Source organism: Papaver somniferum, chromosome 4 (assembly GCF_003573695.1).
Source record: "Papaver somniferum cultivar HN1 chromosome 4, ASM357369v1, whole genome shotgun sequence".
Taxonomy (NCBI): domain Eukaryota; kingdom Viridiplantae; phylum Streptophyta; class Magnoliopsida; order Ranunculales; family Papaveraceae; genus Papaver; species Papaver somniferum.
The window spans coordinates 21,990,098-22,062,186 of NC_039361.1; the positions used below are offsets into that span (position 1 = coordinate 21,990,098).

The 72,089-nt window shown below is 35.5% G+C and overlaps 3 protein-coding genes and 2 long non-coding RNA genes across 5 annotated transcripts; 4 read left to right on the plus strand and 1 right to left on the minus strand.

Annotated features, from left to right (window-relative positions):
• Positions 1-5,939: 5,939 nt before the first annotated feature.
• LOC113274919 lies at positions 5,940-8,477 on the minus strand. Its single transcript, XR_003323318.1, has 4 exons — positions 8,110-8,477; positions 7,991-8,014; positions 6,452-6,534; positions 5,940-6,196 (listed from the first exon to the last, which is right to left on the minus strand). It is a non-coding gene; the product is annotated as an uncharacterized LOC113274919 (long non-coding RNA).
• A 1,861-nt stretch (positions 8,478-10,338) lies between these two features.
• LOC113273606 lies at positions 10,339-11,984 on the plus strand. Its single transcript, XR_003322509.1, has 2 exons — positions 10,339-10,749; positions 11,695-11,984. It is a non-coding gene; the product is annotated as an uncharacterized LOC113273606 (long non-coding RNA).
• Positions 11,985-14,110: 2,126 nt separating this feature from the next.
• On the plus strand, positions 14,111-14,878 carry LOC113272159 (F-box/kelch-repeat protein At3g06240-like). The gene has a single exon (XM_026522050.1). The coding sequence runs from the start codon at positions 14,111-14,113 to the stop codon at positions 14,876-14,878; it is 768 nt and encodes a 255-aa protein (XP_026377835.1).
• An 8,227-nt stretch (positions 14,879-23,105) lies between these two features.
• Positions 23,106-24,041, plus strand: LOC113272160 (F-box/kelch-repeat protein At3g06240-like). The gene has a single exon (XM_026522051.1). It carries the CDS (start codon positions 23,106-23,108, stop codon positions 24,039-24,041), a length of 936 nt encoding a protein of 311 aa, XP_026377836.1.
• A 2,318-nt stretch (positions 24,042-26,359) lies between these two features.
• On the plus strand, positions 26,360-30,206 carry LOC113274920 (acetyl-coenzyme A carboxylase carboxyl transferase subunit alpha, chloroplastic-like). The gene is made up of 10 exons (XM_026524337.1): positions 26,360-26,810; positions 27,242-27,316; positions 27,403-27,510; positions 27,614-27,774; positions 27,887-28,001; positions 28,110-28,264; positions 28,353-28,404; positions 28,484-28,552; positions 28,661-28,738; positions 28,901-30,206. Exons 1-10 carry the CDS (start codon positions 26,451-26,453, stop codon positions 29,897-29,899), a joined length of 2,172 nt encoding a protein of 723 aa, XP_026380122.1. The 5' UTR covers positions 26,360-26,450; the 3' UTR covers positions 29,900-30,206.
• Positions 30,207-72,089: the final 41,883 nt, after the last annotated feature.

The window sequence follows — 72,089 nt, forward strand, 5'->3', positions numbered from 1 at the left end:
TTTTCTATCCTTAAGACGTTTGTAGCATAACTAATTAGACTAGCCTTCATAGACAAGAATTTCGAGTTGAGAACTAATTATTTAGTTTACGAATTTCTCGAAATATAATGACTAAGTTTAATGAACATTTGTTCATACTTGATCAATTTCGGTGGAGACAATTTATTGTTCGGAACCAAATCATGATTCAAGTTTATCATTCGAAAATAACCTGGAACAGTGATATGTGTCATTGATGTTATTCGGGAATGTTTCAAATTGATTTAAAGAAATATAGAACTACTATATTCAGAATACAAGACAGTGCTATCAGTATTACAAACTGAGAAACGGTTATATGTCAGAAGCCGTATTACATGTAGTCGTACACGTAGCGGAGTAGTTATATATAGACTTACAAATTTGTTTCGTTATTCGTATAGGTATGTATATTCGTATACAAACCATTTTGGAACTGTGGCAAGGGAATCGGGTTTAAGTATCCAAACCGGTATGCTAACCAATACAGTTATATGGTATAGAACCATTTTAGTACCCAAACCAGTACGCAAACTAAAAAAGTTTTGTGAACTCTGGAATCGGTAAAGTCTTAAAGTTTCCAAATCGGTTCGCAAACTAAAAAAGTTTTGTCAACTCCGGAACTCAGTTTTGCACCTAAGTATGTAAACCGGTACGTGAGCTAAAAAAGTTCTGTCAACTCTGGAACTCGGTTTTGCTTATAAGTTTACAAACCGATCTGCATACCATGACTCAGCTGACTCACGAATGACTCATGTATTTGTACTTTGTGCATTTACCAACTAATGTCGATTATAATTAGGGCTGCACATACTCCGGTACGGTCCGGTTCTCTTATGGAACCGGTCCCTGTACTTGGTGTTGACCGGTACCTCATTTTGAGGACCGGTCCCTGTACTTGTACCTGGAGTTGTACCGGTCCTCCGGTACCGGGTTTTTTACCAGACCGGTACCGGGTTTTTTACCTGAAAAATATTACAAAATATAATACAACATTTCCATAAGTTCAATGTTCAGCAATCCAAAATAAGTTCAGGTTGCATACATATTTAAGTTGAACATTTTGCATAACTTCAAAACAACAATCCAAAATAAGTTCATAAGTTCAGTTTGCTAAAAACTAAAAACAACATTTCCACTACCATATAAGTCTGTCTACGACAAGTCGACAAGAAATGAAATGCGATCATTGCAAACGAAAATGGATGGCTGCACAGCCTGCACTTGCATGTTGCAATCCTAGGCCACAAATCTGCACTTTCCCCTCCAATAAGGCCATTGATTGGATAGGACAACCTCAACCTGTGTGTATTACAAGTTTACAACCAGTTCAAAACAAATAGAGCAAATACATAAGAAGTTCATAACTACAGTTGAATTTGTGCAGATTGAATATTTTCAGTCCATTCATTTCCATACATTACATATTCTCATACACACCCCAATACTTATTGTACTTGGCAAACATACAGTATACAGACATACTGACATACAAACTCAATATTATCAACAAATCCAAGTTAGGAAATACCTCCAGTGAGACATACACATAGTGATACTGTCATACATACTCATACAAGAAAGATACAACTAATTGCAAAACCATTCATAGAATCACAGTTAATCAGTTATCACTTATCACACAGTAGTACAGAGTACAATCAATCTATGTATTCATTATAACATATTAACATGTATTGCTCAATCAATATGAATTCTCAAACCCTAAATTGATCTCAAACTCTCAATCAATGTCAAACCCTAAATCATTTACATCAACAAGGTTAATCTCATAAGATAGATTGCTCAATCAGAAGAACAAGAATAAGTAAAGACTGTAAAGTACCTTGGAAACAAAAAGGTTTAGATTGAATCTGATAGACGAAGAAAAAATTGGTATCCTTGGCAGTCACCACTTAACCTGCGTGAGTATAAACACTAGGGTTAGTTGATTAGTCAAGCGATAGCTACTTAAAATGGTTTACAATTCCTAGGGTTTCCTTTTGTTGAAACAGAAAGGAAATCGAAAAGATTACCTGATTGATTGATATCTACTAACTAGTAAGACTTGAATCACTTGATGATGATCGTGAATTGGTGATTTCCTGATTGATTGGTGAGGGTAGCCGTAGTTACTCAGAGATGAAGAGGCTGCTCTTCATAGCTTCACTGCTTCAGAGAGAAAAAAAAAAACGAAGAAGAAAGAAAACTGAGAGTGAGAGAGTTACCAGAGTTAGCGATTAGTATTAGGGTTATCTATATTGGACGGATAGGATTAAAACTAGTTAGGATCTTAACGGCTGAAATTAAACGGTACATATGGGCCGGTTCCTACCGGTACTCCCCCTAGAACCGGTGTATGTACCGGTCTAGACCGGTTCTCAACTTCCAGTACCGGTGTCTGTACCGGCTAGACCGGTTCCGGTCCGGTACCGGTTCGGTATTTCCGGTTCCACTCCGGTCCAGGTCCTCCCAACCGGTTCTTGTGCAGCCCTAATTATAATTCAATTGAGATTAAATTATTTCCATGAGATGATTTTTATTTGATCAATTCTCTATAAACAGTAGACTCATTTGATCACACGATTGTGACTCAATATCAATATCTTTGTAGTATCCTGATCTTATTCGATTGTTGATATATCACTTGAACAAGATAGATATAAATCACAAAGTTCTCTTCGTCTCAACTTTGTTATTCCGCAACTTGTTAGGTGAATGATAATCTAGATTCTCTTCGGGTTGCATAAGTACGGATTTTGAGGATAGCCAGACTTTTTCAAGTTGCTATCAATTTCCATCACCTTGATCTTACAGTTTATTTGATCATTCGTTTTCGACCGTAATCAGGAAATCAATTATAGACTTAATTTGTGGGAAGCATATTTGGTTCAATGTCTTCAATTGAGTTGAAACAACTCTTAGATGGTGTGACGTCATCTAAGGGAATCAACTGCGCAGAGTCCTGCTGGGATTCAAGAGGCGTAAGAAGCGCGACTGTACCTTAATCGGTGGATTTCCTTTTAGGGCACAGCTACATTCCTTACTGAAGTTAATTGGTAGTAGGCTAGTGTCTGTAGCGGCTTAATACAGTTTGGTGTTCAATCTGGACTAGGCCCTGAGGTTTTTCTTCATATGTGGTTTCCTCGTTAACAAATTTTTTGGTGTTTGTGTTATTTCTTTTTCCGCATTATATTGTTTATCTTTATAATTGAAATATCGCAGGTTGTGCGTTGATCAATCACAGTAGATAAGTCCGACTTAGTTTATTTGATAAGACTTGATTGATCCTTGGACATTGGTCTTTGGTACCGTCCAAGAACTCTCTTTGTAATTAGGTTCACGGATTCAATTATGTAAATTTTCTAATCACAATAGTGAGAGAGATATAACTCTAGACACTTTCCTTGATTGAGTTTTAACTCTCGGAGTTGTGTTGAGGTTGTCCATACAGATTTCCTACGAAAAAGTTGGTGGTGTATTTTGGTACCCCAAGTGTTTTCATTCTGTGTTATCTCATTGTTCAGATCAAACTTTTGAGAGTTAAATATCTATACTGCAACAAGATAGAGAATTATCTATGCTTTTCAAGTATAAGTTACAACAAGAGTTTCAGTTCAGGTACATTAAGTACTGTGTCAATGCACTTATTTTCTTATGATAATAAGATAGTGAGTTAAGATACATAAGTGTAAGATATTGATTTAAGCAAATTCAAAAATAGTTTATGCCTTTGAGAAGCAGGTCTACAGTTAGACACATATTTTATCATGCAGAAAATATTCTTATCAAGATCGGCAGGTATGCCTCTAAGAGTTACTATGGACTCGAATTTGTGAGGATTGTTTATTGAGTGACATGAACCTGCAAGTTCAGAGATCGAGATCGAGATCAATATATATATATATATATATATTTTAACTACACTCATAATTGTATATTAGATAATCATTACAAGATAAATGTAGGTAGAGATATGGAGATACTTAGCTTTGTGTCTTAACTGTGGGAAAGAAACTACTTACAACACTTAGATTTTCAGCAGCTCGTGGCCTTGATTATATGGGTTATTCATAGCAACATATTCTTAGATATAAACTTAAGCTTTAAATTACAGATAAACAGTTTTGGAAACAGTCATCTCATAGGTGACGTAGAGATAAGATAGAAGCCGCCTCATAAGTAAATCATTTAAGATTCATATCAGCTCATAGATGACTGGCAAATATTATATATAATTCAGCTTAGCCATATCAGCTCATTGATCATAACAACCAAGACCAACCCAACATTAAATGGGAGAGCAGAGAAGTCAGAACGGTCAATTTGTCATCTTGTAAAGTCTGACGAGACAGATGGCGAGAAGGTATTCGACGAAGGTCAGAGCGAAAGCGACTGTACAATAAAAGACCAGCTCAGCGAGATGGATAAACGAAAATCATAACAACGAAGACCAACCCCTCAGCAAATGAACACAACGAAGACTCTCATCAAATGAAGCGAGTAAATGTTATGAGCTGTCATCCACCATTATAATCTGTCTATATAAAGGAGTGAGAACAGTGTAAAGAGAGAGAGATCTGAGAGTCGAGTATAGACATAGAGAGAGATTTCTTCACTATAAGAAAATTTGTGTAACACTGTGATCTTGTACTCAACACCATACATAGTGAAATCACCCCCGTGGATGTAGGTTCTAACACTGAACCACGTAAATCTCTTGTGTCCTGCAATCTTTACTTATTCGCCTTATAGTTTTGATATCTCACTTATACACTTAAATGATGCCTTTGACTTAGCTCTATGATTGATCTTTGGATGTATTGTAGGTTTTTCTGCAGTTACAAGTTTAAACATGAAATACAAAAATTTAACTAAATTTAAGACGGGATGAAACCAGTTTCATACTAGTTTAACAAATTCAACAATTAATCCATTTGAATCTAACATACCATGAAATCAGTTTCAACTAGTTTTAAAATCTAACAAACGATGAGATCAGAATCATAGTAGTTTTAAAATCTAACAAACGATGAAATCGGGATCATACTAGTTTTAAGCATGGATGAAAATAAATTTCACCAAATCTAAATCAAAATGAAACCAGTTTCATACTAGTTAAACATCGGTGGAAACACATTTAACCGGCTAAAACAGGATGATACTAATCTCATATTAGTTTAAACATGAACGAAAACAAATTCAGGTCAAATGCATCCTAGCAATTTATTGAAGATTTTTTTTCTTTTCGTAGTTTAAGTTAGGATGCATCCAGTTTCATCCTAGCTATTTTTCGAATAATTTTTATCTCAGTTTGAGCCATGATGCTTCCAGTTTCATCCTAGTTATATTTTTTGAAGAACAAAAACGTTACCATATATCAAGGAAGGATCTTATTTTGTAGATCATCTAAAACCCTTTTCGAAAATATAAATTTTATTAAAATCGGATATATGTTTTGGAAGTTGTGGATTTTTTTGTGATTTGTTTTTAAATTGGAGAGAGAGAAAAAATAAATAAAGGTAAGGGACATAATTATCTTGGATTTTTTGGTATCAGTTTCACCCATAACTAATATTTCACTAGTGGAAAATGGAAGTTAAACCACTGTCAGGACAAGAAGTAACATTGATAAAAACGACTGTGTTCATCAGCTCTAATATATGAGTGGTTTTTCTCGAAACAACTGTGTCTGAGATTCGTTGAACCCTTTAGAAAAACTACTTTCTTTAACAGTCCATCGGTACTACTGACACACACAGCAGTATATATTGGTCATACTTTATAAAAAAAATTATATTGATTCAGCTGACCCAAAGCTGATTCAGCTGAATTTAAACTAAAAGCTGAATCATAATTAATGATTCAACTGAACCTAAAACAAAAAGCTGAATCCCAATTAAATTATAACAACTTCAAACTGATAATGACTTTAAAACTCAAGTTGTATTGAAAAGTGTATTCAATTTACAATATCAACTATCTAAATTACTGCAAGTTCCAAGTCTGAAAAACTTCAACACTAAGTTGGAAAAGCTTAACCTATATTCGGATATTTCTATTACAAGCATAAGAACCAGATCAAAGATTCAACACTAAGTTGAAGGTAAGACTTCACCATCTATGCCTTCATTTTCTGAAAACTATCTCCAACCAGGTCCATTACTCCAGCCCTAAGCTGCAAACAAAACCAAGACTATAGCAATTAACAACAGAAAAAAAGAGGAAACGAGACAAGGAACAGCACGGCCTACAACTGCACATACAAGTACTCAAATTGAAATTGAAAGACATGAACTGCAACTACTTTTCATATGCAAAATATCTCATCCATAACTCAGGAAGAAATTAAGATGTTGAACCAAAACATACAAAGTGAATTGATAGAGTTCTTAAGAGAAAGTCCACAAACTTCATCAATTGAGATCCTTACCCAGCAGACTGGCCAGTTCACACTCTGTATGGAGGTCCATAGCTGCATCCATTACCTTTTCTATGATCAAACTTTCACTCCACCTGCAAAAAATTCAAACAAAATGAATTGAAACATAGTACTTATACATAAAAGATTCAACCATGCGAAGAAAATATGAGAACTTGTTGGATAATTGACAACCGTGTCTTGTTCTGGTCTAATTTAAAGGCGTGCTGTGAAAATTCTTTGAATTTTAAAAATTGAAGAAGGTTGTGAACCATGCAATCAACGATCAAGCTAGAAACCAACAAAAATATGGACTTAGCTGCCCAACTGGTCAATAACAAAGTTCTAACAGCAGAGTCCTTAAAAATTCTTGAAGTTCAATATCAGTACCATTGTATCTGTGTTGCCAGCAGACACAAGCACTAAACCGATTCTGATTGGTCCACAAGAGCTCAAGACTTGTTGAAAATTGAAGGAACCGGAAATGTACAAGTGTTGAAGGAAGCAAAAATTCTCAACACGACCACCAATTCACAACCAACGGATTACGTAAAAAGCAACAAGTCATTTACTTAAAGCAAGGCAGATAAATGCAAAGTGAATATCCTATCCGTTGAGATTAAACAATTTCTTCTCGGTATCATAATATAAAACCTACATATAAGAGATCTCTATAGCACGAACAATATAGATTTAAACAATGCAGCAACGGTTCTAAGCAGCTTACACAAGCCATATTAAGTACAAAACTACACTTTAAACCTTCAACTCACATACATTTGCATATAGTCTTTTAACATATGCAACCTAATCATTATAAATCATGCTGGAATGAAGAGGAAAAGCAATATAAATCAGGTTTCTTCTTGCTGGGATCAAGAAGAATTTCAAACGCAACAGCTAGAATCTCTTGTGATATTCATATTAAGCTATCACAGATTCACTATCATTCATAAAAACCAAACAAAATACAAATTCATATGCCATACCAGAATCATATGAAAAAATCAGATAGCTACATCACAGTGTTTATCAAAAAGTCCCCAATTGCAGTTTATTCAGCAAAAAATTTAATTTAAAACTAAATACATGCCCAAACACAAACATCAAAGACTTGGTCCGAAATAACATTTAGACATTATTAACCTTTTAGATTCATCTTAAACCTGAATACAAACATCAATTACTGATAATACAAACATAATTCCTTAACTTGAACACAAGTACCTCAAAGTAGAACATGAAGTTGCATAAAAATATCAAAACCCAAATTCAACAAAAGGAACATAGAAAAGAAAATAATTCAAATGTAAAAGCATCACGATTACACACCAAACGAAAATCAAAGAAAAGAATAAAAAAATAGATCTCAAAATTGAAATCCCTAAAAAAAAATAATCAAGCAAATACAATTTTGTTTAACAATTAGCATCTTAAGAGAAACTCTTTCACATAATAAAAATAAAATTTGAGAACTTCAGCAACACCAACAGATCCATAATTGCGAAGTAACACCAATAAAATCGAATCTAAGTGATGGAGATGTTATACCTGAAAATAAATCCACCTGAAGGTCTTCTACGTACAAAAACGAAACAAAAATTAAATTAAAAACCCAACATTCAAAAAATTAGAGAAAAATAACTGATATTGTGAACCCACGGGGTTACCTGAAGAAGATTGAAAACGGAAAAAAAAAAGAGGTTCCGAAGAAATGGGTTTTGAAAAAAAACGGTTGATTGATATGGAGAGAAATAATGGTTTTGAATCATTTGCTAGTTAGGATTTGCTTCTATCGGATCATGGCGATTTATGTCTTGATTTCTTTTTTCTTCTAAACTGGATCTCTGAATTGAACTGGAGAAAGGAATTGTGATGATACAAAGGAAACAAATATAAAAGAGAAGATGGTAATATCTCGATAGAAACGAGGTTTCATCAACACCGTCAAAATATTTCCTAATTTACATCTAACCCTTGGTTCTAAATCTGGGGCTATAGAAACTAGTTTCGCTCACATTTGTTTTTGTTTTTTTGGTATTTGTGCCACAGTAGTTGATATGCTCTATTAAATATGCTAATATTTATAAAGATACCACTAAAGTTACGACTGTGAGTGCAACAAGTTTAACTTTTTATTAACAAAACCACTCTTTCTCACAGCACACACAATTATACTGGCCCAGGGAAGTCATATCTTCAAAGCCCAGGAAGTGGTTAAAAACCCATTTTCCACTAGTGTTTACTTGTCCACTACAACCATATTTTAAAGATTCTTGGGCAATATACCCAATTTCTCTTTGTTTAGGGCTGTGAATCAACGAGATATCAAACTGTTCAAGTACAAAGCGCGTGCTTAAGTTATTGAAAGTAAACTAATGCAGAATTAGCAAATTGGAACACGACGATCAATATATAAGCACTCGATAAATTGGGAAAATAGTTAGAGTTATTCAAATTTGAACCTGGAAAAATAATAATAGCCAGCCGGTTTTTTGTTCTTTCGACTTAACTGACTCGTCTGGATCGTATTTTTTGAATCTGACTTAGTACGTCTAAATCTGACTCTTTTTGCATTTGAATAAAACTATAAAAAAAAAATTTTATTATTCCAATGGATACGTGTCCAATAAATCAAATACAAAATGATACCTGATTCAAATAGTTCCAAGCCAAACGAGCCGAATCAGATATCATTAAACAAAAAAGAAAATGTTCTGACATCCAACACGTCCCGAGTTAGCTGTAAAAATTGGAAGGCACTTTTTCGTTTATTATGCCGACTCAGGAGGAAGGCACCCTTTGTGATGTCCATATGGACCATATCAATATGTGACGAATGGTGCGACAAAAGGCCCATTCTCCTTATTTATTACTTACACCGCATCACACCAGCGGAATTAACAAGAAAGCTTCATCTCTCTTTTCAAATTTCATTTTCGATCTTTTTACTCTTTCCGCTTCCGCATACCAAATAAACCCCATTTTCCCTGATTTCTTCTCAAACCCTAACAACAGTTCCTGTCACTCTCTCTACAGATTCAAAGGGTGTGATGGATTTTTCCAAGTTTCTTCCTGAGGAAATGAAATTAGAGATATTAACTAGTCTGCCAACCGAAACAGTGCTCGACTGTACGCTAGTATCAAAAAAATGGAGAAGTCTTGTTGGTAATCCATCGTTTACCAAGATGCATGTTAATCAAGTTAATCATCCTGATAATGATTCTGGTGAGTTGAGTTTCTTTGTTTTAACTTGTGATCTCGAGGAGAATACGCCTGGTGAGTTCACAGTTAGTATTCCAAAATATCATTTCTTAGAATATAATGAGAAACATGAATCAACACTACCTATCGAGAGAATCAGAAGGATTCATTCCACCTTTCCGTTTATTTGTTTTGTTGGTTCGTTGAATGGTCTGATCTGTGTTACTGGAGAACAATATCATGAACCTGCTATTTGTATCTTTAACCCTGTCATTAAAGAATATGTCATGCTTCCAGAAATCAAACCAGACTATTCTGATATTAAGACTATTTGGTGGACAACCGGATTTGGTTATGTTTCTGAAACCAATGAGTACAAAGTGGTAAGAATATATAGGACGATGACCAAGGTTGTTCAAGTCTGCATATACACGCTTGGCCGTGGTAATGGATGGAGATACATTGGAGATTTCGATCCTTCTTTCCGCCCATATCATTCAAGACCAGGTATTTTTGCCAATGTAGCTCTACATTGGATGGACGCTCATTTAGCAGTTATTGTGACTTTCGATTTGGCTGAGGAAAAGTTTTGCCAACATCTTTCACCACCTCCTTTGCCGCCAAATGTTAGTTGGTCTTTGAATAGAATAGGAGTATGTGGTGAGTTTTTGTTTTATGCTATTTATCTTGTTGTCGAAGGGAACAGTTATTATGAGATATGGCAACAAAAAAAGAAGAAAGATAATCATGGCATTAAAGAGGGTGAGGAACATTTGTCTTTGGGTTGGAGTAAAGTGTCTAGGGTTGACTATAACGAATTATTCACCGTTACGAAGAATGGCGGCGTTTTGACGTACATTGATAACCATCTCGACATTTATGACGCAAAAGCTTTAACCTCGAAAAGGCTTGTGGAATTTAAGGAACAGATTTTGAAAGTATTCCTTCACAAGAACACCTTAGTTTCGCTAAAAGTATTAGGGGAAGATGATACGAAGATAATGGACTCGATTGAAACTGAGGAGACAGAAAGCCATGATCAGCCTTTGGAGCAGCTGTAGGAGGATGGCATACCTGATTCTGTACTTATAAACTAAACTGGCCAGGTAATTTTCTTTAAGTGTCACTTTGAAATTAGATAGAGTAACATTTGTGTGAACCTAAATGATGCTGGCATTCTCTATAATGCTCTGTTAACTCTGCTTGTTGTTAATGACTTGACCTCATTCCAATGGGAGAATGAGATGTTACCTTTTTAGTGATTATTGTGTTGGTGCATGGGAGTCGAATAAGTAAATGCAGGCACAGTTGCGGAAAGTGAGAGCTAACCGAATAGTACGAGGGAATAAATTTACGTCTTAATTATCTCTTAATAAGATTATTTGATAAATGATCTTAGGAATCCAAATTTTTGTAAGTTTATTTACAAAAAAAAATTCTACTGGTCCAAATTCATTAGACATCACTAGCTCAGTTGCATAATTAGCCACCCACCACTAACCCAGTTACATTTGCTATTTCTTCCTAAAATACTAGCTTACAGTAATTTAAAATTATGTATCGTCAAACATGACTCACTTGGTCCTCATTTTCCTTCTTCGCATGACACCCTTTGTGTATATTCCTAAGCTAAAAGTCTGATAATTTGATGGGAATGCATTCCTCAAGGAACCCCTAGTAGGTATGAAGAGATTTGAAATGGTGATGTGGAGAATCAACATTTCTTGTTAGAAATTGCCTCATGTAAATCTATCTTATACGCTATACCAAGATTCTGATTCATGATTTGGTCATTTAAAGAAACATAGACCAGATGTAGTGGGTAATGTGCTGATTGGTAAAATGTAGTCATTACATGGTGTAGCTATTGGACTATCTACTGCATTGATGTATAATACCCTGCTCTTTGTAGTTCCGTTCTGGGAAATAATTGTGAAAAAGAGGCACTATTTACTCCTCACTTCTATTAAACTTACTGCTAGGAACACAAGTTTTAAAGTGTGCATGCAGTACCTTTCCCCATGGTTTACCAGCATCCTTCCTGATTGCAGATCCACTGTCTCCAATGTGTCAAGGGGAAGAAGATTTGAAGATAATGGAGTTGATTGAACCTGAGGTGACAGAAGCCATGATCAGCCTTTTCAACCAGTTGGCGGAGAATGAATGAGACCCTGTATACACTTATAAACTGGTCAGGTTATCTTCATTGATGTTGACATTTTCTTAGTGAGTTGCGTCGAGATTACTGTTTTTCTGTCTTTATATCATTTGTCCAACTTCATGGGAGTATTTTTCATAGTTTCGTACTTTAAACTATAGTAGTATTATATTGCTTCCCTAACTCTGCATCTTGGTAGTGCGTAGTTATTTATTGGTATGGTAGTTGCTTTCGTTGCTTATTTTTTTCACTTTGGTACTTATGGGAGTTATTTCGCTTATGCATGGGAGTCGAAATAAGTAAATGCAGGAACCAATGAGGAAAGTGAGGGCTTTCTAAGTAGTATGAGGGAATATATTTCATTCTTGCTACCTATCAGATAGATAATTGTGTGGAACCAAATGTAGTTTTTCATATTATTGTCTGTTGTTTTGGTATTGCATAGTAGTTTGGCTTAGGTAACTGCACTGAAGTTTGTCTTCTATCATCAATAAATTTCACAAGAAGGATAGAGTCTACTAGGCAGAGTTTTGTGTGATCACTAGCACAAAGTAGCACCTTGCATACTACCTTCAGGATTCAGAATACGAACAATTATTTGATTTGCAGACTATTTATAAAGTTACTAGCACACTTCGTTCCTACGTACGCAGTTGTATCAAGTTTTCAATTGTTAAACTTATATTCAGTTAGATTCCAAGTCGTGTCATTAATTAGCTACCACTAGCTCAGTTGCATTTGCTACCTCTTGGTGATCAGCCTTTACATATTTGCATCTACTGCTATGTCATATAATACCCTGCTCTTTGTAGTTTGCTTTCGAGACATATTTTGAACACGATGTGCTATTTAGTTCTCACCTCTTTTAAACTCACTACTAGGAACACAACTTGTCTAGGGTGTCTTTCATAATCACTTCAAGTGAGGTCTCCACAAGTTGCATGGCTTTTCCTCCAGTTTCAGCTTTTAACCCTTGCCCGGTGCCTAAATGACCTCAGAGCCATGTTGTCGCAATCGAACTTCCTTTCAAAGAAGTATCTGTGGATATCGTCATATACTGACACAAGTAACAGAATATTTTTCTGAACCATTATTGATGTCACGGTCCTTGTCTTGTAAAACTATTTGGAATGAACCCAACACCTTCTGCTTTCAACTCTTTAAACACTTTCCACTCTCGGGCATGTAGTGACTTTAAGCAAACCATGCTTGCGGGATTAGTATTAAATAAGGAAATAGTGTGGGGGATGAGATGCCTGGACATTGCTTTATACATTAACTGTTAATGCACGATTGTACTTTGGGACTACTTACTAATTAGCAAGTAGTCCCAAAGGTTGTAACCTTTGCAGATCAAGACCAGATTGAATCGTGATTCTAAAATAATTTAGCTGCTTTAAATTTCCTAGTTCGACAAGACTTTGGTCCATTCCGTACAAACAAACAATTCTCTCAGTGTTGGGTCCATTCCCACCACTTCCAAGGGCATCATCTTGTTGACGACAACTTGGAATCCACCGTCCATCCACAATTTCTCTACATCACGCAGCTCTCTAGACACTACCTTGCCAAGCTTGTACTCTCTAGACCATGCTTTATCGTTCTATTCATAGGCCATGTATGGAAAATCTTGCGCGCTCACTTGGGGCGCCAATTATGCGGCAACAAAACTTATCCGCGTGGAACTGTTATACCAAATAAATACCAATTCCTCCGGTTCTCATCACTAAATTCTCAAACCCTATCTAACAAGTGTTTCCGTCCCTCTCTCTAAATATCAAAAGGGTTCGATGAAGTATTTCAAGTTTCTTCCAGAGGAGATGAAATTAGAGATATTAAGTCGAGTACCGGGTCTTCATTGCAAATCAGTATGCAAAACTTGGAGAAATCTTCTTGGTCATCCATTATTCTCCAAGAGAAATCTTCTTGGTCATCCATTATTCTCCAAGAGAAATCCAAGATGCACTTCCCAAAACTTGGAGAAATCTTCTTGGTCATCCATTGTTCTCCAAGATGCACTTCCATCATCATAATCAAGGTGATAACGATTTGGTGAGTTGAGTTTTTTGGCTTTAACTTATGAGCTTGAGTATATATCTGGTGAATTTGCACCTGGTATTCCAAAATATCACTATTTTGAGTATAATGAGAAACATGAATCATCACCTATTGGGAGAATCAGAAGGGTTCACTCCACCCTTCCGTTTAATTGTTTTGTTGGTTCATGTAACGGTCTGATCTGTCTTGCTGGAGAACAACCTCATCATGGAACTTTTTGTATCTTTAACCCTGTCATTAAAGAATATGTCATGCTTCCAGAAATCAACACAGATTATTCTTATGTTGATGATGTTTTGTGGACGAGTGGATTTGGCTATGTTTCTGCAACCGCCGAGTACAAAGTGGTAAGAATATATAAGTTGAAGAACAAGTTTGTAGAAGTCTGCATATACACTTTGGGCGGTGGCAATGGATGGAGAAACCTTGGAAAGTTCGATCCTTCTTTCAGCCCGTCTGATTGGGAACAAGATGTTTTTGCCAATGGAGCTCTACATTGGATGGGCGACGAACTAGAAATAATTGTGACTTTCAATTTGGCTGAGGAAAAGTTTTGCCAACATCTTTCACCACCTCCTTTGCCACCAAACGGTTGTTGGTCTCTGAATAGAATAGGGGTTTTCGATGGGATTTTGTTTTTTGCTTCTTATGGCCGAGGAAACAAGTCTGATGACTTGTGGCTATTAAAAAAGAAGAATGGTAATGATGGCATCAAAGAGGGAGAGGAACATCTGTCTTTGGGTTGGAGTAAAGAGTTTAGGGTTGTTCACAGTACCAAATTGTTAGCTGTTACGAAGAGCGGCGGTATTTTAACATACATTGATTTGTTTCTCTACATTTGCAACCCAAAAACTTTAAAGTTGAAAAGGCTTTTTGATTTTAAGGAACGGATTTTGGTAGTATTCCCTCACAAGAACACCTTAGTTTCACTGAAAGAAATAGGGGAAGAAGATACAAAGATAATGGAGTCGATTATTGAGGAGACGGAAAGCCATGATCAGCCTTTGTTGCAGCTGTAGGAGGATGAGGTCCCTGATTACATACTTTAAACTAAACTGGCCAGGTAATCTCTGTTTGAGTTTCACTTTGAAATTGGATAGAGTGACGTTGATATCGTCTTGGTGAGCAATATATGCATGGAGACTACTTTTATACCATCTTTATGTCACCTACCAATTTTAAGGGAGAGTTGTTTTTTACTTTCTTATTCTAGGCTATAATGCTCTGTCTCTACTAAAACTCACGATTAGGAACTCAAAATTTCTAGGGTGCCTTACATAATCACTTCAAGTGAGATTTATACAAGTTGCATGGCTTTTTATATATACACTTTCAGCTTTTAATTCTTGCCTACGCCTAAATGACAACAGAGCCATGTTGCTGCTGCGATTGAGCTGCTTTTTTTAGCGTAATATCTGTGAATATCATCATATACTGCTTTCTATGACACTAGTAACAGAACATTTTTGTGTAACCATTATTGATGTCTCATTCCTTGTCTTTTAAAACCTTTTTATTTTCTCCATCTTCAACGAAAATAGAGATTTAGGTGAAAATCTGGAGCTCACACTGTTGTCCACTAGCAATGATTAATTCGGATGTTATAATCATCCATATATAAGCTCTCGAACCTGTTGTGACTTTATGCTAAGTTGCTAACAATGCAAATCCGTACAAACAAACAATTCAAGGTTTGAGTCCATGAAGGCCATCTCTTGGACAGGATCTGGTTGACGTCTATGCTCTATTGACAACAACTTGGAGTCCACAGTCCATCCACAACTTCTCTGCATCTGTATCACTCGGCTCTCCAAACACTGCCTTGTGAAGCTTGTACTTACTGTACCAGTTTTTTCGACCCCAACAACGAGAATGGCTTGTCCCTTACTCGTACCTGTTTTTTCTGGTGAAATCTTTCCGACTTCGTTTTCGTACTTGCAGTTTCAATTATATTGACATTGTGGTGAAAAGGTCAATATCTGAAGTCAAATTTTGTACAAATTCCTTAGAAAGTTCTTTACGAGACATCCAGTCTCTTGTTTGATTATTTTATTTTTTATACTGTATGTAATTAGGGATGAGTTTTTAGCATGCTAATGAGATTAGTTGATAAATATTTAATTAATCAAACGAGAGTGCCAAATTAATACTCTTAGAAGAACAAAAAAAATCAAACAAGAGTGTTAAATCAATTAAAATAACTTGAACAGAATGGCAGAACAGTGAAGAGTCTGAAGACCATCTGGATTAAAAGGTAAATGAAGAGGCCCAGGTCCTTAAAGTTGACGAGTCCTGTTATTAGGGGGAAAAAATGGATTTGAGGAGGGAAAAAATTATCCAAATTATGATCAATGTTTGGTCAAAGTAATATTCCAGGAAAATCCATAAATATTTAGAAAACACCAGCTTTGCCCTCATTAACTTAGCCTTTTATCTTCTTCGTCCAAAAATTCGTGAAAATAAGCGATTGATTAATGATTATCTCCGTTGTCGAATACTTATAAGTTATAAGTGTGTATGTTCACCATTTTGGAGAATTGAATTAGGATTAATCATGGGTGGAGGAGTAGCGATACGGAGAAGTACATCAAAAGCAATTGGTAATTTACAAAGATGTACCATCTTCACCTTACTGAGCGTGTTGTTTATGCTCCTTGTTCAGCCGCCATCCCATCAAATCCTAAACCTAAACTTACTGATTCAATAACAACTCTTTTATCAGTTCATAATAACCATCTTCTTCGTATTCTTGCATGAACTGAACGATTGGGAACCAAATTTAATGACCACCATTGAAATGCAAAAAGTAGTATGTGGTGACTGTAATGGTTACTTGTTTTTTCTTTCATGGAAGGGATTGCAGAGAAAAAAATGTTAAAAGAGCGTTAAGATCTGTGTTCTCACTTGATTGCTTGATTAGGAATCTTAACCCTAGTTAAGTTCAAGGGCACAACAAATATTTTTACATTTTCTGAAACGATCAATCCCTCCCTCAAATTTTGATTCCCTCCTCATAATCTTTCCAAATCCATTTTCTCCCTCCTAATAACAGGACTCAAGTTGACGGGTAACGCTACCATGGCATGAGCTTTAATGCTTGTCGGAATACCGTTTTTATTTGGATTCTTTTTTGATAAATCAGTAATTTTTTTATTGATGAAATTTCGATATTATAATGAGTTTAAGATCGAAAATACGAGAATACAAGATAACAAGAACATACGGTTTTTATTTGGATTCCGCCAGAAAATGTGAAATAACCTAACTTAAAAGCCATTAGATTTTCTTAGAAGTGTGTATGGAATTCAAAATAACTCAAAAGGTAATTTTCTTTGTTTGAACTCTTTGTTATAATGCTGCACCAACAATGAATAGTCTGAGGAACTCTTTTAATGTGAATGGCTGCTTACTTTGCAAGAAGAGTGCAGAAACAAATCAACATTTGTTTCTGTATTGTGAAATAACAAGAGAAATATGGAGCCACTTTTTTGAAGGGTTACAATCTGCGATGGGTGTTTCAGGACAGTGTCAGAAACACTATCTCGGAATGGAGGAGGAAAAAAGGTAGAAATCTAAATTTGAGAAGCAAAATATGGGACATAATACCTTTTGCAATTTGGTGGGATGTTTGGTTAGAGAGAAATGTTAGGGTGTTCAACGGCAAATACAGCTCAGTAGAGAATTTGAAGGATAGTGTGAAGTCTTTCATTTACAACTGGTGTGTGGGTGCAAACATTTAGAATCACTTTGGACATGGTTTCATTTTTACTGTTTTCTGTTTTTTCTTTTTTGGGTGCGGCAGCTGTTTTAAGCTGACTTTGTATTCTCTTTTACCATCTTCATTATTTTCTTAGTGATGGAGTGGTAGTTTTAATCTATCTTGCCCTTTTTGAGTCAAAAAAAAAAGTCATAGATTTGCCAATTCACATTTTTTTTTCTGCAGTTAGAATATCTTGAATTCACCGTAAGACTTGCTCTTATACCGCTAATCGTAATCCATCCCGTATAAATCCAAAGGAAAATCTTGCCCATTTGGGATGCTAATTATACTGTAAGCTAGGCTTTTTTTTTATACTCCCTCTGTCCTAGTTTAGGTGCCATAATAAGATTTTGCACAAAGATTAAGAAATGCAGAGAGAGTCAATTACCCTAGGCTTGTATTTAAGGTTCCTAGTTTTTAGATGTCTAATTTTTTGTTCTTTATTTGATTTTAGTCAAAGAAGTAATGGAATTCTTTTTGTTATTTACTTGATTTTAATCAAAGAATTGCAATGGAATCTCAATGGTTGTAACAGAATAACTTTCTGGGTTTTTATTTCTCTTCAAGAGAAGGAAACCAAATGGTTGAAAAACTAGTTAAAGAAGCTAAAGCATCTCTCTTGTATCAAACCTGGAAGTTCGAGATGCCAATTTTTTTGTCTCCTTTTTTAGAGTTAGTTTGTATGACTGTCAAGCATATATAAAAATAAAATGACAGCATCTAATGTAATTTCCCTTCCTGTTAATCTAGCTAATTCTTCTTTGTTTGTTTTTTTGGCAAAGAAAAGAACTTAATTTTCATTAAAAACAGAGTTTGACAACATAGTTACATGCCCAAATTGGCTATAATCTTGAGGATTATACCTAGTGTTAACATTGTTGGTGTACATAGAATTCTTGTTTCCCACTTTAGTGCTCGAGTTCCCTTTTTCATAAATAGAATTCTTGAAACATCCCCTTTTCGCGCCATCCTTTGCAGCACTTCTGGCCACGCAAACCTTCATTCCACCATCAGTTAGATTATGTATTTCTCTCCCTCCTCTACTGAAAGTGTTAGTAGTATCGAAAACTCCATAATCAGGCCCTTCCAAACTCCCTCTGCTGAAACCATTATCGCTATTTGTGTCTCCTCTATTGTTGTTATTTAGACAACCTTCATCTTCTTGTGAGAAACCTAATGTAGAACTTGTTTTATCTCTAGATAGATCCATTCTATCTATTGCTTCAAGCCAGTTCTTCATGTTTCTCTCCTCTTTATCCGACCACGACCAATCCTTCTCAAAAAGTACCCTAAGTCTAAACATTTCCATCAGTACTACATTTACTTCTAGGGTATTACTTATGTTTACTTCAAAAGATCTAAACTTGTTAAAACACCTACTGAAATTCTTATCTAGCATATACATATTCATATATTTACTTTTGTGTAGAGTCACCAGAGGAATCTTTCATCTGCCAGGACACTGCGACACTTTTGCTTTTTATATCAGCTAACCATTGCATCACAAAAATCATGGTCTTCTCCGTGTCTTTGATGTCTACACCTTGTGGTGCACTGATGCACCTTGCGCTCCTGAACTTGCCCGTATGATCTGTGGCAAACATAATTATATAATCATTAATATAATTTTTGTTGTGAAACACAATAAGCCTGCCATTGTTTTCCTTCTTCAAAATCAGTTTTCTTAGTAACCTCCTTCTTAGCTTCCATTATATGTGTCATAATCTGAAATAATGTGTACTTGTAATTTGGTTTACTTCCATTAAACATAGATTCACACCTAGTTTTCCAAACAAACCACATAGTGATAGCACAAATATTTTCCCATCTAACATCATCATGATAACCTTTTTTACGTTTTTGTTTAAACCATGTTCTGATCCAGTTATGAATGGTGTTACTTTTCATTTTCATACCATTAGTTTTATAAGGTAAGTGTTTCCAAACATTTTTGACAAAATCACAGTTCATGAATATATGATTTACACTTTCAACAAACCCATTACAAAGACAACATGTAGTATTTATATCAGTCAAAATTTTACTGATTGTTTCCTCACAGGGCGAATATCATGTAAACGCTTCGACAAGAAAACTTTAATTGTCGGCATCACTACCATTTTCCACATTCTCTTCCAAGTGCTAAACATCAGAGGTGCTTGGCCTCTAATCAGTGTCCACGCTAAGTTGTTTGTATAAGGACTTAACAGAAAATTCCCCATCATTAGTCAGACTCCACCTGAGTCTATCCTTTTTGTTAGCATTAATCTTTATTTTAAATATTTTTTTGTACCGTTTCATCATCAAAGCACAATTTAAGCTTATTAACATCCCAGTCAGTGGCTTCTTCATTATAGAGATCACAGATTTTAACTAAACCTTGATCCCCGAAATAATCTAGAGTTTGGAAAGTATTGTCTTCATCTGGTATCCACTTATGAATTAGGATATCAATATCCTTTCCATTATTAACTTACCCATAACTATATTTTCTAAGATTCTGAAAACTTTTTGCTATTCCTTTCCACAACCAAGAATCAGTTACTTTGGTTTTAAAATTTTCATCAAGAATGTCATCATTTGGAAGATATTTTAGTTTAAATATAATTGCCCACATAGACTCAGGGTAAGACACCAGTCTCCACCCTATCCTAGTTATCATAGCCTCATTCATTATTTCAATATTTCTCAAACCTAGACCCCCCTTCTAACTTGGTTTTACAAATCAAACGCCAACCTTTCAGGTATAACCCTTTAGATTTGCCATCCTTTTTACCCCAGAAAAAATCCCTCTGGAAAGCAGAATTTTTTGTTTAACGTGTATTTTGGAATTCGAAAACAATTCATTTAGTAATTTGGAATCATTTCAATCACAGTTTTGGCTAAGACACCTCTACCAGCAACAGATAAATTTATGCATTTCCATCCTTTTAACATACTAGCTATTTTTTCAACAATTGGTTCAAAACAAACAATTTTCGAAGTATTGGTAAACAACAAAGACCCCGTGTATTTATCATTCGAAGTATTGGTAAACAATTTTCTAGTTAATTCTGCAATCGATGGTAATTCGACTTCTTGGCAGGTTTGTAACAAAAGTTCTATCTCTTGGTTAGTCTAGCCTCCTTGTATTTGTGTTTTTGTCATCATTAGACCCATTCCTATGCATATGCCAAACACTGATTTTTGGCATATATGCACCCACTATGAGTATGCCAAACTGCCAAACTCATATGTCTATATGCCAGGAATAACATATGGGCATACACGATAGAGTTTCCAGCGAACGATAGAGTGTCCATCGCTCGATGGTCAAGCCAGCGCTCGATGTTCTTTAGGGCGCCAGCGCTAGTCAAGCAATCGCTCGTGTCTCTGATCATCGCTTATCAGATCTTCATCCAACGGGTACTATTTTTCACCTCTATAAATACCAAATTTCAATCTCATTTCAACTCACACCAGAATTTCTAAACCTCTATAGAATTTTTCAATCTCCAATTATTTTCATCACTCTTCCAATTCCTCAGAGAGTGTGGCTGATAATATGAGCGTTGCTGAGTTTGTTGAGTTCGTAGCAAACCAACGTACTGACTCAAATCGAAGAGTTGTTGATCGTGTCAATGTGGATAATGAAATTAGGAGAAGTCAAATTAGATTGAGAAATCAAAATAGGAGAAGTCAAAATAGGAGAAGTCGAATAAGGCGGAAAACAAAATTCACTGTTGCGGAAGATGAATGTATTTGCAGGAATTATATTTCTTCTATTGAGGATGCTATATTCTGAAATGCATTACATCTCGAAACATTATGGCAAATGATTTTTGAGAAATTTCAAGAACAAACAGTGAATCTCAACAATCGTGATGTTTCAAAGTTGATTCAACGCTTCAGTACAATCAATAAGGAAGTTACTAGGTTTGTTGCTTTACTTCATCAAGAAGGTCCAAATTTCAACAAAGGTGTCGTGCGGATGGTGCAACTGTGATGGAACTTCGACGTAGGTGTCGTGCAGAATATCGTCGCAGCTACGAAAAAGACTTCCAATTTGAAAATTGTTTCGACATTTTAAAATATTTGCCTAAATATTGTCCAATATTTATGTTTTAATTTCTCGATTGTCCACTTAAGTATTTAAATTGTCTAAGTATTAGTTTAAGTTCTTATGTTTTAATTTGAAACTTGTCTAAGTATTAGGTTTTAATATTTGTTTAAATGTATCTCTAATTAAAATGTAAGATTGGATTAAGAACAAAATTAAGCTTAATTTTCAACATTACTCGTCAAATTTTCAAATTCATTAAACTTCGATATAATCATTAAATAGCATTTTTTACAAGACATAAAACTAGACAATAATATTTTGAAATATAGACGTTGAAAATAAAAATTTGGGACAATGTTCTTCATCTTGTTAATCTTCTTCGTTTCACCAAATTTCCTCACTGCGCTCATGAACGGATTCTCCTTTGTTTATCTTCTTCTCTGGCTTCAAATTTGTTTTCCCTTGATTTTCCTTGCCTCGAACTTTTCTTTGCCTTTTCTTAGTTGCGGTTTTGACTTGGTTGATATCCAAAACTTGGAGACTTCTTTGCTTCTTACTTATTTCTTTATAACTATCACATATCTTCTTAACGGCACCTTCAAGCACTACTCCCGAAAAATCAAGTTGTGTTGCCGGATCAAGTTGTATTTGAAATTGTGACATTTGAGAAATTTCAAAAATAAGTAAATTAGATTTAGAAATAGAGAAATTTAGATTAAGAAAAAGAAAATTAGAAAAAAAATTGTGTAAAAAATTTTTTGGGTAAACTTCTGAGTTTGAAAATTACCTATTTATAGCGATAAAGAGCTAGTCGTTGGCGCTAGAGATAAAATAGAGTGATATTAAGAATAACGTCAGTGATAAAGACTTTATCGCTGGCGTTATAAAGAATATCGATCGCTAGAAACTCTGTCGCTCAGTGATTTTCCCATACTGGCACAACTCGTTTGCGATGCCACCTGATATGCCAAACAACATTTTTTTGCCATACCCATAGAAATAGGCCTTACGAGTTTATTCTCAATGCATGTCAAAAGAAAAAAGAATCTTTTCATTTCCAGCTTTACACTTTCTGCGTACACGGTATACCACAATTTCCTCCGGTTTCCATCACTAAATTCTCAAACCCTAACAAGTTTTTCTGTCCCTCTCTCTAAAGATCAAAAGGGTTTGATGGACTATTTCAAGTTTCTCCCCGTGGAGATTACGTTACACATATTAACTCGAGTCCCAACGGAATCGGCTCTTCAATGCAAATCAGTAAGCAAAACTTGGAGAAATGTTATTGGCCATCCATCATTCTCCAAAATGGACTTCAATCATCATAATCAAGCTGATAACGATTCCGGTGAGTTGAGTTTCTTTGCTTTAACTTATAAGATTGAGCTTGTATCTGGAAAGTATGAACTTGGTATTCCTAGATATCACTATTTTGTTGAATATAATGAGAAGCATGAATCAACACCTATTGAGAGAATTAGAAGTTCATTCCACCGTTCCGTTTAATTGTTTTGTTGGTTCACTGAATGGTTTGATCTGTCTTGTCGGAAACCCAACTGAAGAACAACCTCATGAACCTATTTATATCTTTAACCCTGTCATTAAAGAATATGTCATGCTTCCAGAAATCAACACAAATTATTCTTATGATGTTTTCTGGACAAGTGGATTTGGTTATGTTTCTGCAACCAATGAGTACAAAGTGGTAAAAATATATATATCGAAGACCAAGGTTGTTAAAGTCTGCATATACACTCTTGGTAGTGGTAATGGATGGAGAAACCTAGGAGATTTCAATCCGTCTTTCGCCCCGTCTCCTTGGGCACAAGGTGTTTTTGCCAATGGAGCTCTACATTGGATGGGCGTTGAATTAGATATGATTGTGACTTTCAATTTGGCCGAGGAAAAGTTTTGCCAACATCTTTCACCACCTCCTTCGTCACCGGACGATTGGCCTTTTAATAGAATAGGGGTTCTGGATGGATTTTGGTTTTTTGATAATTTTCTAACAATCGAAGAAGACCCTTATTATGACATATGGCTTTCAAAAAGGAAGAATGATGATCATGATATGAAAGTGGGAGAGAAACATCTGTCTCCGGGTTGGAGTAAAGAGTTTCGGGTTGATGATAATGAATTACTAGCCGTTACGAAGAGTGGAGTTGTTTTAACATACACTGATAACTCTCTCAACATTTACAACACAAAAGCTTCAACCTCGAAAAGGCTTGTGGAATTTAAGGAACGGATTCGGACAGTATTCCCTCACAAGAACACCTTAGTGTCACTGAAAGAATTAGGGGAAGAAGGTACGAAGATAATGGAGTTCATTGAAATTGAGGAGACCGAAAGCCTTGATCAGCCTTTGAAGCAGCAATAGGAGGATGAGATCCCTGATTACATACTTATAATCTGGCCAGGTAATCTTCGCTTGAGTTTCACTTTGAAGTTGGATAGGGTAACATTTGTGTGAACTTAAATGATGCTGGCATTGTCTTAGTGAGCAATGTATTCGAGACTACTTTTATCAATTTTATGGGAGTGTTTTTTACTTTCTTATTCGAGGCTATCATGCTTTGTTAACTCTGCTTGGTTTTCATGACTTGACCTTATTTCAATGGGAGAATGAGATGCTACCTTTTTGATAACTTATTTTGTTGATGCATGGGAGTCGAATAAGTAAAATGCAGGCACAATTGCGGAAAGTGAGAGCTGACTCAATAGTACGAGGGAATGTATTTACATCTTATCTCTTAATACTATTCGGGAAATTATAAATAGTTTTAGTCCAAATTTATAGTTTTCAGAAAAAAAATTTGTCTACTGTTCCAAATTCAATTAGCCACCACTAGCTCAGTTGCATTTACTATTTCTTCCAAAAATACTAGCGTACAGTAATTTATTAGTTCCTCCTCCATAAATTCGTTGAATTATGTTGCGTCAAACATGACTCACTTGGACCTTATTTCCTTTTTCCGGATGACACCCTTTGTGCATATACGACTGTCTGACAATCTGATAGGAATGCAAGGCCCTCAGTAGTTATGAAGAGAGTTGAAATGGTGATATGGAGAATCGACATTTCTTATGAGCATTTGCCTCATGTAAAATTATCTTATATGCTTTACCAAGATTCAGATTCATGATTTGCTCATTTAATGAAACACATGACCAGATGTAGCAGGTAATGTGTTGACTGATAAAATGTAGTCATTGCATGGCGTAACCCTTGGACTACTTGCTGCACTGGTGGTATATAATACCCTGCACTTTGTAGTTGCGTTTCGGGAAACAATTGTGAACAAGAGGCACTATTTACTTCTCACTTCTATTAAACTCACTGCAAGGAACACAGCTTTTTTAGTATGACCATTAGGGATATGCACCGTTTCCTCCATGGTTTAACAGCATCCTTCCTGATTGCAGAACGACTATCTCCAATGTGTCAAGCGGAAGAAGATTTGAAGATAATGGGGTTGATTGAACCCGAGGTGACAGAAAGCCATGATCAGCCTTTCAACCAGTTGTAGGAGGATGAGGCCCTGGATACCTAGTTATAAACTGGTCAGGTTATCTTCGTTGTTGTTGACATTGTCTTAGTGAGTAATATGTCGAGACTACTAAGACAATGAGATATTCCGGTTAAAAATGTTGAACGTGTTGGACAGATGACTCATAGTGTTGAACGTGTCTCATTTCGTGTCTTTTAAAACCATTTAATTTTCTCCATCTGCAACGGCGTAAGATATTCCGGTTTAAAATGCCGACTCATAGTGTTGTCAGCTAGCCATGATTAGAACGTTTTAACCATCTTGAGCTCTCAGGTGAGTTTTTATTTTTGAAGCTCTCTGAGGAGAGTGAAAGTCACCTGACTTCATGATTCTCAACTCTTCTAATACTTTACACCATCAGACATGTAGTGATTTTAAGCCAACTATGTTTGCAAGATTAACCAGTATCAATTATGATGATGGTAAAAAAGGAGACAGTATGAAGGATAGGGGCCCTGGATATTGCTTATTGCACAACCGTTTTGTACTTTGGGACTACTCCCTAACTTTTGTAGAGCAAGGCCAGTCTGTATTCTGGTCCGAAATAATTCAGCAGCTTTAAATTTCCATTTCACAATGACATGGTCCATCTTCAGTCTCCCAATTACAGATGCAAACCCACATTAGTCGGAACTTCTCCGGTGTTAAGACAATGCAAATCCCGCCGAACTTTTCAAGGAATTCTCCGACCATGCCCATTTTCCACAACTTCGATGGGAATCCCTTGGAGGGTTCTGGTTGACGTCTAATGACAACAACTTGGAATCCAACATCCAACCACAACTTCTCTGCATCAGTCAGCTCTCCCAGGACAACCATTGCCAAGCCTGTACCCGCTACACCATTTTTAGGGCCGGGTCAGGCCCAACTCGTCACTTTAATCTTTAATCTTTTGGGCGTGCTTGCTTCTATGACATCACCTAATATTGAAAGATTAAAAGTTGGAGTCAAATTTTGTACATGACACCTCAATCCATGGTCAGATAATTTTGTACATATAGTCCATCCCCTCTAAATCCAAGGAAAATCTTGCCCACTTGGGTTGCCAATTATGCTGCGACATCTAAATCCAAAATTTATTTCCCTTTTGACAAAGTTCCCAGAAAATTTTTTTTTTTTTTTTTTCTTTCTTTTCTCTTCTCTTATCCAATCAAAGAAACTGGTAAGATAGAGAGAGTTCTGTCATTCTGTGACACTTATGTGATTCTGAACTTAAAACCCAAAACCCACCATTCATAATGAGTTCATTGTCCGTTCAAGGTGGAATTTCAGTAAAAGAAGTTCAGAATTTCAGTTTATTGAGACAAGATTTTTTTGTTTCTGAATTACTTAATATTTCATTCAACAGAATCATAACAACAAGAAGAAGAAGTAATGGGGTGCTATTGATTAATAGAGCTTCAAAGGCTAGACAATTGAGTGTGTTAGCTAAAGCAGGGAAGACAAAACATGAATATCCATGGCCAGATAATTTTGACCCAGATATCAAGAACACTTTACCTTATCTTTCTCATTTCAAAAAACTTTCTGAAAAACCTAAACAAGTTACACTTGGTTTTGAGAAACCTCTTGTTGATCTTGACCAACAGATAAATGAGGTAACAAAATTTTCTTTGAATTGCTTTAGATTTTTGGTATTACTTGTTATTTGATTTCACTTGGTTGTGTAATTGTCATGTTCACTTGAACTGGGTTCATGTGCAATTCCAATGTTTCATCCCACAAGCCAGGCTAGTAATCCCTAAATGTCATCTTGGGCTGTATTGTTTGAAATTTTGATTACCATTAGAATGCTGCAATCCCTAAATGTCATCGTGGGTTTTCAAGAATTGGCAAAGTTGAATTCTTATATGTTATCTTGTACTGGTTGATAATGTAAAGAAGGCGTGCAATGGTTCGAAAAATGTAGTCTTCTGTATAATTTATAGTCAATGTTTATGCACCACGCCACCGCTTCAATTTCATTGTTATTTGACATGCAATTTACCAAGATTATTTGGTGTCGTAATCAATTTACTTATTTTTATAGGTTCGCAAGATGGCTGATGAAACTGGTTTAGATTTCAGTGACCAAATTAGTTTGTTGGAGAAAAAGTATCAGCAGGTGAATTCGTCATCCTTTCCTAGTAAATGTTAGTATTTCCATTATGTCGTGGTAGTGTTTCAATTTTTGATCACTTGGGTTTGCAGGCTCTGAAAGAACTATACAAACATCTTACTCCTATTCAACGGCTTAGTATAGCTCGGCATCCTAACAGACCAACAGTTCTTGACCACGTACTTAACATCACAGACAAGGTAAATTCCGGTTTCCCGTGTTTCACATGAGTATAATTTCATCCAATTAATGAAGACTGTGTGAAGTAAAATCTTGTTAGTCTTTGTTTCTCTTTTTTATAAGTGGGTGGAGCTCCATGGAGATCGTGCAGGCTATGATGACCCAGCCATTGTTACTGGGATTGGAAGCATGGATGGTAAAAGCTACATGTTCATAGGACATCAGAAAGGTCGAAACACGAAGGAGAACATATCCCGAAACTTTGGAATGCCAACCCCACATGGGTATGTTCTCTATTGTTCTCAATTAGACGCATTCTAGACTTGCTTTGATATTTTGAAGGCCAACACTAATTGAGCTAAACTAAGCTAATTGGAAACTTTGCCTATGGAGCAGCTATCGAAAGGCTCTTCGCATGATGAAATATGCTGATCACCATGGGCTTCCCATCATTACGTTCATTGACACACCAGGGGCATTCGCTGACCTCAAATCTGAAGAACTTGGTCAGGTGGGTATCGAACTATACTTCTTATGTTACAGATATTACTGAGATCCTTGATATAGTGTACTGCTGATGTGGTCTAATTCATAAATTAGATGTTTACTTTATATGCAGGGAGAAGCAATAGCTTATAATCTAAGGGCTATGTTTGGATTTAAAGTTCCAATAATTGCAGTTGTAACGGGTGAAGGTGGTTCTGGTGGTGCACTTGCCATTGGCTGTGCCAATAAGCTGTTCATGCTTGAAAATTCTGCTTTTTACTGTGCTAGGTGATTTTCAAACTTATCCATATGAGAAGTATAAATATGTAAGAGTGTGAACCATCTTTTAGTAAAACATGATATCTCTTGTTGTCAGTCCTGAAGCATGTGCTGCAATTTTGTGGAAATCTTCCCAAGCAGCTCCAAAGGTAGTGCTAACCTTCCTTGATAACTTGTGATTTTGATTGGTCGCTGTCTCTCTTCGATTATCTGAGAAAACATGTTTAGGCAGCAGAGAAACTAAGAATAACGGCTGAAGAACATGTCAGGCTCGGGATTGCTGATGGTATCATTCCTGTAAGCTCATTTATCTTCTCTATTTGCTTTCCATTATATATTAGTATGTTTTCAACCATGAAAGTATCTTTTGATCTAGAGAGCTTTTGAAAATGGAATATCTCACAGGAACCTCTCGGTGGTGCTCACACGGATCCTGAATGGACTTCTCAGCAGATTAAGCTTACTATTAAGCAAACTATGGAGGTAATAAGCTTTCTTCAGTTGGGCAACAAGAAATTCATTCCTATTTATTCTAGTTACATTACATCTGACTTTCTAATGGGAGCTTTGGTGCACACTTAAAATTGTTTGACGAAAGCTATGTCATTTCTGTACTTGTAACTAAAACTATCCTTTAAAAGCCAGGAATTAGGAAGGATGGACACAGAAGAGTTGCTCCACCACAGGATGATGAAATTTCGAAAAATCGGAGGAATCCAGGAAGGTGGCATAGTAGAGCCAGAGAGGAAGCGCAACATGAAACCATCTGACAGGGACAATTCATCAATGTATTCTGGTATCGAATCTGAGATAGAGAATCTCAAGAAGAAGATCCTGGAAACAAAAGGATCGTCAGATGCAATGACAATCGAGGCAATTGAGAAACTCAAGAAAGATGTAGACCAGGAAATGACCAATGCTTTTATCTCCATGGGTTTGCAAGAGAAGCTCCTGAATCTTAAGATGGAGTTGTCGAAAGAATCAGATAATGCAACTAACCAGCCACTAAACAGTGCGTTAAAGGAGAAGGTGGAGAAGCTAATGCGAGAATTTAACCATAATTTGGCACAGCCTGGAGCTTATCCTGAATTGAAACAGAAGCTCAAAAAGCTAAACACGGTTAATAATCTTGTTAAGAAAAAGGAAAAGGGTGAACAATTGAAGAAAGATATCAACCAAAAAGCTGAAGTGAATGCAATAATGGAGACATTGAAAAATGCAAAGCAAAGAATAGAAAAAGGAGAAGCTGTAGACAAGAATCTGTCAGATGAAGTTGAGAGAGCAAAGGAAGAACTGAAGAATGTACTGAAGTCAGCTAATTTGGAAATTATCGGTATGGGTATGAGAAAGAGACCGAGTATGGATCCAAATTCAGAAGAGAAAGTACTAATGGAAGTTAACAAAGGGATTGGGGAAGCGATTGTGAAGGCAGCTAATGTTGCAGGCTTGCGGGACAAAATAGAGGAGCTCAAGAAAGAGATTGCAAAGAACCCGAGTTCAGCAAGAGTAAAAGAGTTAGAAACAGAAATCAAAGAAGGAATTGCTTCTTCTATGGATGTAAGTACATTGAAGGAGAAAGTCGAGAATCTTAGAGTTGAAGCAATAAAAAAGATGGAGAAAGGAGCAGAAAATGGTAGAAGCTGAGAAGAAAACCGGGGTAAAAACTGCGATTCCTTCATCAACTTATTCTCAGAGCCGTCTTATGGGCTAGGCCAGCTGGGCTGTTGTTTAGAGCCTCAAATTGTTAGGGCCCCAAAATAATGTTTCTTACAGTTTTGTTTTTGTCTGTTTTTTTTTTTTTTTTTTTACCATATATTTTAGTGCTCCGACATAGTGTGGACGATTGTTCTTGTTGATAAGTCATGATGTTATTGAAAGCGGTTTGTTTTGTCACCACTCCATACAACTTCCCAATTCCGTTTAGCCAGTATTTTATCTTCTATAAACTTTTATGTAACATCCTATTCATTACGTTAAATGATTCTCTTCAAACTAATTTAAATATCCTCATTTCATGTAAAGTCATTCAAAATATGACGAATACCACGAGGGTATGATCAAAATTTAACAAAGAAATTATGCATGGGTGTATTATCCTTATCTCAATGGAGTTTCCAGTTACATATTATCTTAGAAAGCACGTATTATACTCATGGAGTCTCCAATTACATATTGTCTTAGAAAGCACGTATTTTATGTTCTCAAAACATAGTTTCAAAAAATCTTTGTTAACTTCTGTCTACTGCCTGATTTGCTAGTGGATCCGCCGCCTAGTTGGCCTCCCTATAGATGTAGTGGATTTTATGATGCGGAATGGATTGCAGTAGGTCTGTCATATGTCGCAAATACCATGGTGTCTCGATTTGTCTGGTGATGAAATTGACTAGGTTTTGTGATTCAGACTTTTGCCTATTTTATATATGTTGTTGTTTTGACCCTATAAGAATGACACATGTCTCACCACTAAAGTCGTGGTTATTTCCAGAAATTGTGTCATTGCTATGATCATGGCAATAACTGGACAAAGATTACTGAACCTTGTCATCCATTTAGATCAAAAGTACTTTATAATGGATATTAACGAGAAGCAATCGAGAGGAAATAGGAAAATGTATTTTTCTGTATATTGACTCGATTTTCATGGTTAGAGATAAACTAAATGCTATTACAGAGTTTTTAGTAAATAAGAGATCAATTCATCGATATGTGAATGAATTAATTATTTTAATTGATATTTAGGGCTTGTTTTTGATGAGGAAGACAACCATATGGAGAACTCGCGGATCTTCGTAAAGGACAAGAAACAGAGAAACTGTATATTTGTAAAAAAGAATATAAACTGTGTATTTGTCAAAGAATTAGTAAGACTTTTTATACGAGATATTAGTAGTATCAAGTAGAAAGCGGGAAGGAAGTGCTATTTGATTTTCAGTACCGGAATAGTGATTTTACCCCTCTATTAAATAGAAGAAGCGCTTAACACAAACATCTTCTATTGTGGATCCCACTAGATACTGAATATCTACTATGTAGTGGAGAAAACATGTTGTTACATATCTATATATGTACCGATGTTTATAGTTTTAGGCTTGGGACACTTTTCATGTCATAACTTGTATGACTGAAAACTAAATTCGGTCTTGGTTTAGATTTCAGCTTTCTTTTATGGGCTTTTATTTCTCATTTTTCTTGCACGAACAAATATGAGTATCGACACCATTTATTCTCATTTTCGAATCCAAATTTGAAATTGTAAATGATTTTTTATTTTATTTTTAGTTTGGTGTCTAGATTTTTTTTTCAAGACCTTAAGCTTGGTACCAATATTGTTCCATGTAGGAGTTTGGTGCCTGGATCGTACATTGACATTGACTAATTGAATTTTCAAAAAGTAAAATAACATAAATATATAAACAATAAGAACATTAACTTACTAATAACACGTTTTTCATCGTCACCCGAACCTTGAGGCAATCTTTAACGAGCAATGAAAAATTGAAAAGGCGAGAATACCAAGTATACCTACAAATTTTTCGTTTCAAAACCTAAAATATAATTCTTGCAATATCATTAAAAAACAGACAACCAATATCATTAGATAATCTCTAATTGAGATTCTTGAATCACAAGGATGATTAACCTACATATTGCTTGTACTTAAACTATAAAGAATAAATCGATATAATGCAGAAAAATAAATAAAGGAAAGACAATAAAATTTTCGTGAACGAGGAAAACTGCAATGGTAGAAAAACCCCTGGACATTGGCAGTGTAAACAAACATTGCATTAAGCCGCTACAAACATTATCCTATTATAATGACTCGGTATGGAATATAGTTGATGTTAGAGCACTGCTCGGTCGAACTTGCATGTGTTGCTATCTCAAGCATGTTTGTCAATGTTAGTGATCAAAAATATAAGTCTTGATTTCTAGCCTATTTATAGATGTCTCGGACTAGGACATAGATTGTGTAGTTGAGCTTAGACTTCACGACGTTCATCATTTGAAGACGAAGAACTACTAAGGGGAGCTTGTGGATTTTCATCGACAAAAAGTATGTGGAGACTGAAACTCATATATCACTTGGAAAGTCTATTTCTACTCTATCTCCTATATTGAGACATAAGTCGTATTACGATATAGTTTTCTATATACACATTTGAGATTTCGAGCTTAGTTTATATCGCTTATATATTTCTCAAAATATGTGTTGGCAAGCTTTCGCTTCGACCAAGTTCATCTTATATCATGAGAAAATTGCCGAGTAACATCTTACATGGTTTGTGAGATACAATCATTTGTTGTTGTCTTGGAACGTTTCGTTATGATTATTTCAATAACTTGAAAATTGCTTTGACGCTAATAGTATGTGAAAACGACTATTGTCATCCTCTAAGAAAGTTTCAATGATTGAAATAAGAGTTTAGAACACTTAACCATTATTGGATATGTCAAGTTGTGCACTTTTGCACATATGTAATCCATGTCCGGGAACCATAGTATGCGCACCTGTTTGCATATCTGTTGGTTTGAGAAATCCGGAAACCTTAGTATGTGTACCCGTTTGCGTACTGGCGTACAGGTTCATATCCGAGAATTTCTGCTAGGATTGAAAGTTTGCGTACCCGTTTGTGTACTGGCGAAACCCAATCTTAGTCCGAATATTTCAAGTATGCGTACCCGTTTGCATACTTGAAGGTTAAAGTTCTAAAATCGGTTATGAACATGAACATGAACATAAACATTTATATGATAAGGAATGCAATCTTTGCAAACCGTGGCAATAATGTTCATGATTGATTCGAGTGAATCAAACCGATTTTTCTTCAATTTCGTTCTCGTATAATTCTATGAGAATATATCAATTAAACAACTCTTTAACTAGTTTCATTTGAGTCATTTGTACTAGTTATGGTTAAGATGAATAAGGTTGATATGAGAGTAATCATATGGCTAACCTCGGTTAACTATGTGTGAACCAACATGGTGTACATGTTTGGGAACGGTTACATAAACCTAAATAAGGGTACATTTCATTTATGTGTAACAAGCTAAGTTCGATCTGACGGTTGACAGATATTATCTTGGTTGAATCAGGTTTTTCATCTAACGGTGAATATTGAATGCTTTATTACCAAGGTAACTTGAATTGCAAACCCTGATTTCAAAACTATATAAAGGAGAACTCTAACAATTGGGAAACCTAATCCCCACACCTCTTGTGTGTTACTAGTTACATAAACTAGAGTCGATTCTCCTTTAACATTAGTATTCTATCGAGACCCTGTAGGTTAACGACTTGAAAGACTTCATTGGGATTGTGAAGCCAGACCCAACTATTTTCTTTGTAGTTGTGCGTTCTTATCTTGCCCGATTCTATCGTATTGAGTACAATTGAAATAATTGACTCGAGATTAATTTCTCCGATAGGCAAGATAAAAGTAATCACAAACATCTTCGTCTCATCGTTTGTGATTCCACAATATCTTGTTTCGCTAGTCGATTAAGATTACTGTGAGGTGATTGATAATACTAGGTTGTTCTTCGGGAATATAGACCGGTTTATAAATTGGTTCCTGTTCACCTTGATTTATCAAAAGACGGAACAAAACTCGTAGGTATTTCTGTGGGTGACAGATTTATTCAATCTATAGACTTTTATGTGTAAGACGTATTTGTTTATCAAGTCTTCGACTTTGGGTCGTAGCACCTCTTGGTTGTGGGTGAGATCAACTAAGGGAATCAAGTGCATAGTATCCTGCTAGGATCAGAGACGTAAGGAACGCAATTGTACCTTGAATCAGTGTGATATTGATTAGGGTTCAACTACAGTCCAGTCCGAAGTTAATTGTTAGTAGGCTACATCTTTAGCGGTATAATAACAGTGTGGTGTTCAAACTGGACTAGGTCCCGGGGTTTTTCTGCATTTGCGGTTTTCCTCGTTAACAAAATTCTGGTGTCTGTGTTATTTATTTTCCGCATTATATTTTGTATATAATTGAAATATCACAGCTTGTGAGTTAAGATCAATCAATTAGGATATCCAACCTTTGGTTGTTGATTTACATTGATTGATACTTGAACATTGGTTTTTGGTACCGTTCAAGTTACTCCTCTTATATTCAATTGGGCTCGCAGATTTCTATTTGCTGATTGCGGATTTAATTGAGAGTTTGAGATATTAAACTCTTTGATATCCTTTTCTCTATATTGAGTCTGACTGTCTAGTTGATTCTATAGAAAGTATATTTGAGTAAGTCCTCTCAGATTGCCAAACGAATTGTTGGGTGTTGTTGTTAGACCCCCGTATTTTCAATTGGTATCAGAGCAGGCAAGGACATTAAAGACCTTATAAGTATGTGTTTGTAGCGATCTTATATGGACAAAAGTGTTATCTCTATAAACGTACCACCAGTCTTCGATGACTCAAATTACTTGTGGTGGAAAATTGTTATGCGTGCCTTTCTTCAAGCGCGTGATTTTTGATCATGGGTTTATGTAGTTAATGGATATGATGCTCCCGTTGTGGCCATAGGAAATGCGACCGTTCCAAAGGATATTGGTGCATATGACGCTGCTGAGATACTTGTTGCAAATCAAAAATCCTACGGTTTGAATGCCATCATACATGCCATTACCCCAGATCTTCAGCACCATGTGACTACGTGCACTTGGTCTAAAGATGCTTGGGATATCTTAGAAACCGTATTTGAAGGGAATACCAGTGAAAAGGAAGTTAGGCTTGTCTGAAATTTTTAATGCATCATTTGCATTGGGTAAGACTATTCCTAAAAAGGACATTGTGATGAAAATTCTTAGATCGCTGCCATCTATATACGATTCTAAGAAGCATTCCATCTTTGAAGGAAATAACCTTGATGCTCTCTCCAGAAATACGCTGGTTGGAAAGCTAAAAATCTTTGATCATGAGCATACATCCAAAATCGGAAAGGATGTTGCCTTCAAAGCACAAAAGAACACTAAATTACTTGAAAAAAGTAAAAGCATTTATGTCTCTGAGGATGATCTTTCTGAGGCTGATTCATCATATGAAGATCTTGACAAGTCAGTCTCTTTGATCACAAGACAGTTTAGAGATCTCTTATTGAAGAGAAGTAAACGGTTTTCCAGAGACAAACCTAGGTCATCAGTTAAACCTCACAATTGCATTCCTTCTAAAAACAGGGACGCTGATGAGGCTGATGACGAGGATATTCCACAGTGCTTTAAGTGTAAAGGTTTTAGTCATTTTGAAAATGAGTGTTCGAATCGTAGAAAATACACTGGGAACAAAGGTCTTGTTGCAACTCTTGATGAAATGTTTGATCACTTTGATTCCAATGAAGACGAAAAATCAAGTGTTGCGCTTCTTTGTGAATATATTGATTTTGATAATTGTAGCAATACATACATCAATCTTGATATTCTATCAGAAGGAGACACAAGCAATCTGGAAGACAAAATTGACCTTTCTTTTGGAAACTCTATGTCTGATTTTTCAGGTTCCACTCTGTGTCTAGAAGCTTGCACATCTCGGGCGTCTGAATTATCTTATCCATTGACATGCTCTTATTATTCACTCAAAAGTCATGAACTCTCAAAGTGTTTCAAGTACAAACACAAGATGAGATATGTCAATAAACTTCAACGAAGAGCAAATCGACCAGCAAACAACACTACACCAAACTCTGGGATTAGAAACTCATATTAGCAACAGCTGAAAAGTTGTTGTGAATTTTCAGTTGCTAATTTCAGTTGCAAAATATTCGCAACAGTTTCACACAGTTACGAAACTCGCAACCGTTTCACTCTATTGCGATTCGCAACTAAATTCACTTGTACGCATGCGAAAAACTAATGTGGCTGCCTCCACTTTAAAACTGACTCACTATTTAGCTCATTCAGACACTCGGGATTCTGACTCGCTTCTCTTACTTCTATTATTATCTATCATTTATTCATTATCTACCTCATTCTCACTTTCTGGTTTCCTCTGTGAAACTCGTTCGTGTTCTCCCAGTGAAACCCTAATGAAACCGTACCATTGAAGTTCATTCATCCTCTTTCTTCTACCACCACAATCATTGTCATCAACATCATAACCCCACAAATCCTTTTCTTCTTTTCTTTCGAAGCCCTAGAAATATTTTATGTCCGCAGATTCTCAAAACCGAAAACCTAATGGCCATTGTCTGGAATATTGGGTTCAATTCGAGTTTGAAATCGGCAGCAAGGTGGATGAATCAGATGAGGTTTTGGATATAAAATGAAATCCAAGAACTAGGGTTCTGTTCTGGTTCGATTTTAAAGAAGAGAGAGATGATAAAGAGATGTTGTGATGGAATCGTAGATGGGTTTGTTGTGATGCCATCGATGATGGAGGAGAAGACATCGATGATGGAGGAGAAGAAATTGAAGATGGGGTTTGAGTTAAATCAAAAGGTAATTGAGGAATTGTGTTTATGATTATGAATTTGGTAACAAACAGAGAAGATTACAAACTTGCTAGTGTTGAATTTGTAGATCACTGGAGGTGATTGAAGCATGAATTGTAGTTTTAATGGGTTTAGGAGATTGGGTTTACCCAATTTTGAGTCCACAGTTAGGGTTACAGGTTGTGAAAATGATGGAGTTTATCTGGAGTTAATAGGGGTGGGAAAATTGGTGGTGTGTGATGATGATGGTGATGTATGAAGCTGTTTATGGTGATGCTTGATGCTGATGGAGAAAGGGCATAGAAGATCGCCAGTTTTCTGTGAGCAACCTACAACATAATTGGACTTATTTTGGTAATCCCTCCAACCTTTGTAGTGTTCTCTCGCAACTTTATCAGCATGTATTACATTTTAATTGAGTCTTTTGATTCTTTTCATCTTCTTTGTATTTAGCCATGAAAATTAGCTAGCTTTATTTGGATTTATGGGTATTTGAAGTTACTTTATTTATAATGATGGTGGTAGTTGAAGTTACTTTATTTATAATGAGAATTATCTAGCTTTATTCGGATTTACGTACATGTAGTACTTTGAAGATTATGCTAGGTCCCCTTGTGCACGAAGTTCATCAACAATTCAGCATCTGGGTATATCAGGTCTGTCGCGATATCATATAGTTACGGTTTTACTATCTTAAAGTTGGCAGAATTATCTGATGGTTTCACTACATTGCTCAGGTTACAAGACTTTACAAAGATAAGGATCACGTAGAAGTTGAGTTCACTGCGAGTTTCTTTGTACCTCTTATTTTTGGTTTCCATTACTGATGGCTTTGTTTATGGTTGTTATCTAAAGCTCTCTGAGTTGCTGCTAATGACCTGCATCCAACAGAATGGTTTTAAGAAAAAATATCAAAAGGGAAAGGGCTCTCTTGCAGGAGGCGTCTAGGATCTACGGGTAAAGCTGTCAGGTATTGCGCATGAACAGCAGGATAATAATGATCTACGAAAGTCAAAGCCTAAAGAGCTTGCTAAACCTACTCGAAAAAGTGTTGTAGTTGATGTCCCCATGGCAGAGGCTGCATGCTTGATGTACTTCATTTTTTTGACATACAGACCTTGTGTTGCTGAGATACTTATTTCAGTTTCTTGAAGATTTTAATATCTGAACTTCTTTTACCACTCTGTGAAATGACCTCCTTCATTTATTGCTTCCACTAGAATTCTAAAACCTAATATGCGTGCTTTCTGGAAGATGCCTTAATATGTGAAACAAATATATACCTGAGTTTTATTAACTCACAAAGCTATTGTTATTTTTCTTCCTGCAATAGGTTCGTGATGCGAGCTTTTTGGGAAGCATAAAACATGGAACTGGAGAATAATGATGCCAATGGAGCGAGTTAACTGCAAGTCTCAAGGTAAACTTATCGCATTTGTTCTTTAGGACCAATTCAGCTGGATGTATATTGCGTGTTGGAACCTTCCAACAATATAAAGCTCTATCGAACATTACTCTATTGAAGTAATTCAGTTGGTGGGCATTGGTACGACATATTAATTTTTATTAGATCAGTGATTGAGAGTGAAATTAGCAAGCCTCAAGTCCTCAATGACAACTACGTTAAAAAAATTGAATCTGTTTACTTGTATTGCCAGTAGTTTCAAAGGGGTCTCTAGCTTTTATTTTTAGTTTTGCAGTCGGATTATCCAAATTACACTCCACTCCTTTCTAAAATCATGGAGTGTTTTCTTTTTGGAAGTGTCAAGGAAGACAAGATCATATACAACGAAGAGGTAACTTTTTGTTTAAAGAAGACTTGGAGTTTTTGTAAAATAGCATACTTGCCTCTAGAGCTGAATTTAGCCGACTGGGATTTCTCTCAAACACAATACTTATGTGTCCACGCTACCATTACTACTTAACATAATTAATTTGGATACTCTATAAAAGTTTCTGCTAAACACAAGTTTTCAATGTTTCAGCTAATAGACGCAGCAAATGAGGTTGCTGATAGTGTCGACAAAGATGAATTTTATTGAAGTTATTTTCGGTGGATTATGATCCTGAAGATAACAATGCTGAGGTTCACATCCTGGACTTCCTTTACATATTTTTTTGGGGTTTACTTCTTTAGGTTTTACTACTACTTAAGGAGAGTAACATCGTCTAAAATGACTGCAGGCAATGAAAAAGAAAATGGACGCAATACGAGACCGGTTGGTAGAAGCATTATACCGAAAAGTATTATCACTTTACAAGATCGAATCTCTCAAGGTGGAAATATATTTCTTTTCTTAATGTCTTTTTCACCTCCTTAAATTCACATAATTTTATTCATAAACTGATTTTTTTTATCCATAAACTGTTCAAAATGGTTTAAACTGCGAATGATATGCTAATATTATCATTTGTTGCATGTGTTAGAGATTTATGGCTCCTTTCTTTGTGTCTTGAATTCTTATTTTTGAAACTGTTATAATGTGTCTTGAATAGTAAAGTTCATAGTCCTAACTTAGTCTCAAGGGTGTAATTGTAATTTATGTGGGTATATAAAAGCATTATACTTGAGTGTCTCAATAAGGTCAGTTGTTATTGACAGATTGAGGCGGGAAAGGGGTCAGGCTGTTATAGAATCGAGAGAGGTCCAGTGAAGAGTTTTTGTAATCTTATTCATACATAGTGAATCAATATCATTGTCACTGCCGTGGATGTAGGTCACATGACTCATATTGACAAGCCATTGGCGTGCTTCTTATGATGTTCTGGATTATCAGTTCACTCATGAAGCAATGTGTCGAGGTTGAAGAGATAGAAAAAGTGACTAGGTAAGAGACGTTGTTTCATCCTTGAATTCACTTATCAATATGATTTTCATTTTTTACTCTTATATGCATCTGATTTAGAATTATGCTTGTAAGTATATGAAAAATGAATAGGATCCTCAATTGTGTGCTACCCATCTTTCTGGATCTTTGTTTTATCATGTTTTTAAGAGATTCAGGGTGTGATTCGATGTTTTGGTCTCTGAAAGTATGCATATTCGAGTTATAAGTATGAAGTGGATTGGTGTGGGTTTTTATGTCTGTATGCTTATGCTAACTTAGTATCAAGGGTATAATTGTTATTTATGTGGGTATACTCCCTGAAATGATCAGCACGTATTTCTTGTTCTTCGTGCATCCATAAATTGTAGGTACACAAATTCTTAAGTCGCGCCTTTACCATTTGACAAAATTCATGAATTGAAATACCTTGTTTTTGTTATCTGCTATACTATTTAGATTGACTTGCTATTTACATGCCATGGATTTTTACAGGTTCACTAGAAAGCTGTGTAATCTTTAGCTGACCTTGAAGAGTACCCTACCTTGTTCGAGAAACATGAAGAGCAGGGAACCCAGGAAGAAGAGGTTGTTGAGGTCGAAGTTGATCCTACATATATGATCAATAAGTACCACTTCTTACAAGGATGGTTATGAAGCAAAAAGAAACTATGCTTGTTTGAGCATGTAGGTAATGAATGATTTGGAGCTTGTCTCCAGGTCTTGCGCCTTTAAGATTGTATCTACTACTGCTATTACACTTGATATTACAACTGCAGAATTTGTATGTTCTGAAAACTTAGAAAATGTTTATATACTAGTCATCCTTTTAATACTAGGCACAGAATGTATAGAACTTGATTTTGATTTCCAAATGAATTAGAGAAACTTGATATTTGTTACAGGGGAACTGGTGGTTTTGATCATGTCAAAACCTGGTTTTTGACTGGTCAAAACCACTATTTTCTATGATGTTGCGAATATTTCGCAACTGTTAAGAACTGTTGCGACCATCTAATTTCGCAACTGTTTAAACAGTTGCGACTTATTGACGTTGCAACAGTTCGAAGCTGTTGCGGACGAAAATTTGCAACGGCAATGTATCCGTTGCGAAAAATTGCAACATCGGCTTTCATAACAGAGTTGAACTGTTGCGACCCCACTTTGCAACTGCCATCTACCGTTTTTAATCACTAAATTTGGTGTAGTGCAAGCTGAGGTATGTAAGATTTTATCCTCTTCAAAGAAGTTAGTTTCCAAAGAAAAGACAAGACCACTAGAAACGAGAGTATGGTCTAAACATTTTGATAGAAAGGTTTCTATGAATTCCTTTCAAAAAGGTTATTGTGGACAAATTGTTGTTCACCGCAGCACAACTTAATTGTGTTGTTTTGGTGCATCTTGTCTAATGTGCCTGATTAAAAGAGACAAGAATGTGCACACCTAAGGCTTTAAGAAAAAAATGTTTTTATTTTCTTAGATTTGTCGTGTGTTTTGTGAAATTGGAATTCTTTCATATTGGATGGGACTTCCCTGTTTAATCAATAAAAGAGGGTTATTCTTGACAATTCTACTCTCTTTAGGGTTGTGATTGTGCATGCGTGAACCTGTGTGGTTAAAGGTTCCGTAACCCTACATTCCTTTTCCTTCTCTGAAACTCTTTTCATCATAAGACTACCTGTTGAGTTTAAATTGTGATTTCCTCTCACAAATCCATACACGTATGGATACTTCAAGCATCATGTGTTCTGATGGAAAAGATGTTAATATGATTGTTAAGCCTGTTAGAGAACTGCTCGGTCGAACTCGCATGCGTTGCTATCTCAAGTGTGTTTTTCAATGTTAGTGATCAAAACTATAAGTCTTGATTTCTAGCTTATTTATAGATGTCTCGGACTAGGACATAGTTTGTGTAGTTGAGCTTAGACTTCACGGCGTTTATCACTTGAAGAAGAATAACTAATAAGGAGAGCTTGTGGAACTTCTTCGACAAAAGGTATGTGGAGACTTAAACTCATCTATCACTTGGAAAATCTATTTCTACTCTATCTCCTATATTGAGACATAAGTCGTATTACGATATAGTTTTTTATATACACATTTGAGATTTCGAGCTGAGTATATCTCGCTTACATATTTATCGAAATATGTGTTGGTAAGCTTTCGATTTGACCAAGTTCATCTTATATCATGAGAAAATTGCCGAGTAACATCTTACATGGTTTGTGTGATACAATCATTTGGTGTAAGACTTGGAATGTTTCGATAATGATTATTTCAATATATTGAAAATTGCTTTGATGCTAATAGTGTGTGAAAACGACTATTGTCCTTATAGAAGAATGTTTCAATGATTGAAATAAAGAGTTTAGAATCTTGTAACCATCTTTGGATATAAGCATAGTGTGTTCGCACATTAGTGTATAAGTCAAAAACTGGGAACCTAAAGTATACATACTTGTATGTATACAAAAATATTGTAGGAGACTGGGTAAGTATGTGTACCCGTACGCATACTGGCGGAAGTTCACGTCCGTGAATTTCTGCTGAGTTTGAAAACCAAAAACCAAACTGATCCGGTTACCTAAAGTACGCGTACCCGTACGCATACTGGCGGAGGGTTCACGTCCGTGAATTTCTGCTGAGTTTGAAAACTAAAATAAACCCAAATTCGGTTACTTAAGTACGCATACCCGTACGCATACTTAAGTAGGTTATTTTCTAAAATCGGTTGTACATGAACCTAATCATTTATTAATAAGGAATGCAATCTTTGCAAACCGTGGCTATAATGTCCATGTATTAATTCGAGTGAATCAAACAGATTTTGCTTCAATTGTGTTCTTGTATAATTCTATGATAATATAACAATTGAACAACTCTTTAACTAGTTTTATTTGAGTCATTTGAACTAATTATGGTTAAGATGAATAAGGTTGATATGAGAGTAATCATATGGCTAACCTCGATTAACTATTTGTGAGCCAACATGGTGTACACGTTTGGGTAAAGTTACATAAACCAAAATGAGGTTACATTTCATTTGTCTGTAACAAGCTAAGTTCGATCTAACGGTTGAAAGATATTAGCTTGGTTGAGTCGGTTTTTTCATCTAACGGTGAATACTGAATGCTTTGTTACCGAGGTAACTTGGATTGCAAACCTTAATTTGAAAACTATATAAAGGAGAACTCTAGAAACTGGGAAACCTAATCCCCACACCTCCTGTGTGTTAATAGTTGCATAACTAGAGTCGGTTCTCCTTTAACCTTTGGTTTCTTCTCGAGACCATGTAGGTTAACGACTTGAAGACTTCATTGGGATTGTGAAGCCAGACCCAACTATTCTCTTTGTAGTTGCGTGATATGATCTTGATATTTCTATCGTGATTGAGTGCAATTGTAAAATTGGTTTGAGATTTATATCTCTGATAGGAATAGAAAAGTAGTCATAAACACCTTCATCTCATCGTTTGTGATTCCACAATAACTTGTTTCGCTAGTCGATTAAGTTTCTTGTGAGGTGATTTATAATACTAGGTTGTTCTTCGGGAATATAAGTCCGGTTTATCAAGTGGTTCCTGTTCACCTTGATTTATCAAAAGACGGAACAAAAACTCTTGGGTATTTCTGTGGGTGACAGATTTATTCAATCTTATATACTTTAATGTGTGAGACAGATTTTTTTATCAAGCCTTCGACTTTGGGTCGTAGAAGCTCTTAGTTGTGGGTGAGATCAGCTAAGGGAATCAAGTGCGTAGTATCCTGCTGGGATCAGAGACGTAAGGAGCGCAACTGTACCTTGAATTAGTGTGAGATTGATTAGGGTTCAACTACAGTCCAGTCCGAAGTTAATTGGTAGTAGGATAGTGTCTGTAGCGGCTTAATACAGTGTGGTGTTTAATATGGACTAGGTCCCGGGGTTTTTCTGCATTTGCGGTTTCCTCGTTAACAAAATTCTGGTGTATGTGTTATTCCTTTTCCGCATTATATTTTGTTATATATTTGAAAATTACAGGTTGTGCGTTTAAATCAATCAATTAGAATATCCCACCTTTGGTTGTTGATTTACATTGATTGACACTTGAACATTGGTCTTTGGTACCGTTCAAGTAATTCCTCTTATATTCAATCGGACTCGCAGATTTTTATTTGCTGATTGCAAATTGAATTAAGAGTTAGAGATGTTAAACTCTTTGATATACTTTATTCTAGATTGAGTCTGAATATCTAGTTGATTCTCTAGAAAGTGTATTGGAGTAAGTCCTCTCAGATTGCCAAACGAATTATTGGGTGTGGTTGTTAGACCCCCCGTATTTTCAAAGCCATCAATCATGAAGGAAAAATAGAAATCTCTGTTACCTCCAACTTTGAAAAGAAAAAAGAAGGAATGTGAGGAAGCCAAGAGATGTTCGATCAAATTCTCAAAAGTTTTCTAATGTCCTTGAAGAGTTGAAGGAAACAAGAAAGGAGATACAGCAAATAAAGGATTTTATTATGAGAACTCTTGAAATTCAAAAAGCCCTGGTTCGACATCATCATCCTAGTTTTCTATATACACATTTGATATTTCGAGTTGATTATATCTCGCTTACATATTTCTCGAAATATGTGTTGGTAAGCTTTCGCTTTGACCAAGTTCATCTTATATCATGAGAAAATTGCCGAGTAACATTTTACATGGTTTGTGTGATACAATCACTTGGTGTAAGACTTGGAATTAATGTTTCGATAATGATTATTTCAACATCTTGAAAATTGCTTTGATGCTAATAATGTGTGAAAACGGCTATTGTTCTTATAGAAGAATGTTTCAATGATTGAAATAAAGAGTTTAGAATCTTGTAACCATCTTTGGATATAAGCATAGTGTGTTCGCACATTAGTGTATAAGTCAAAAACCGGGAACCTAAAGTATGCATACTTGTGTGTACACAAAAAGGTTGTAGGAGACTGGGTAAGTATGTGTACCCATACGCATATTGGCGGAAGTTCACGTCCGTGAATTTCTGCTGAGTTTGAAAACCAAAAACCAAACTGATCCGGTTACCTAAAGTACGCGTACCCGTACGCATAATGGCGGAGGGGTTCACGTCCGTGAATTTTCGCTGAGTTTGAAAACTAAAATAAACTCAAATTCGGTTACTTAAGTACCCATACCCGTACGCATTCTTAAGTAGGTTACTTTCTAAAATCGGTTGTACATGAACCTAAACATTTATTAATAAGGAATGCAATCTTTGCAAACTGTGGCTATAATGTTCATGTATTAGTTCTATGAGAATATAGCAATTGAAAAACTCTTTAACTAGTTTTATTTGAGTCATTTGAACTAATTATGGTTAAGATGAATAAGGTTGATATGAGAGAAATCATATGGCTAACCTCGATTAACTATTTGTGAGCCAACATGGTGTACACGTTTGGGTACAGTTACATAAACCAAAATGAGTTTACATTTCATTTGTGTGTAACAAGCTAAGTTCGATCTAACGGTTGAAAGATATTAGCTTGGTTGAATCAGGTTTTTCATCTAACGGTGAATATTGAATGCTTTGTTACCAAGGTAACTTGAATTGCAAACCCTGATTTGAAAACTATATAAAGGAGAACTCTAGCAACTGGGAAACCTAATCCCCACACCTCCGGTGTGTTACTAGTTGCATAACTAGAGTCGATTCTCCTTTAACCTTTGGTTTCTTCTCGAGACCCTGTAGGTTAACGACTTGAATACTTCATTGGGATTGTGAAGCCAGACCCAACTATTCTCTTTGTAGTTGCGTGATCTGATCTTGATGTTTCTATCGTGATTGAGTGCAATTGTAAAATTGTCTTGAGATTTATATCTCTGATGGGAAAGATAGAAAAGTAGTCACAAAAACCTTCGTCGCATCGTTTGTGATTCCATAATAACTTGTTTCGCTAGTCGATTAAGTTTATTGTGAGGTGATTTATAATACTAGGTTGTTCTTCGGGAATATAAGTCCGGTTTATCAAGTGGTTCATGTTCACCTTGATTTATCAAAAGACGGAACAAAAACTCTTGGGTATTTCTGTGGGAGACAAATGTATTCAATCTTATATACTTTTCTGTGTGAGATAGATTTGTTTATCAAGTCTTCGACTTTGGGTCATAGCAACTCTTAGTTGTGGGTGAGATCAGCTAAGGGAATCAAGTGTGTAGTATCCTGCTGGGATCAGAGACGTAAAAAGCACAATTGTACCTTGAATCACTGTGGGATTGATTAGGGTTCAACTACAGTCCAGTCCGAAGTTAATTGGTAGTAGGCTAGTGTCTGTAGCGGCTTAATACAGTATGGTATTCAATATGGACTAGGTCGCTGGGGTTTTCTGCGTTTGCGGTTTACTCGTTAACAAAATTCTGGTGTCTGTGTTATTCCTTTTCCGCATTATATTTTGTCATATAATTGAAAATCACAGATTGTCTGTTTAGATCAATCAATTAGAATATCCCACTTTTGGTTGTTGATTTACATTGATTGACACTTGAACATTGGTCTTTGGTACCGTTCAAGTAATTCCTCTTATATTCAATCGGGCTCGCATATTTCTATTTGCTGATTGCATATTGAATTAAGAGTTAGAGATATTAAACTCATTGATATACTTTATTCTAGATTGAGTCTGAATGTCTAGTTGATTCTCTAGAAAGTGTATTGGAGTAAGTCCTCTCAGATTGCCAAACGAATTATTGGGTGTGGTTGTTAGACCCCGTATTTTCAAAGCCATCAATCATGAAGGAAAAAAAGAAATCTCTGTTACCTCCAACTTTGAAAAGAAAAAATAAGGAATGTGAGGAAACCAAGAGTTGTTCCTTCAAATTCTCAGAAGTTTTCTGATGTCCTTGAAGAGTTGAAGGAAACAAGGAAGGAGATACAGCAAATAAAGGCTTTTGTTATGAGAACTCTCGAAATTCAGAAGACCCTGGTTCGACATCATCAGCCTAGAAGGTCTGTTGGAATTGACTCCTTCCTTCACGAACCTTATGTACTTATGGCTGTTGACGACAAGGAGTTCGAGGACGATAAAGAATTCTTCAGAGGCCTCAATGTCTAGTAAATCTTCTTATGATAATTTATTTCTTGTTTTTTTAGAAGAATAACTAGGGTTTGGAATAGCCATTATTGTGAGTACACATACCTATGTCCAACGTTTTCATCTTCATGTTTTCAGATTTATTTATTTAAATTCTAAGTTTTTTGGAATATGATGTTTGAAATTTTAATCATTATGATTTTATATATTGCAAATTGTTATGGGATATGTTGTTTACGTCCATGAACCTGTGACTGTCCCATACTTCTTCAAAAGTTATTTCTATTATGTCAGTATGAAAGTATTGATAAAAGATAGAATGAACTTTTGACATACAAAAGTTAAAACCTTTTATGTCATTAAGCAAATTTTGATGGAAGAAAGGATGAACTTTTGTTTACAAGAATTATGTCTATCATATGTCATTGTGCAAATAATGATGAAAATAGAATGAATCCTTGTGTATTCCGCAGTATTGGTCCATCTCCGATCCACATTTTTGTGCATATACTGTGTTGCTCCGTAAGTTCTATTATGTCGAGCATGATAAATTGAATTGATCATTTTTGTGGTTGATTCAATTGAGATTTTTGGATTCAAATTCATGTTTTCATGTGATTTGGTTATATCTAAAGAAATCCTTCTTTTCTTGTAAAAGCAAGGTCTCCTTCGTTATTCTTTCGGGAATGACATATTATGGGGGAGAGTTCTAACTTATGCTTAATTGCCAAATCTTTATGGGGAGGGCGGCTGTGGAATATTATAGGGGTTATCTTGTATCTTTATAAACTCCTTGATGAATGCATTTAGCTCCGGCTTTATGATTGCATCTAAATAAGTTGGTATGTTATTCTCTTTTGGTCATGAAGTATCTCTATGAAAATTTCATGAGGATCCCACTAGTTTTCGTACATTTGCCAATTTATATTGAAAAAAAGGGGGAGAATTAATGTGTATTTTTATACTACAAATACATATGGTTTACGGATCATTGTGTAAGGGGAGTGGTTTTCATGTTGAGATGAAGTATTGACTAAGGGGGGAGTAATACATATCAGCATACTATTGTTTTCAAAGTTGTGATACTATTGAACTTTGATGCTCTGTAATAATACTATGACACTGTATAACAATGATTGAGCGCATTTGTTTTCTCATTGTTATCGCTACGGATCTTCAACAACTACGATGCTGAGTTGAACACGTTTAGAATCATGGAGTACTTGTAAGTGACGAAGATTTCGAGTCGTGTTGAAGATGCCAATGAGATCAAGCATTTGGATGAGAAGCTACAAAGTCTTATTTATTTTGTAATCCATATGTATTGATAGTTTTGTCACTAAAATTAACAAAGAGGGATATTTTTATAGCATGTTTGTCAATGTTAGTGATCAAAACTATATGTCTTGATGTCTAGCCTATTTATAGATGTCTCGGACTAGGACATAGATTGTGCAGTTGAGCTTAGACTTCACGGCGTTCATCATTTGAAGACGAAAAACTACTAAGGGGAGCTTGTGGAACTTCATCAACAAAAGGTATATGGAGACTGAAACTCATCTATCACTTGGAAAGTCTATTTCTACTCTATCTCCTATATTGAGACATAAGTCGTATTACGATATAGTTTTCTATATACACATTTGAGATTTCGAGCTGAGTATATCTCGCTTACATATTTCTAGAAATATATGTTGGTAAGATTTCGCTTTGACCAAGTTCATCTTATATCATGAGAAAATGGCCGAGTAACATCTTACATGGTTTGTGTGATACAATCATTTGGTGTATGACTTGGAATTAATGTTTCCATAATGATTATTTCAATATCTTGAAAATTGCTTTGATGTTAATAGTGTGTGAAAACGGCTATAGTCCTTATAGAAGAATGTTTCAATGATTGAAATAAAGAGTTTAGAATCTTGTAACCATCTTTGGATATAAGCATAGTGTGTTCGCACATTAGCGTATAAGTCAAAAACTGGGAACCTAAAGTATGCATACTTGTATGTATACAAAAAGGTTGTAGGAGACTGGGTAAGTATGTGTACCCGTACGCATACTGGCGGAAGTTCACGTCTGTGAATTTCTTCTGAGTTTGAAAACCAAAAACCAAACTGATCTGGTTACCTAAAGTACGCGTACTCGTATGCATACTGGCGGAAGGTTCACGTCCGTGAATTTTTGTTGAGTTTGAAAACTAAAATAAATTCAAATCCGGTTACTTAAGTACGCATACCCGTACGCATACTTAAGTAGGTTACTTTCTAAAATCGGTTGTACATGAACCTAAACATTTATTAATAAGGAATGTAATCTTTGCAAATCGTGGCTATAATGTTCATGAATTAATTCGAGTGAATCAAACCGATTTTTCTTCAATTGTGTTCTTGTATAATTCTATGAGAATATAGCAATTGAACAACTCGTTAACTAGTTTTATTTGAGTCATTTGAACTAGTTATGGTTAAGATGAATAAGGTTGATATAAGAGTAATCATATGGCTAACCTCGATTAACTATTTGTGAGCCAACATGGTGTACACGTTTGGGTACAGTTACATAAACCTAAATGAGGTTACATTTCATTTGTGTGTAACAAGCTAAGTTCGATCTAACGGTTGAAGATATTAGCTTGGTTGAATCAGGATTTTCATCTAACGGTGAATATTGAATGTTTTGTTACCAAGGAAACTTGGATTGCAAATCCTAATTTGAAAACTATATAAAGGAGAACTCTAGCAACTGGGAAACCTAATCCCCGTACCTCATGTGTGTTACTAGCTGCATAACTAGAGTCGATTCTCCTTTAACATTTGGTTTCTTTTCGAGACCCTGTAGGTTAACGACTTGAAGACTTCATTGGGATTGTGAAGCCAGACCCAACTATTCTCTTTGTAGTTGCGTGATTTGATCTTCTTGTTTCTATCATGATTGAGTGCAATTGTAAAATTGGCTTGAGATTTATATCTCTGATAGGAAAGATAGAAAAGTAGTCACAAACACCTTCGTCTCGCTAGTCGATTAAATTTATTGTGAGGTGATTTATAATACTAGGCTGTTCTTCGGGAATATAAGTCTGGTTTATCAAGTTGTTCCTGTTCACCTTGATTTATCAAAAGACGGAACAAAAACTCTTGGGTATTTCTGTGGGAGACAGATTTATTCAATCTTATATACTTTTCTGTGTGAGACAGATTTGTTTATCAAGTCTTCGACTTTGGGTCGTAGCAACTCTTAGTTGTGGGTGAGATCAGCTAAGGGAATCAAGTGTGTAGTATCCTGCTGGGATCAGAGACGTAAGGAGCGCAACTGTACCTTGAATCAGTGTGAGATTGATTAGGATTCAACTACAGTCCAGTCCGAAGTTAATTGGTAGTAGTCTAGTGTCTGTAGCGGCTTAATACAGTGTAGTGTTCAATATGGACTAGGTCCCGGGGGTTTTCTGCATTTGCGGTTTCCTCGTTAACAAAATTCTGGTGTCTGTGTTATTTCTTTTCCGCATTATATTTTGTTATATAATTGAAATATCACAGGTTGTGCATTAAGATCAATGAATTAGAATATTCAACATTGGGTTGTTGATTTACATTGATTGCCACTTGAACATTGGTCTTTGGTACCGTTCAAGTAATTCCTCTTATATTCAACCGGGCTCGCAGATTTCTATTTGCTGATTGCAGATTGAATTAAAAGTTAGAGATAATAAACTCTTTGATATACTTTATTCTAGATTGAGTTTGACTGTCTAGTTTATTCTCTAGAAAGTGTATTGGAGTAAGTCCTGTCAGATTGCCAAACGAATTGTTGGGTGTGGTTTTTAGACCCCCGAATTTTCAAAGCCATCAATCAGGAAGGAATAAGAGAAATCTCTGTTACCTCCAACTTTGAAAAGAAAAAAGAAGGAATGTGAGAAAGCCAAGAGTTGTTCCTTCAAATTCTCGGAAGTTTTCTGATGTCCTTGAAGAGTTGAAGGAAACAAGGAAGGAGATACAGCAAATAAAGTCTTTCGTTATGAGAACTCTCGAAATTCAGAAGGCCCTGGTTCGACATCATCAGCCTAGAAGGTCTGTTGGAATTGACTCCTTTCTTCACGAACCTTATGTACCTATGGTTGTTGACGACAAGGAGTTCGAGGACGATAAATAATTATTCAGAGGCCTCAATGTCTAGTAAATCTTCTTATGAGAATTTATTTCTTGTGTTTTTAGAAGAATAACTAGGGTTTGGAATAGCCGTTATTGTGAGTACACATAGCTATGTCCAACGTTTTCATCTTCATGTTTTTAAATTTATTTATTTAAATTCTAAGTTTTTTGGAATATGATGTTTGCAATTTTAATCTTTATGATTTTATATATTGCAAATTGTTATGGGATATGTTGTTTACGTCCGTGAACCTGTGACTGTCCCATAGTACTTGTTCAAAACTTATTTATATTATGTCAGTATGAAAGTATTGATAAAAGATAGAATGAACTTTTGACAAACAAAAGTTAAAACCTTTTATGTCATTATGCAAATTTTGATGGAAGAAAGGATGAACTTTTGTTTACAAGGATTATGTCTATCATATGTCATTGTGCAAATAATGATATATAATAGAATGAATCCTTGTGTATTCCGCAGTATTGGTCCATCTCCGATCCACATTTTTGTGCATATATTGTGTTGCTCCGTAAGTTCTCTTATGTCGAGCATAACCAATTGAATTGATCATTTTTGTGGTTGATTCAATTGATATTTTTGGACTCAAATTCATGTTTTCATGTGATTTGGTTATATCTAAAGAAATATTTATTTTCTTGTAAAAGCAAGATCGCCTTTGTTGTTCTTTCGGGAATGACATATTATGGGGAAGAGTTCTTATTTGAACTTGTGCTTAATTGCCAAATCTTTGTGGGGAGTGCGGCTGTGGAATATTATAGGGGTTATCTTGTATCTTTATAAACTCCTTGATGAATGCATTTAGCTTCGTATTTATGATTGCATCTAAATAAGTTGGTATGTTATTCTCTTTTGGTCATGAAGTATCTCTATGAAAATTTCATGAGGATCCCACTAGTTTTCGTACATTTGCCAATCTATATTGACAAAAAAAGGGAGAATTAATGTGTAGTTTCATACTACAAATACATATGGTTTACGGATCATTATGTAAGGGGGAGTGGTTTTCATGTTGAGATGAAGTATTGACTAAGGGGGAGTGATACATATCAGCATAGTATTGTTTTCAAAGTTGTGATACTATTGAACTTTGATGTTGTGTAATAATACTATGACATTGTATAACAATGATTAAGAGCATTTGTTTTCTCATTGTTATCGCTACGGATCTTCAACAACTATGATGCTGAGTTGAACATGTTTAGAATCATGGAGTACTTGGAAGTGACGAAGATTTCGAGTCGTGTTGTAGATTCCAAGGAGATCAAGCATTTGGATGAGAATCTACAAAGTCTTATTTATTTTGTAATCCATATGTATTGATAGTTTTGTCACTAAAATAGACAAAGGGGGAGATTTTTAGAGCACTGCTCGGTCGAAATCGCATGCGTTGCTATCTTAAGCATGTTTTTCAATGTTAGTGATCAAAACTATAAGTCTTGATGTCTAGCCTATTTATAGATGTCTCGGACTAGGACATAGATTGTGTAATTGAGCTTAGACTTCACGACGTTCATCATTTGAAGACGAAGAACTACTAAGGGGAGATTTTGGAACTTCATCGACAAAAGTTATGTGGGGACTGAAACTCATCTATCACTTGGAAAGTCTATTTCTACTTTATCTCCTATATTGAGACATAAGTCATATTACGATATAGTTTTCTATATACATTTGAGATTTCGAGCTGAGTTTATCCCGCTTACATATTTCTCGAAATATGTGTTGGCAAGCTTTCGCTTCAACCAAGTTCATCTTATATAATTTGTGTGATACAATCATTTGTTGTTGTCTTCGAATGTTTCGTTATAATTATTTCAATAACTTGAAAATTTCTTTGATGCTAATAGTATGTGAAAACGACTATTGTCATCTTCTAAGAAAGTTTCAATGATTGAAATAAGAGTTTATAACACTTAACCATTATTGGATGTCATGTTGTGCACTTTTGCACATATGTAATCCATGTTCGGGAACCATAGTATGCGCACCTGTTTGCGTACCTGTTGGGTTGAGAAATCCGGGAACCTTAGTATGCGTACCCGTTTGCGTACTGGCATACAGGTTCATATCCGAGAATTTCTACTGGGATTGAAAGTTCGGGTACCCGTTTGAGTACTGGCGAAACCCAATTTTAGTCCGGGTATTTCAAGTATGCGTACCTGTTTGCATACTTGAAGGTTAAAGTTCTAAAATCGTTATGAACATGAACATAAACATTTATATAATAAGGATTAAGGAATGCGATCTTTGCAAACCGTGGCTATAATGTTCATGATTGATTCGAGTGAATCAAACCAATTTATCTTCAATTTTGTTCTTGTGTAATTCTATGAGAATATAACAATTGAACAACTCTATGACTAGTTTCATTTGAGTCATTTGAACTAGTTATGGTTAAGATGAATAAGGTTGATATGAGAGTAATCATATGGCTAACCTCGGTTAACTATTTGTGAACCAACATGGTGTACATGTTTGGGTACGAATACATACACCTAAATAAGGGTACATTTCATTTGTGTGTAACAGGCAAAGTTCGATATAACGGTTGAAAGATATTAGCTTGGTTGAATCAGGTTTTTCATCTAACGGTGAATATTGAATGCTTTGTTACCAAGGTAACTTGGATTGCGAACCCTGATTTGAAAACTATATAAAGGAGAACTCTAGCAACTGGGAAACCTAATCCCCACACCTCTTGCGTGTTACTAGTTGCATAAACTAGAGTCGATTCTCCTTTAACCTTAGTGTTCTATCGAGACCCTGTAGGTTAACGACTTGAAATGCTTCATTGGGATTGTGAATCCAGACCCAACTATTTTCTTTGTAGTTGCGTGTTCTGATCTTGCCCGATTCTATCGTATTGAGTACATTTGAAATAATTGACTCGAGATTAATTTCTCTGATAGGCAAGATAAAAGTAATCAAAAACATCTTCGTCTCATCGTTTGTGATTCCAAAATATCTTGTTTCTCTAGTCGATTAAGATTATTGTGTGGTGATTGATAATACTAGGTTGTCCTTCGGGAATATAAGACCGGTTTATCAATTGGTTCATGTTCACCTTGATTTATCAAAAGACGGAACAAAATCTCTTGGGTATTTCTGTGGGAGACAAATTTATTCAATCTATAGACTTTTATGTGTGAGGAGGATTGGTTTATCAATTCTTTGACTTTGGGTCGTAGCAACTCTTGCTTGTGGGTGAGATCAACTAAGGGAATCAAGTGCGTAGTATCCTGTTGGGATCAGAGACGTAAGGAACGCAGCTGTACCTTGAAGCAGTGTGAGATTGATTAGGCTTCAACTACAGTCCAGTCCGAAGTTAATTGGTAGTAGGCTAGAGTCTGTAGCGGCTTAATACAATGTGGTGTTCAAACTACACCAGGTCGCGGTTTTTCTGCATTTGCGGTTTTCCTCGTTAACAAAATTATGGTGTCTGTGTTATTTCTTTTCCGCATTATATTTTGTATATAATTGAAATATCACAGGTTGTGTGTTAAGATCAATCAATTAGAATATCCAACCTTTGGTTGTTGATTTACATTGATTGACACTTGAACATTGGTCTTTGGTACCGTTCAAGTTACTCCCCTTATATTCAATCGGGCTCGCAGATTTCTATTTGTTGATTGCGGATTGAATTAAGAGTTAGAGATATTAAACTCTTTGATATACTTTTCTCTAGATTGAGTCTGACTGTCTAGTTGATTGTCTAGAAAGTATATTGGAGTAAGTCCTCTCAGATTGCCAAACAAATTTTTGGGTGTAGTTGTTAGACCCCCGCATTTTCAGTTGAGATAAAATGAACCGTCCCGGATACTATACTACAGTTGTTCCCCTAATCCTCATGATTAACGCAAGAACCTACACATATATTTGATTCTCTTGGTGATGTTCTTTGTAGGCCTAGGAGTTGCTCCATAATCGTATTCGTGAGGTCTAGCATTACCCTACCTCAAACAGGATGGAAATTAATTTAATATTAGATGATAAATCAAAGTGCCAAAAACCTTTCATTAGATGTAGACGAATTTAAATCAAAACATTAGGTCTACTTCTTTAATCGTGCAGAGAATCATAATCAGTATTTCTCATAAGCATATCAATCTTAGAACAAGCCTAAATGAATTTTGTGGTATCTTAAATTTGATATGTGATAGATAAGCGTTATATGCAATTGAATTGAAGTTTTGTCAATATTTTATTTTAATCAATAATTCTTGAGTGAGAGTAACCTTTTAGCAGAAGAGAATGACCTATATATACTTGTTCTGTAGCTACCAAAGAAAGATAGTTTTATTTATGCTTCACGAACCTCCAAGTGAAGTTTTTCAAAGTCTCACCTCAGTTCTCAAAGAAACTTCAATGTTGGTAGACAAACTTTACAACCAGATCTACAATGTGTAAAGGATTAAGATTTTGTGTAGATGTCTCCAATATATAGTAATTGGTATCAAAGCTAGGTTGTTTTAAATGTAACTAATGATTTTCCCACACCCCAAAAATTCTCAATGCCGCTAAATTTAAGTTTGTTTATTTAGTTAGAACTTTACTTGCATTGATTTTTTTCCCATAGTTTTAAGTGTTAAAATAATTAAACATGGAGCAATTTCCATAAGTATAATATTTCCGAAGATAACTTCAAACTGCTAAAAGTTAGGCGTGTGCATTCGAAGTTGCAATTACCTGAAATGAGACTCAAACTTGTATCTCAAGTTTGATCAATTCTTGGACAAAACAATATAACTTTTCTCGTAAAAGAATTAGCTCAAAATTACAATTCTTAAGAATGCGAAAAAAAATTGCTTAAAAAACAAATAAAGAAAGTACAACAATTATCAAAAAAGAGTTTTTGTATGTTTTGTACCTTCAGGTTCACGAACCTAAGATTTTATATTCACGAATTGAATTAGAAAAAGTGTCAGGAGAAATTTTTCTAAGTAAGATTCGCAAACTCAAAATTTAGGTGCGCGAACATCAGCAAGTTTGGGTTCATGAATCTTTCTCTCTCCATTAGGTTCGTGAATCCAAACCAAAGCCAAGTTCAGGAAACTTTCAGTCTTTTCTAAGTTTGCGAACTTAAAACATAGGTTCACAACCCTATATGTATGAAATTGAAATTTCAAACTAATTTTTTAAATAGGTTTGCGAACCTATACTTTCAAAAATTATGAGAGAATATTTACTTGATTTTAGTTTCGAAAAAGCGATAAACATGAGCTTGGCATCGAACTTCACTAAACTTTAGCCGAAGAGCTGATATGTGACAAGAAAAATCTTTGTGATTCGATTATTTACCAAAGCCTTTGATTTTTTTTAGATATATAGATAGATAAAATGGAAAGTAAACTGAAATAAAAATCAATCGTTGTTACTAATATTTGATGAAGTTCTTCAAATGATGTGTTCGTGTAATCTTCAGTAGTAACTTGGATGAACCTATGACTTAATTACCTAACTTAATCTAAACCAAACTTAACTTTAGGAGGCTATAAATTGAGAAATAATTTTGGCATATAAATTTGATAACATACTTTCCGTATCAGTGTCTGGAGGTTCAACCAAGCATTCACAGTAACAATGTCCCGTTTGTTAATATTTCATCTTCTGCGAATCTTCATGTATTCTTTGAGTACCTATAATAGATGATTCAACAACGATAGATAACAACTTTAACATTACCCTCCCCTTTAGAATTTGCATGGATGTATCTTAATTCGCACATAGTTGTTATCCCAATGAGTAGTATTCTTTGTCACGTTTAAGCACAATATACTTTTTCAAACATATAGTGTACTACTTCTTGTTGTGATATGTTCACCCCTTATTCTTTACATGTATATTTTTGCTAGATTGGACGACGATTGCACATACATATTAAATAACTCTCCCTTAATATAATGTAACAAAAAGCCATCATTTTTTCTCACCCTTTTTGTCAAAAAGTTGACAAAGGTGATGAGAATTGGGTTCCTCATGAATTAAGCTATTAGGAGAACAACTGAGACTAAGAATTCAATCATATCGTGAATGATGATTCCACCAAGTTTTCACAACTTAGTTTCTTCCACGGTAGAAATTTTAATGGTACTTTACTCTCTTAAAGTACACAACCATACTCCCTCCAAAGATGTCAATTAAGCGCAAGTTCAATTAAAAACACTCCCCCATTGAATGTCATTCTTAAAACAGAACAACAAATGTGATCCTTTTTACTAGAAAATGGTCTTCTCGGAATTCAGCAAATCTCACAAGAAGATGTAAACCAAAGACCAATCGTCAACAGTATTTATCCTAAGTTGTTCAAGGAAGAACATTAGATTTATAAGCATAACTTTTGAAGATTATCATGAGATCGCTCATAACGAAAAAATGGTTGGATATAACAATCTCATGGAAAACAATGCACAAAAGATATATTCATAAAGATTAAGTATGTCAATCATCACCAATGGACAACTTAACAAAATACATTCCATATGCGATAATATAAAGAAGTAGCTAATGCATAATATTAATTACTAGATAAAAAATTAATTAAAAAATTAATTTAAAAAATAAAAGACAAGACTCGATAATGCATGCAATTATCTTCGTTAATATATTTATTGTGTACATTACTATTAATTTAATTGCTGAAAATATCTCCCATGTGTTAAAAATTCAGTTCGTCATAATATTTTTATTACGTATAATTTTTTTTAATATAATATGATTCTTTTTTTTTTGTATACAATGTTTTTATGAACTTTTTGGTAAGTATTTTACAAAAAGAAATAAATATTAATTTGAAATACTGATTGTTTTCTCTAAATACGAAGAGACGAAGATCATTTTATTTTATGTTATATATAGATAAATATTCATAAGAGTGTAAAAGTAGAATGTTGGTTGGTGGAAAATCATATGCATCCTTACATTCAGTGATACGTATTACAATAATATGTAATAATGTGGTTAAGCATACTTCAAAGATTGTGTGTGCAACATTGATTGCGAATTTCATATAGATATGAATACTAAATTTCTTTTAAGAAAAAAATATAATGTACTGTCGCAAAAGGCCCAAATTTTGAGGAACGCCTAGAGCCTACAAAAACTACGAGACGGCCCTGCTTATTCTTTTTACCTTATGTATGTAATTGGTGTATTCATTTTGTTTCTGTGGAGTGTAGTACTATGATTCGGGGAATTCCCTGGTTAATGTTGTTTGATTACTTTCAGACCAAGAACATCACACAGATGAAATTACAGTTGAAACTTGTATGGATGTATTTGAGACACCCCAAGGCTAAAATGTAGTGTTTAGATTTGTGTGTATGCTTACCTCGAGATGGGAGAAGGCCAAATTGGAGAAACATAATATGAGACTGTTGCTATAGGGATGAAAGAAAATTCTTACGGAAAGAGAACTTTCTAAATTATGTAATTTGTCGTGTGAGTTGAGCATGACATTTGGTGGCTCACCATCGGCCCATGGTCTCACCATATCATGATATTGATAATGTCATTATAACCATGTCATCGGATCCTAAGCTCACATAAATATGGTTAAAATAAATTAGCTTAACCTCAAGGGTTGACCATAATCCTCATGATGACACGTGTGTCTATGCGGGTATTTTACATTCCATTTGGCAAGTGGCACTTAGAGCATCTCCAATGGTATTTGGTTATATATCTGAGGTGGAGATAAAATTTAAACTGATATTATTGGCATGAAAAATAAATCTTTGTGAATAAATCAGAACATCTTCAACGGTGTTTGGATATGTACGTGAGGCGGAAATAAAATAAATCAGATTTTTGTTAGTGTGACCCACAAACAATATATTTACAAGATTTTGAAAAAACACCAAGATTAGTGAGGTGGGATGAGAGTCTCCAAAAATAGATACTCTCATCTGTATGTATTCCTAACTAATCTTAATTTTCCTTAGCCAACCACTGTTGGAGATAATTTTTTTGGTTTTAGTATCTAAAATCCTATGTGATATCAATTTTTATAAAAACTCAAACTCCATTGGAGATGCTCTTAGAGAAAGGGCTATCCAATCAGTGTTAAATTAATCACTGCTAAAAACGATGAGAGGCTGGCTCAATGATGGTTTTTTGACCATGGTAAGCTAAATTAAGGGATTAAACGACTGAAAATATGCCTCCCCGTGATTTTTATTTTCAATAATAAAACCTAATTATGGGTCCCGCTTTCAAGAGGTTTAAATTAATAAAATTCTAAAATAGGCTTGAGAGGCAGATCTTCAGCCGCTTAGTGTCCACTGTCGCCCACTCATTTGATCGAATGAGTGTATGAATGATTATTGATGATGAGTGGGTGTTCTCATTCCATAGTATCACCTAATTTGAGCAAATCCAGTGAGACTCATTCATATTGAATGAGAACCCCCACTACATAGCCCCTTCTCTTAGAAAATAAAAACTAAGAAATGAAAATGGAACACAAGTTTCATATTCCCTCTACCGATCTTTCATTTTTCTTTATGTTAACAGCTGAGTATACTTTGGTGTGACTCACTATTATATCGGTGTCAGTAACACTTTGGTGTGACTCACTATTATATCGAGATCAGTTGATAAATACATAACACACTATCAGCATAAATAGCTCATGACGGTTTAAACTGCTATTACCTTCAAGTCTTTCTGACCAACAGGCGAAAAATGGCGTTATCGAGCGCAAAGATTGTTATTTTTCTTCTCTAAGTCTTTATGTTTTATTTCCATTAATTATGATTTTAGCCTTATACTTACATATATTATTTTTGTTGTGATCAAGGATATCATACCGGATTATGTTTTCAATATGTGCAATTAAATTAAACCATATATCAATTAATCCATATATATTAACTGAATACATATGTTAATTTATACTCTTTGGTAAGTTTGGGAAAAGTGAGAATCGCTACTCCGCAAATTTTAATAATAATTCTCCGTTTTATTTCTTTGTTATGGTACCAACGATTTTGATTTGATGACGAGAGAAATTGTTGCGTCCATGAAAAATAGCGCAAATTTGATTTTTTGTTGCTCTAATAATCTCCAAAACCTTTGAAATTATACCACCATAAGCTGGAATATGGTGTGACATAATATGAGTACAAGGCGCGTGCCGATCTAGCCGATCCGTTACAGAAGTGACCCATAAGAAAGCGCTACCCGGTCTATATCAGCGGTTCCTGAAGTAACATCCTAATATTGAGAAAACTTTTTTCATAAAGAAACGTCCATGTACACACCTGTAAATTGATATTTCTTCGACCCTGAAGGTTATAAAGATTAATATTTATTGATATCATATTAGTACCATATGTGTGTGCATATTTTGTTTATTTTGAGTTTTGTTTACTCTTTTACCTACTTGTCTTGTAAATTACAAATTACAGGAGAAATCCATGAGAGATGTTGTTGACCCCGGATGCGATCTGATCCGTGTTGCAAGTGCAACAAATTACTCAAGACATTTGCCACTAATTAACTAGTAATATAGTGGTAGTAAGGATCGTTCCCACAGAGAGTTGTGTAATTGATAGGTTATTCAGATTAGCAAAACTACAATAAAATAAAATACTGTAGAGGGATTGGTTGTAAGATAACTAAAAAGTAAATAAAAGAACAATAATAAAGAAAAGATGATTAAGAAATCCTTCGTCGTTGCCAAGTGTTTACCGAGTTAGTATATATACTTATCTATCTTCCGTTAGAACCATTCATCAACCACCCTAGAAAAACAACTAGAGCAGTGTTATCCACAAAGTTCCTTCTGTAACCAGATACCGAAGTGCTCATATATCAGATTTTAGCCAACCAAACCACCAGTAGTAGTGCACTCAACGTATAACACAGTTGAAAGATTTAATTTATGTGAACTTAGGTTGATCCTAGCAGTTATACTGTTAGCGCAAGATCTACTTACTAGTGTTGTCTTCACACATGGTTGCTCCACTGAATCGCTCTGCAATATGTAGCACGTTCTTTCATGTGCAGAGGGTGCTCGATAATTATGGATTTATCAATTCTCAACTAGAATTAGAATGATTGATAGATTAATCTAGCATGCATTCCAAATAATCTAAGAAAATCAATCATAAACCCTTGATATAGTGAAAACAAACGACAATATGATAAAAAAAAATCCAAACAAACTTGTATAACTAATCAAGATTCACGCTAGAACATTGAATTCATCCTTAATCAACTAAGGTTTAGATACTCATGATTACAAAGAAGAAGAAGATGGAATAATGGATGGTTTCCCTCTATAGAGGTAAATCCTAGGTTTAATATGTAGAATAATCTCTAGAGGTTGGTGGTGTATTTTGTTTGATCTTTATATGTCTTCTTTTATATCCTTCAATGCTTTTCCATCAAGTCTCTTCTCTTCTAGGGTTTTGAATCCTTCCCAAACCTTGTTTCCTTGTTCTACAAGTTAAAGGACATCAAAACACATCCCTTGGGTTAGCCACAATCGAGATGGTCAATTCCCATGAGTACGTAGTACCAACTTTAGGGTCGAAATAACTCCAAATTTATGCCCCCAAACATCTCCAATTGGCATAGTCAATTTTTAAGGAACTGTGTCGCCTCTAGGGATTAAAAACGCATTTAATCGGCCGAAATAGTGGTTCAGTCGGTATTGTTACTATATGTGACGATTCTTGTTCTCTGGATGACTTTTTTTTGTTTTTTTTTCCGTAACTTCTTCGTCTAAACTCAGAATGAGCCCACGCTTTTTGCGTTAAATTTGTATTCTCGTTCTCTTTAATATGGTATTAAGAACTCATTGATTTGAATGAGTTGAATTTAGTCTTTGGTTCTCCTTCATTAGTAGTATTTCACTTCCGTGTCCCTTTGAGAACTTTGTAGCTCCTTTTTGGACGATTCGCCTAATATGTCACGTAAGTAGAAAACAAGAGTAATAACAGGTAATATGCAAGAATTATATTTATAACAAGTATGGATTTGACACCAGAAACATGTGAATTAATCACTTATCACGGTCCAACATAAAAATTATAAATTCATGTATTATCTTACCTATATGATGGGGTCCCGTAGTAATCCATAAAAATATACTACAAAAGTGGTTTATTGAAATATTTGGATTGCAGGAATAAGTAATAAAATTGCTGGTCCCCGAAGTAGACTACGGGTACTAATTTTGTTTGTTGATTGCTTCTTAATATCTTTCTCTCGTCAGTCTGTGTTGATGGATATGGATTCCTGAAGTAAGTTATCCATTTTAAATAGGCGATCGATAAATTTGTGTCATAGACAACGGAACAACAATCACAATTTTTCGAACCATTTTATAACCTTATAAAGGGTTTGCAAAGTGTTAAATAACATTTTGGGTTCGAATAATATGATAGACGATTCCGGAAGAGCGTGTATCATTATGGTGGTATTAAAGTGAAAAAGCGGGGGTCTAACAACACCATCCAATATTTCGCTTAGTAATCTGTATGGACTAACTCCGAAATACTTTTCTAGAGAATCAATTAGACAGTCAGACTCAATCTAGATAAAAGTATCTCAAATAGTTAATATCTCTCTCTTGATTTGATTTTTATTCAAGCTAAAAATAATAGCGAGTCTTTATTAACTACAAGGAAAAACTTGGACGGTACCAAAGACCAATGTCCAAGTGTTAATAAATAAAATCGACAACCACAAGGTCGGATCTCCAATCGATTAACCTTTAACACACAACCTGTATTATTTCAATTATAAAGATAAACAATATAATGCGGAAAATGAAATAACACAGACACCAGAAATTTTGTTAACGAGGAAACCGCAAATGCAGAAAACCCCCGGGACCTAGTCCAGATTGAATACACACTGTATTAAGCCGCTACAGACACTAGCCTACTCCAAGCTAACTTCGGACTGGACTATAGTTGAACCCCAATCAGTATCCCACTAATTCAAGGTACAGTTGTACTCCTATGCCTCTGATCCCAGCAGGATACTGCGCACTTGATTCCCTTAGCTGATCTCACCCACAACCAAGAGTTGCTGCAACCCAAAATCGTAGACTTGATAATAAACAAATCTGTCTCACACAGAAAAGTCTATCAAAGGATAAATTTGTCTCCCACAGAAAAACCCTAGGTTTTTGTTCCATCTTAAGATATGAAATCAAGGTGAACAGGAACCAATTGATAATCCGGTCTTATATTCCCGAAGAACAACCTAGATTAATCAATCACCTCTCAACAGTCTTACTTGAATACACAAGAGGACGTCGAGGAATCACAAACAGTGAGACGAAGATGTTTGTGACTTCTTTATCTTGCCTATCGGAGAACTCTCACGATCTCAAGACAATCAAAGATTTACTCGTACGATAGAAGATGAAAGATCAGATCACACAACTACGATAAAAGTAGTATCCATTTGGCTTCACAATCCCAGAGAAGTCTTTAAGTCGTTAACCTGGTTTTAGAGAAGAAAACCAAAGGTTATAGGATAATCGACTCTAGCGAGCGCACTAGTATCACACAGACGTGTGGGGATTAGTTTTGCCCAATGCTAGATGTCTCCTATATATAGTCTTCAAATCAGGGTTTTTTCTTAGTTACAAAGCAATCAATATTCACCGCTAGATGAAAACCTGATTTAGATTCAAGCTAATATTTCTCAAATGTTAGATCGAAAACTTAGCTTGTCACACACACTTGATATATACGTTTACTGGGTTTGTAAAAATCGTGCCCAAACGTGTACGTGTATGTTGGTTCAACATAGTAACCCAAAAGGTCAACCATATGAGCATTTCATATTAACCTTGTTCTTATTCACCATAACTAGTTCAATTGACTCAAATGAACTAGTTAGAGAGTCGTTCAATTGTTATGAGATCTTATGTAACTACACAAGACACAATTGAAACAAAGATGATTCGATTCGATTGAATCGGCTCATGAATTTTATAGCCACGGTTTGCATATTGCATTCCTTAGTAATTTAAGTTTCATGTTCAGAGCACATCTTTAGATCATAATCCACTCAAGTACGCAAACAAGTTCGCGGTCTTAAGACAACCGGCAGAGTTTTCCAAACTCAACAGAAAATCTCGGCAAGGAGACTTACGCCAGTTCGCGGGCTAGGTTCGTGGACTGAGTTCGCGGACTAAACACGCAAACGAGTTTCTGGAAAATCCCAGCAGAAATTCTCGGCAAGAGAACTTCCGTCAGTTCGCAGACTGAGTTCGCAAACTGAGTTCGCGGACTTGGCAAAGCCAATTCCTCCGGTTTCTCTCACTCAACAAAGTTCGAAAACTTCTGATTAAGGAATAGGACGTATCCACATATGTGTTTCCACACAATGCTTATATCCATCATTGGTTATATAGACCTAAACTCTCATTCCAACCATTGAAACATTTTTAGAGGACGTTATATAGTTGTTACACTATTTCTCGTCAAAGCGATTTTCAAATTAATTGAAACAATATGACTTTCGTCATTAGGTGAAGATAAGCCCGATCAAAGCGAAACGCTTTACCAACACATGATTTCGAGATATAGATAGGAGAGATATACTCGGCTCGAAATATCAAATATGTATGATCCAGTCTATATAGCATATGACTTTTGTCTCATAATAAGTAGGAGATAGAAGAGATAGACTTTTGAGTGATAGATAAGTTCAAGTCTCCACATACCTTTTTGTTGATGAAGTTCCACGGTTCCTTGAGTAGATTTTCGTCGTTGTATGATGAATCGCCATGAAGTCCTTGAGCTCAACTATACTTTTCTATCCTAGTCTGAGACTTAGCTATGTAGACTAGAAATCAAGACTCATAGTTTTCATCATTAACATTGACAAACATGCTTGATATAGCAGCACATGCGAGGTCGACCGAGCTATGCTCTAACAATATCCCCCTTTGTCAATTTTAGTGACAAAACTATTAATACATATGGAATAAAAAAAAGATAAACTTTAGTGGCTCCTATTCCATAGTCTAATCTTCAACGTTCCCTGAAATCTCCGTCCTTCCAAGTACTCCAATGATCCCAAAGGTTGTAAGTTTAGCATCACCGTTGTTGAAGATCCGTAGCTATAACAATGAGAGAAATCGAGATTCTCGGTCATCATTATACAGTGACATAGTATTATTATGTAACATCAAATTCCAATTGCATCACGACTTTAACAATAATACTACGGTGATATGTATCACTCCCCCTTAGTCAATACTCCATCTCACATGGAAACCACTCCCCCTTACACAATGATCCGGAAACCATATGTATATGTAGTAGAACTACACATTAATTCTCCCCCTTTTTGTCAATAAAATTGGCAAAGGTATAGGAACGGGTTCCTAATGAAATTTCCGAGAAGAGACGTTTCATAGACTAAAAGAATAAATACATACCAACTTAATTTAGATGCAATCATAAAGCCGAAGATAAATGCATTCATCAAGGAGTTTTAAGATACAAGATAACCCCTATAAAATTCCACAGCCGCACACCCCGCAAGATATTACCATTAAGCACAAGTTCAAAAGAATTCTCCCCCCTTTGATATCATTCCCGAGAGAACAACAAGAGCGACCTTAATTTCGAAAGAAAAGAAGGATTTTTAATTGGACATCAAAAACCATAGGAAAATGATTTTCTGTATCCAAAACTCAATCAAATTAATCACAAGTAAATCCATGATTAATTTAATTGGAATACGCAACTAAATAAAACCACAATAGTGATCAATTTAATTGATTGTGCTCAACATAGGTAAACTTACGGAGCTACGACTAAGGTAATAATACGGAGATGACTAACTTAATCGTTCACATACTCAACATAAGGAAAACCTTACGGAATATACGACTACATCAACCAATAGACGTAGTTAGTATAGCCGTTCATATATTCAACACAAGAACTTGTGGAATATATGAAAACTCAACTAGACTAATTACAAGAGAACCCATAATTAATCTAATTGGAATACAAACAACCAAACTAATCACGAAGGTAATCAATTTAATTGTCAAAAGTTTTGCTCGACAAAAGAAGACTTTCGGAGCAAATAACTAAATAACCAACCAAGATGATTAATTTAGTTCATAATGCTCAACATATAGCATCTTATGGAACAACCAACAAAGCCAATAAGAACAATCGACTTAGTTGTATCGTGCTCAACATAAGACACACAATTGAGCCTTCACGGTAATACAAAAAGAATGGATCAAAGAAGATCAATACCGCAGAATACATACAAGGATCTATTCTATCTTTCCATCACTATATGCATAATGACATAATAGACTTTATCCTTGTCACACAAAAGATTTTATTCTATTTTCCATCAAATAAATGACTGCATAGGCATATCTTTTGTATTTGTAAAAAGTCCATTTGTCCTTTCATCAATACGAAAACCAATTCATAACGACTTTACTTTTGAAAACATATGGGACCTTCAAGTTCACGGACGCAAACAATAGATATCCCATAAAAATATTGCAATATCACAAAATCATAAAGATTAATACTGCAATAACATCACCCTCCAAATATTTTTAGAATTTAAAACCAATAAACCTAAAAAATAAACATAAGAAGATGAAAACAAAATAGTTATGTGGTCACAATCTTCGCTATTGAAAACGCTAGTTATTCTTCCAACTACTCCAAAAAGAAGATATACTAGGCAACAATTCCTTTAAGAAATTCTTTATCATTCCCGAACTCCTTGTTATCGACAGCCATCGGGACATAAGGTTCACGGAGATAAGTGTCAATCCCCACGAACTGTCTTGGTTGAAGAGGTCGAATTAGGGTCCTCTGAATTTCCAAGGATTTAGACACCAAAGTCTTTATTTCACAAATTTCTCTTCTTATTTCCTTTAACTCATCAAGAACATCGGAAAACTTCTGAGAGTTAGAAGGAACACCCCTGGGTTTTCTTGTATTCCTTGTTTTTCTTTTCAGGGACTTAGATACAGGAGATTTCTCTTTTTCCTTGATTGATGGCTTAACAATCATGTTAACATCCTTTCCATCTGATGACATAGTGCTTTGAGAACAGTTATGAACAACTGGATTTATGTGATGGAATCACTTAACTCAAAAAGCAGTCTTATAAAGGATGTCAAAAGGAAAAAAGGAATGTAGGGTTCAAAACCTATTGATAGGTTCGCATACGCCCAACTCTAAAACCCTATAAAGAGTAGAATTGTCGATAATAACCCTTTCTTTTATTTGATAGACAAAAATAACAAATCTAAGAAAAGAAGGAAAAACTTTTCTGAAGCCTGGATCGGCAGTCAATCTTGTCTTTTTTCGATCAGGCATATGACACAAGATTTTCCTAACAACAGAATCAAGTTGTGTTGCGATGAACAACGATTTGTCCATCTTTTTCCTCATGAGAGGAATCCTCTGATCTCTGTCTATCAAACTGATTGACCATATTTTATTTTCAAATGGTCTTATTCTATCTCTGGAAACCAACTTCTTAGACGAAGATAAGATCCTACATACCTCGGCGGTCTTCTGAGCAAGTTTCAGATTTCTTGCTAATCGATCTGCTCTTCGTTGAAGTTTGCTTGCGTGCCTTATTTGGTGCTTGTATTTGTAACACCTTGATAGTTCATGTCCCTTCATCGAACAAAATGAGCACGTCAATCTTGGATAGTATTCAGGCATCTGAGATGTGCAAGCAGCAAAACATATTGTTGATCCTGAAACATCACTGATAGGGTTTCCAGTTACCGGATTTAGTGAATCTTCTAGATTGATTGGGTTTACTTCTTATACGAACCCATTGAGGTTGATATATGTATTGCTACAAGTATCAAAATCGATGTTTTCACAAAGAAGCCCTACACTTGATTTTCCATCTTCATCAGAATCATAGGTTTCAGACATTTCATCAATTGTTACAGCTAGACCTTTGTTCCCAGTGTATTTTCTACGATTTGGGAATTCGTTAGCAAAATGGCCAAAACCCTTACACTTAAAGCACTGAGGCATGTCCTCGTCATCAGCCTCGTCAGCATCCCTGTTTTTAGGAGGTACGCGACCGTGAGGTTTGTATGATGACTTAGGTTTGTCTCTTGAAAACCGTTTACTTCTCATCAACAGAAGATCCCTAAACTGTCTTGTGATCAAGGAGACTGATTTGTCAAGATCTTCATCTGAAAAATCATCCTCAGACTGATCATCCTCAGAGACATGAACACTTTTACCTTTGACAAGTAATTTGGTGTTCTTCTGTGCTTTAAAGGCAACATCCTTACCGACTTTGGATGTATGCTCATGGTCAAAGATCTTTAGCTTTCCAACCAAGGTGTTTCTGGAAAGATTATCGAGGTTATTCCCCTCAACGATGGCATGCTTCTTAGACTCGTATCTAGATGGCAGCGATCTGAGAATTTTCATCACAATGTCCTTTTCAGGAATAGTCTTACCCAATGCAAAAGATGCATTAACAATTTCAGACACTTTGTGATTAAACTCATCAAATGATTCTTCATCTGCCATACGAAGGTTTTCCCAATCGGAATTAAGGTTTTGAATCCTAGATTCCTTTTCACTGGAGTTACCTTCAAATATGCTTTTTAAGATATCCCAAGCATCTTCAGACCTAGTGCAATTAGACATATGGTGTTGAAGACTTGGGTAAATGGCATGTATGATAGCATTTAACCCTTCAAAATTCTGCTTTGTAGCAAGAATCTCGGCAGCATTATATTCACCAATATTCTTGGGAACTTTTACGTCTCCGGCTGCAACAACAGGCGGATCATAGCTATTGACAACATATACCCATGATTGAAAATCACGCGACTGGATGAAGGCTCGCATAGAAATTTTCAACTATAAGTAATTAGAGCCATCGAAGACTGGTGGTATGTTAGTAGACATAGCACCTTTGTCCATAGAGTCAGATCGCTACAAACACAGACTGATGAGGTCTTAGTGTGTTTTCCTTCTCTGATACCAATTTAAAAAGAGGGGGTCTAACAACACCACCCAATATTTCGCTTAGCATCTGTATGGACTAACTCCGAACTACTTTGCTAGAGACTCAACTATACAGACAAACTCAATATAGATAAAAGTATCTCAAGGAGTTAACATCTTTCTCTTGATTTTTTTTTTACTCAAGCTAAAAACAATAGCGAGTCTTTCTCAAATACAAGGAATAACTTGGACGGTACCAAAGACCAATGTCCAAGTGTTAATCAATGAAATCGACAACCACAAGGTCGGATCTCCAATCGATTAACCTTTAATGCATAACCTGTATTATTTCAATTATAAAGATAATAATATAATGCGGAAAATGAAATAACACAGACACCAGAAATTTTGTTAACGAGGAAACCGCAAATGCAAAAAAACCCCGGGACCTAGTCCATATTGAATACACACTGTATTAAGCCGCTACAAACACTAGCCTACTCCAATATAACTTCGGACTGGACTATAATTGAACCCCAATCAGTCTCCCACTAATTCAAGGTACAGTGGTACTCCTACGCCTCTGATCCCAGCTGGATACTGCGCACTTGATTCCCTTAGCTGATCTCACCCACAACCAAGAGTTGCTGCAACCCAAAGTCGCAGACTTGATAATAAACAAATCTGTCTCACACAGAAAAGTCTATCAAAGGATAAATCTTTCTCCCACAGAAAAACCCTAGGCTTTTGTTCCGTCTTAAGATATAAAAATCAAGGTGAACAGGAACCAATTGATAATTCGGTCTTATATTCCCGAAGAAAAGCCTAGATTAATCAATCACCTCTCAACACTCTTACTTGAACACACAAGAGGACGTAGAGGAATCACAAACAGTGAGACGAAGATTTTTGTGACTTCTTTATCTTGCCTATCGGAGAACTCTCACGATATCAAGACAATCAAAGATTGTACTCGTACGATATAAGATGCAAGATCAGATCACACAACTACGATAAAAGTAGTATCGGTCTGGTTTCACAATCCAATGAAGTCTTTAAGTCGTTAACCTGGTTTTAGAGAAAAAAACCAAAGGTTAGAGGAGAATCGACTCTAGCGAGCGCACTAGTATCACACAGACGTGTGGGGATTATTTTTTCCCAATGCTAGATATCTCCTATATATAGTCTTCAAATCAGGGTTTTGCCTTAGTTACAAAGCAATCAATATTCACCGTCAGATGAAAACCTGATTTAGATTCAAGCTAATATTTATCAACTTTTAGATCGAAAACTTAGCTTGTCACACACACTTGAGATATACGTTTACTGGGTTTGTGAAAACCGTGCCCAAACGTGTACGTGTATGTTGGTTCAACATAATAAACCAAAAGGTCAACCATATGAGCATTTCATATTAACCTTGTTCTTCTTCACCATAACTAGTTAATTTGACTCAAATGAACTAGTTAGAGAGTTGTTCAATTGCTATGAGATCTTATGTAACTACACAAGACACAATTGAAACAAAGATGATTCGATTCGATTGAATCGGCTCATGAACTTTATAGCCATGTTTTGCATACTGCATTCCTTAGTAATTTAAGTTTCATGTTCAGAGCACATCTTTAGATCATAACCCACTCAAGTACGCAAACAAGTTCGCGGACTTAAAACAACCGGTAGAGTTTTCCAAACTCAGCAGAAAATCTCGGCAAGGAGACTTCCGCCAGTTCGCGGACTAGGTTCGCGGACTGAGTTCTCGGACTAAACATGCAAACGAGTTTTTGGAACATCCCAGCAGAAATTCTCAGCAAGAGAACTTCCGTCAGTTCGCGGACTGAGTTCGCAAACTGAGTTCGGGGACTTGGCAAAGCCAATTCCTCTGGTTTCTCTCAATCAACAAAGTTCGCAAACTTCGGATTAAGGAATAGGACTTATGCACATATGTGTTTCCACACAATGCTTATATCCATCATTGGTTATATAAACCTAAACTCTCATTCCAACCATTGAAACATTCTTATGACGTTATATAGTTGTTACACTATTTCTCGTCAAAGTGATTTTCAAAGTGATTGAAACAATATGACTTTCGTCATTAGGTGAACATAAACCCGATCAAAGCGAAACGCTTTACCAACACATGATTTCGAGATATAGATAGGAGAGATATACTCGGCTCGAAATATCAAATGTGTATGATCCAGTCTATATAGCATACGACTTTTGTCTCATAAGAAGTAGGAGATAGAAGAGATAAAATTTTGAGTGATAGATAAGTTCAAGTATCCACATACCTTTTTGTTGATGAAGTTCCACGGTTCCTTGAGTAGATCTTCGTCGTTGTATGATGAATCTCCATGAAGTCCTTGAGCTCAACTACACTTTTCTATCCTAGTCCGAGACTTAGCTAGGTAGACTAGAAATCACGACTCATAGTTTTGATCACTAACATTGACAAACATGCTTGATATAGCAAGCATGCGAGGTCGACCGAGCTATGCTCTAACAGAAAGTTAGTTATTATTATTGACACCTTGTATTATTCCATATTCTAGAAGGATCTATTGATATTGGAAATTATTCGGCATAATCACCACCTTGAAACAATAAATGAGCATTTTTATGAAGTATTTATACTCCAATAGTTTTGTACCAGTATCACGTTGTAAAGAAGCTTAAGGCTCTCTTTTATGAGGTGTTCCATAGAGAGATCGAACATTCGAATCTCACGTTGTCATAACCAAAATTTTAATGATCTTTAACTACTTCATACTTAAGCATGTCTAGATTGGACACCCTAATTCTACCAAGATGAATAGAACGATACAAAATGCTCGTCGATAGGACGTAAATTGTGTTGCTCCTTCGAGACATTTGGGTCTTTAACTAACATTAACAATGGCATTATGGTAAATTATTGAATTACAAATGATCATGTTGAGGATTTATGGTGGCTTTTTTAGGGATTTTTCACCCTGTAATATAGAATTTTCAATACTATGTGGATGCATCTACTAGATGGTCTCTTATTTATATTAACACGTAATGTTGTGTTTTCTAAACTACTTATGCAAATTGTTTGGTTACGTACTCATTTATCTTAATGGTAAGAATTTACAGGATTTTGATGCTTTGCCTTCAGTTGGTATTATATCGAGCATATTAACAACACATGTACACACTTAACATGGTATAATCGAGTTCTTTGGAAAACATCTTTAAAAGATTGCTAGACCCACTGTATACCATCAATATTGTTTAGGGAAGCAACACTATATTTTGTATTTGCATGTTTGGTCCATGGCATCACCTAACTATATATTTTGGTTTTGATTCAGAATTCATCATAAGATATTTGAAACCTTGAATTGGTAATATCTTAT

Excerpts from the sequence above, each read along its gene's own strand:
- LOC113272159 (XM_026522050.1), top strand. The coding sequence starts at position 14,111 with ATGCTTCCAGAAATCAACACAGATTATTCTTATGTTGATGATGTTTTG.
- LOC113272160 (XM_026522051.1), top strand. The coding sequence starts at position 23,106 with ATGAGAAGCATGAATCAACACCTATTGAGAGAATTAGAAGTTCATTCC.
- LOC113274920 (XM_026524337.1), top strand. The coding sequence starts at position 26,451 with ATGAGTTCATTGTCCGTTCAAGGTGGAATTTCAGTAAAAGAAGTTCAG. Across the intron at positions 27,511-27,613 it reads TACTTAACATCACAGACAAG|TGGGTGGAGCTCCATGGAGA; the intron begins GTAAATTCCGGT and ends CTTTTTTATAAG. Across the intron at positions 28,739-28,900 it reads CTATTAAGCAAACTATGGAG|GAATTAGGAAGGATGGACAC; the intron begins GTAATAAGCTTT and ends TTTAAAAGCCAG.